Here is a 72089-nt window from a genome sequence, read left to right as displayed (position 1 = left end):
TAAATATCGAGAGACGAGCCGGCGTCTATAATTAATCCGAGCGGACGCGTCGAGCCCCGTCGTTAAAATCGAGAGCCGCGCCTATAAAACCGCGCCGTCGAGCTCCGGCGATAAATATCGAGAGAGGCCGCGTCATAATTGGGGTACAGAGCCCCGTCGTTAAAATCGAGAGCCGCCCGACCGGCTATAAAAACCGCGCCGTCGAGCTCCGGCGATAAATATCGAGGAGCGGGCGCGTCTATAATTAATCCGGACGTCGCAGACGTTAAAATCGAGCAGGCGGCTATAAAAACGCCGTCGAGTCTCGATGATAAATATCGAGAGGCACCGGCGTCTATAATTAATCCGGGCGGGCGTCGCGAGCCGCGTTAAAATCGAAGCCGCCGCGGCTATAAAAGCGCCGTCGAGCTCAGGCGATAAATATCGAGGAGCAGGCGAGGTCATAATTAATCGGGGAGCCGAAACCCGTGAAAAGTCGAAAATCGAGCAGCCGGCCGGCTATAAAAACGCCCGTCGAGCTCCGGCGATAAATATCGAGAGACAGGCAGGCGTCTATAATTAATCCGGCGGACGCGTCGGAGCCCGTCGTTAAAAATCGAAGAGCCGGCTATAAAAACGCCGTCGAGCTCAGCGATAAATATCGACGAGGCAGGGCGTGTATAATTAATCCGGAAGCGGACGCTCGGCGAGCCCGTCGTTAAAAATCGAGAGCCGCTCCAATTATCGGCGTCGAGCTCCGACGATAAATATCGAGGCGAGCCGTCTAATTAAAACGGCGTGACGAAACCGTCGTCGAAACGCGGACCGGCTATAAAACCGCGCGTCGAGCTCAAGCGATAAATATCGAGAGGCAATGGCGTCTATAAATGTCGGCGGGAAGCGGTGAAAGTCCAGAAAAACCCCTTTGGAGGCGAAGCAGTAATACGCAGTTAATCGAATTAAAAAGGTGAACAAGTGAGCGCCATCGATGCCGGAAGAGTTTTAGGAAACACTTAAAAGTTGGGACGAGGGAAAAATTTCGCTAAAATAGTAAGGAACCGAAGATTGTCTAATATGCAAGCCAAAAGGTCATTACAGAGATAATCGGGCCGAACGGCGGAATTCAAAAAACACTCCTCACCATCAAAATCAAAAAGAGCGTCGGGATGTTGTCCATCACGCTCGCGAGTCCTCGTCGAGGATGGTCATTTCGGCGAGCATGATGACCTTTGGTCTTGAGATACCACCGCGCTTAATGGCCTCCTCGAGCGTGAGGGATATCTTGTCGGTAAACTTCTCTCGAAGTCTTACGAGCGGAGGCGCCTTCACTTCGGCCCGAGGCGGGCCGACTCCCCTCTTGATATTCTTCGAGCGGCGTGAGCGGCGTCGCTAGCGACTTGGAGATCCTTAGTCCCCATCAATCTTTGGAGATCGGTAGCGGCTCTCTTTTTGTGGCGCGGCGTCGAGGTCCTTGATGCGTTGCTCCGGCCCCGGATCTCCACCTTCATGTGGTCCATATCGTTGATGGCTGTTGCTTCCGAGTGGTCACCGTCCGGATCTCCTTGTCTCATTGTTTAATCATTGCTTGGAGCGAACGACCTTGCTTGCGATGATTCGGCTTTCGTTCGCTTCGGCTTCTACGATTTCTTGGCCTTCAGAGGCGGTCATGCTGGCATCCCTCCGTTTTGTTTCTTGATTCCTCCTCCAGCTCGGCACCGGGCTAATGCGATCTGCTCACCACCAGTTACGCTATGAACACAGCGGTTAAAACTTCAAATATGAGAAAGGAAGGAGGGCCATACGATGAGTGATTGAAGGTTCACGGCCGAGCTGCCGGAGTCAACTTAGCTATCGACCCGAGCATCTATCCAAGCTTGCGAGAGGACCCGTCGGGTGATCATCTGCTCGGAAACACGCCGTCGATCGCGGCGACCATGTCACGCCGAAGGGGCAGAGCAGTTTTAAGTAGATTACGCCGCCTCGGCCCGCTCACGAGATGCCCGCCCGGCGGAGGTGGGTAGCTCGCCTAAACGCTGAGGCGTCCGTCGAGTCATCGAAGGGCGATGGCGGAACTTCAAGGCGGCCTCGGAGAATCCGAGGGTAGGGGTACTCTCGGAGCTTTAGGGAGCACACTGCGCATCTACACCCGCTCGAGTTGCGGCTCATCAAGTGTAGAGGCAAGTTCCGTCGGCCGGCGTTCCGAAAAGTCTTGTAGGCACATCATCGCGAACGGCCCCTACTTCAGCCTTCACTCGGGTTCTGATTGCCCATGGCTCATCGGAGGGGCAGGCCCGGCGTGCTCTGGGATCATGGCGTCCCTCACCTTCTTCCGTGGCCGGATCGGCCGGGAGCAAGACTCCGCTTCGGCCTCCTTGCTCGTCAACCGCCTCAATCAGCGGCCTTGATTTGAGCTTCTCGGTGGCTCTAGCCTTCCACATGACCTCAGCTGCAGAAGCGGAGAATAAATCAGTTAGAACAAAATAAAGGGGAGATAGGGAAGCTTACTCATGCTACAAGGCGGATCGGTGTAGAAGACAAGCCGAATATATGCATTACTCCTGGGAGAAGCATCTTGTCAATGTGATATCGCTGACCGACTAGCTGTTCGGCTGCGTGGAGATAGTCTGCGTCACCTCTAAACTTGCCGAGCTCCGGTTGCGCAGGCATAGCCGTCTGCCACTTGGTGCGGAAAGTGGGCCGCTCAGGAAAGCATAGAAAAAATGCTCCTTCCAGTGTTTGTTGGAGCTCGGCATATTATCGAAAAGGACGAAGCCTATCCTAGATTGGAAAACAAAGGTGCCCCACTCGGCTTGCTTGGGATAGTAGAAGTAGTGGAAGATTTTTGGAGTTAAGGGAATGCCGTTCAGTTTGAACAAAACTACCACTCCGCTCAGCAATCTAATAGAATTGGGAACTACTTGGCCGAGCGGAATGCGGAAATAGTTGCAAACTTCTAAGAAGAATTTGTGAGGAGGAAAACGTAGTCCGGCCAGGAATTGATCACGAAAGAAGACAACAGTGCTGGACGGAGGATCATTAGGCCGATTGGAAGGCGTGGCTAACACTATTTCGTGGTCGGTCGGTAGGTCATATGCTCGAGTAAGTCGCATGGCGTCTTCCTCGTCGAACCGACTTTCCATGTTCGAGTACCAAAGACCCGGAACACCGCCGGTTGACTGCGAGGTACTGGTCATGATCGAAAGGCCAGAATGCAGGATAGAAGAAAATGGTTCAAGCGATGGGAGAAAACCGACTGACAAGGATGATTAACAGAAAGAGGAATGCGTCTGGAGCGAGAAAAAGGATCTTACAAACGCGGGAGATGATCGGAAGTTGCCGAGCGATCGTCGGAAAATCTGAGCACGAAGTCGCCGGCGAAGGGAGGAGTGACGGGAATCTGGAAACGAAGAAGACGAAATGCGGCGGAAACGGAGTCAAGGGTCTTATATCGCCGCCCGGAAATGATCTCCACCGTCCGATCCAGGTCATCGATATCGAGGTTGTCATCGGATCGTCCGTTTCAAACGGCGGCTGTCCCATCGGAAGTGACGCAACCGCCATACTCTGACAAATGCACGGTCGCCACGTGTCAGCCGGTTACTAGCCGCATTTAATGAGCTCCTCTTACCGTGCGCAGAGCACGTGATGGGTAGTGTGGTAGAACAACGAACATCGATTCCAAGAAAATACAAGGCACGGACAAAGTATCGCCGAACGGACAGATATCGCCGCTCGGAGGAGCATCCTTATGCATGGCCGAGCGGCCTAAGGCAATGATCATTGTTTGACAGATCGGCGGTCCAGTCAGTCGGACATTGCCTCCTTCGACTAGACTCGATAGGAAGGCAAGTGATCCAGTAGTAAAAATCCGGAATCCCATAAGGAGTCAACGCTGAGGGTAGGTCAAAGGATCTAGTGGTTCGCCGGAAAAGGGCAAGCCGACCGGACTCAGAAGAAAGGGAAATCTGATAGTAAAAGGCACCCTGGTAGGGACCAGGGTTCCGACGCTCAAATAAAACAGTGCGTAAGGACCGAGCGGAAGGAAGTGCCGCCTGGACGGCGCAAAGAATCAAGCTCGTCCGGACGACGTTCATCGCCCGCTCGGCGGGCCGGGCACCCCAGTCAGACAGTGGGTAAAAGACGGGGATATCTGCTGACAGCCGTCAAGTCGTATGGCTATGCCATACTTCTAGTCTGACAACGGGTGGTCCTGCCGTCACATCAAAGAACATGCTCGACTGTGGCAGCATGGTGTCAGGTAAGCTCTCTGACAAGTGCATACCATGGTATGGGCTGCTGACACGTACGCGCCTCGGTAGACGTGCATCAGTTCCTTCTCCATCCTATATAAATAGGCTATTACTTCGCCGAAGGTACGCATAATATAAATTTGGCAGCCACTTTCTCCACCACTTACCTGACTTGAGCGTCGGAGGGTCGTCGCCGGGAATCCTTCCCGGCTAGACTTTTGTGCAGGATCGCCGGAGCTTCGTTCGACTAGCCGGAAGTTCACTCCAACGATTGGGAGCGTGCCGCGTGCCCAGTGTCCCTTGGTTCAGCGATTCGGACAGGATCACAAATGATTGATTTTGTATACGTCCACACTAACGTGGCATACAAAATTAACGGTGTTTGAGATAATTTTATTTGTCATAAAGATACGTTGACAAGATAGTTAATGGGTAAAACCCTCCTTTTACAAATGTTGAATTTGTATACGTCCACACTAACGTGGCATGCAAAATTCACGGTGTTGGTAAATTTAAATAATATTGTTTGAGGAATCAATGTTATTTTAAATTCAAAGAGTTTTGACCAAATATTTGATCAAAGACAGATCAACTATTAATTTTATTCGTCATAAAGTAAAGTTGACGAGATAATAAAATTAATGAATAAAATCTCCTCTTCGATTTTGTATACACAAAATTCATGGAGATTTTAAGGAGTTGATCTTGACCAAATGTTTTTGTGATTCTTAGGATGTTTGTCAATCCCTAGTAGTCATACTATAGAAAAAGACTTAGTAGTCCCAATTGTAATGATTGGAAATAGGACTTGGACATTAAGGTAGACTGTCTTCTTAGAACTAAGAACAATTTAGGTGTATTTAATTCATTAGTTGAAACATGTCTAGTGGTGTTATCTACCAGAACCTGGAGTGTAGATACAAGATGTCATTAATCATGTCTGCAATTCATTGCAGGGTTCCAGGAAACCCGACAACTAAATGAAAGGTAAATCACCGTTCACATGGGCACTACTGTAAAAGTGGTAACTGTTGCAGTGGGAGATGTTTATCCTTTGATAAGAATAAAATATGGATTTTAAGTAATTATCTTTACGTACCAAGTTTAGAAAGATTTTGGTTTCTAAACTATTATAGATATTATGTCTATTTTGATAACAAAGTTGTTATCAAGAAAAATAGGAAAGTTATCTATTCTGGTATGATGGTTGACAATTTATAATCCAATAAACTCCCACGATGCAACAAATGGAAATTAGTAACACATCTTCTAATTTTAAGAGAAAGCAACCTTCGGAAATGAACCAATTATATCTTTGGCATCTAAAGCTAGGTTATACTTGAGTAGGATTCATTGGTAGCTGATGAACTTTTGGGTTCATTGGTAGTGGAAATCTTTCCAACCTACGAGTCTTACTTGGAAGGAAAATAACCAAGAAGCTTTTAAGTCCAAGGGGTATGGAGTCAAAGATATGTTGAAAACGGTTCATTCTGATTTGTGTGATCCTATGACTATCCAGACAAGAGGTAGTATTGAATATTTTGTCTATTTAATAGACAACTATTCAAGATACAAATAAATTTACTTAATGTACCGTAAGACTAAGTACTTTGATTAGTTCAAAGAGTACAAGGTTGATGCGGAGAAATGTTAAAGTAAAAAGTCACTATGGAAGATCGTAGTGGCAAGTACCTCTTGAGAGATTTTAGGAGTCACTTATCAGAAGTTGGATTTCAATCCCAACTAACTGCATCTGGTACACCCCAACAGAATGGTGTAGTAGAAAGAAGGTAAAGGACTCTTATGGAATAATTAGATAGATGATGAGTTATTCAGAAAATTACCAAATTTGTTTTAAGGATAAACTCTGAAAACGAAAGTGAACATAGTACCTTCCAAGTTAGAACTCTCTACTCATATAGAATTGCTGAATAGGTGAAAACCTATTTTGAAGCATATTCGGATTCGGGTAATCCAGCACATATGTTAAAGAGAGACAATGATAAGTTGGATAGGAGTTCACTTGTTTGTAAGTTATCCTAGATAAACAAAAGTAGGTTTATAGTCTTAAAAATCAGAAGGTCATTGTTAGCATCAATGACTGATTTTTAGAAAAGGACTATATAATGAACCAAGTGCTCATAAGTAAACTTGTTCTTAAGGAAATAATAAAGGACATGTCTAACCTAGTACCAACTGTACAAGATGAGATACCACAAGAAAACTACAACACGTATCACAAATGATACACAATTACATAAAGTGTCTTGTCATAGTGGGAGGGTTGTTAGGCAACCTAAATAGGTTCATGTTTTGGGAGAGTTTTTGGACTCGATCCCTGAAGGACATAAACCTGATCTCCGGACATATGACGAAGCACTCTAAAATAAATATGCAGCATCTTGGCAAAGAGTAATGAATAATAGAATTAGAATATATGTATTCTAATAAAATCTGTAAGCTTATAGAACCACCAAGTGGTGTAAAAGCCTTTGGGTGTAAAAGGTCTATAATAGGAAAAGAGGGATAGACAGGAAGGTTGAAACCTTCAAAGCAAGGCTTGATGAAAAAGGAAACTTTTTTCACTGGTAGCCATGCTTAAGTCTATCCGGATTCTTTTATCTATTTGGCAAGTGGATGTCAAGACAGCATTCCTTAATGGAAGTCTTGAAGAAAGCATCCATATAAAGCAACCAGAAGGGTTCATTGCAAAGGGCTAAGAGCATCTTGTGTAAAGCTCAATCAGTCTATGGACTGAGGCAAAGCTTCAAGGTCTTGGAACATCCGGTTTATCAAAGTAATTCAGACCTATGGATTTATTTAGTAACCGGATAAGTCTTGTGTATACAAAAGGTGTGATGGAAGCGTGGTGGTATTTCTTGTACTATACGTAGATAACATTTTTGGTAGTTGGAAATAATATCAAAATGTTGTCAGAAGTAAGGGTATGGTTGTCCAAACAATTAGATATAAAGGACTTGGGAGAATGTATATATTCTTGAGATCAAAGTAATAAGGGATCGCAAGAAAAGAATATTTTACTTATCCCAAGCTTCATACATCGAAAAAATCCTTGCTCGTTTAAAGCATGCAAAACTCCAAGAAAGGTTTCTTACCTTTTAAGGATGGAGTAACTTTATCTAAAGATATGTCTCTGTAGACATTAAAGGAGATAAAGGAAATAAAGGCGATTCTTTATACTTTGGCTGTCGGAAGCCTAATGAATGCTATGCACGAGATAAGAAATCTGTTTTGCCAAGGGCATAGTTGGCGGTTGTCAAAGTAACGCTGGACAAGGACAGTGGACTGCAGTAAAGCATATATTGAAGTACCTTAGATGCACTAGAGATTATATGCTAGCTTACAAGGCAGTTAATTTGGTCCTTGTGGGTTGCATGGATTTTGACTTCCAATCGGATAGGGACAATAATAAGTCAACCTCGGGGTTTTGTGTTTACTTTAGGAGGTAAAGTCATAACTATGGAAGAGTGATAAGCATAGGTGTTTTTCTGGACTCCACCATAGAAGTTTAGTATATGGCAAGCCTCTGAGGTAGCCATAAAAGTGAATGACTCAATAACCTCAAGATAGACTTAGATATGATTTATGGTTTGTCCAAAGATTATTACAATTTATTGTAATAATATTGGTCGAGCAAACTCGAAGAAACCATAAGTCTATAAAGGCAAGTAAACACAATAGAGCGCAAGTACCACCCAATACGAGAAATCGTATAAACGAGGAGAAGTTGTTGCTGCCTAGAATGCATCAGATGATGACCTATAGATTTTTTCACTAAGGTCCTTAAGGCGAGAGCTTTTGATGGACATGTTGAAGGGTTGGGAATCAGATGTATGGCAGCAGATATGGCAGCTTAGTCTTTTAGTATAAGTGGGAGATTGTTAGAGTGTATACTAAAAGCCTAGCTTTTGGTATAAACATTTATCTAGAAATAAGAATCACATTGGTCAAATATCTACATTTATGATAAATGTAGTTGTTCAATTAATTTATATTGTAGATAACATGGTGTGTGGTGTCACACACAGAGGATCATGTTATCAGTACCTTATAAATTATAAACAGTAGCTCACGACCATAATGGAAAGGAACAAACCATTGGAAGGTCGTAGTGTAATTAGGTATTAGTTTATCTTAACTATATAATTACACTAGTACACTTAGAGTGTATTGAGTAGGACCATTAGAGGTCGTTTCTTTTATACTAACTTTATAAAGAAACAAAGACCTCAGTTATTATGGAAGTGTGTGCTCTTAATCCTAATATAATAACAAGCACATATGTTTGATATTTATTTCTTTAATTTATCAATGGGTGAGATTTAGTTCGATGAATCAATAAACCCGATAAGTTGGGAAATGGTATCACTTATAGTGTGTGTTGTTGATTATAGAAGGAAACTGTGTCCTAGAGATACTAGGTTGATAATGTCCCCAAGAGGAGCTCATAAGGATTGTCATGTTAAACCCTGCAGGTGGACTTAGTCCGACATGACGATAAGGTTGAGTGGTACTACTCTTGGACCTAGATATTAATTAAATGAGTTGTCAGTAACTCACTTAATTAGTGGACATTCGATATCTTAAACACAGGGAGACTAACATGCTCATAATAAGAAGGAGCCCAAAATGTAATTTGGGATTGGTGCGGTAGTTCAATAATAGTTCTTTAGTGGAATGAATTATTATTGATGAAATTAAGTTGTGTGTTCAGGACGAACACGGGATGCTTAATTTCATCGGGAGACCAAAACCAATTCCTCCTCTCGGTCCCTATCGTAGCCTCTAGTATATAGAGATTTATACCCACCGCATACCCACCTTCTTACCCATCCAATGGGGCCGACCAAGCTAGCTTGGAACCCAAGCTAGGGCCGGCCAAGACCAAGTGGATGAGTCATGTAGGTGGCCGGCCAAAGCTTGGGTCCCAAGCTTAGGTGGCCGGCCACTAGAATATTAAAAGGATTTTTATTAAAATTATTTCTTATGTGGATATCATGATTTTAAAAGAGAGTTTAAAAATTAAAAATTTCCTTTTATAACTTTCTACAAAAGATTAAGAGAAGAGATTAATCTCTTTCCTTATTTGTAGATTAAAAGGATGGTTTAATTTTTGGTAAAAACTTTCCTTATTTGTAAATCATCTACATGTTTAAAAGAGAGTTTAAAATTTGAAATCTTTCCTTATTTGTTGATTAAAGGAGGATTTTAAATTTTAAGAAAACTTTCCTTTTTAACCATGTTCATGATTTAAAAGAAAGTTTAAAAATTAATAATTCTCTTTTATTAGTTTCTACAAAAGATTGAGAAAAGATTTGATATCTTTCCTTATTTGTAGATTAAAAGAGATTTTAATTTTTAGAGATAACTTTCTTTTTATCCACATGTTTAAAAGAAAGATTTTAATTTATTAAATTTCCTTTTTATAAACCAATCATGAAGGGATTAAATTATTGGAGAAATTTTATAAATTTCTGGAGACAAATTAGGAAGTTTTAATTAATTAAAACTCTCCTTGTTTATAGCTTGATGGTGGCTGGCCATGTAAATTGAGAAAAGGAAAATTGTTTTTAATTAAATAAATTTTTCCTTTTCATGGCAAAAGAATTAAGGAAGTTTTTAATTAAATTTCCTTATTTGCCAAGACCAAGGATTATAAAAGAGAGTATAGAGACGGCTTCATGGTGAACAACCTCTATTATTTCTCTCCCTCTTTTCCTTGGTGTTGTGGCCGACCAACCTCTCTTCCTCTCTTCCTCTTGGTGGTGGCCGAACCTTCTCTATTTGCTTGGAGCTCTTGTGGTGGCCGGATACTACTTGGAGAAGAAGAAGAAGAAGGAGAGAAAGCTTGTATCCCTTGGAGCTTGGTTGGTGGAAAAAGATCTTCATCTTTTGGAAGCTTTGTGCTTGGCCGAAACTTGAAGAAAGGAGAAGAAGGTGCTTTGGTGGATTCTCATCTCGGAAGATCGTTGCCCACACAACGTCCGAGGTTAGAAGAGGAATACGGTAGAAGATCAAGATGTCTTTCTAAAAGGTATAACTAGTATTTTTTCTTTCCACAGCATACTAGTTATTTTTGGAAATAATACCAAATACAAGAGGTTTACGATTCTAGTATTTCGAATATGTTTTTCGAAGTTGTGTTCTTTTGTTTTATTTTTCCTTGTGATTTGATTGTTCTTTTCGGTTAACCTAAAGTTATTTTAGGAAATTAAATATTAGATTTCTATATAAGGTTTTGTCTAGTCGGTGGTAGTTGCTCCCATATCCAAGAAGGCCATGTGCCTCGCCACGTCAGTACTGGGAACCAATTATGGAAATTAATATTTAATGGAATTAATAACTTAAGGTGATTTGGGTCGAACGTGTTAAGTTCCGCAGGAGATCCAAGTTAAAACCTAAAAGAACAAATAGATTAAGTTTTGGATCAAATGTGTTAAGTTCCGCAGGCGATCCAAAATTTAATTTAAAAGAACACATGGTAGCTAGGAAAATGTTCAGACCTTTGTACAAAATTTTTGTACAGTGGAACCTCTAGGCTTTCCGAGTAGCAACCAACAGTTTTAATCATCTAAATCCTTCCCATCTTAATATTCAACTTAGAATATTTACACCTTCTTTTCACTACCTTCAAACTCTCATTATTCTTACTTTCTTATCTAAGCTTTCTAGGGGTGTTACAATCTCCCCTACTTATTGAAAGTTCGTCCCCGAACTTAGAATGACAATTTCTGCTCAGATTCCTTAGACGTTGGTGGAGCTTCCAATCTCCCTTGACTCATTGAAGGTCCCTCAATAGAAGTCTGCAGTTGGTGTAACCTTGCGGGACCACCTTGATTCAGAACATACTGTGGTGCTTTAGTTTTGGTAGGGCAGTCTCTAGATAGATGTCCTTCCAGTCCACAGTCATAGCATTTAATTTTGCCCTTACGACAGTCTTTTGCTTTATGACCCTCTATCCCACAGTTGTAACACTTATTAGTGCTCGTACGACATGTTCCTGGATGTTTCTTCCCACATGTATTGCACTGAGAAAACTTGAGCTGCTTGTTGGACGGACCATTCTTAGTGTCGTTCCGTCGCTTTCCCTTTCCACCGTGGTTCCCTTTCCAGTTGGCCTTGATATTTTCCAGTTCTTCCATCTGAGCTTGCTTCTTGTCCTTGCCTAGTGCCTTCAGGTAGTGTTCAGTATTCAGGGCACTGCTAATTAACTCCTTTGTGGTCCGCGGCCTGTTAACTCCGCCGGCCACATTAAGTGCTATCTCGGGTCTGAGCATCTTTAGCATAAGCCTGACCCTTTCTCCCTCCGTCCTAACTAATTCCGGGCATAGTCGTGCCAGGCGGTTGAATCTTTTCATCGCTTCTTCTACCGTTAGGTCACCTTGCCGAAATTCGGTGAATTCATCATAGTGCCTACTTGTCATCCGAGTGTGGAAGAATTTTTCGAAGAATTCTTCGAAGAATTCCGTCTCAAAATCTGCCCAACTCATTTGGTTTACTGGTCTTTTCACTTTCACTCTGTCCCACCATATTCGGGCGTCTCCCGTGAGACAGAATGATACGCATTTGACCTTTTCATGCTCAGGCCAGTCCAATAGTTCTATCATGCTCTCCATTGTCTTAAACCAAGCTTGTGCGTCCCATGCTTCACAATTACCAGAGAATTTCTCTGGCCTCAGTCTTTGCCACTGGATCAGATACGCCTCTTGACAAACTACCGGTGCCAGATTCACTAGTGGCACCGGTACTGCCACTGGCTCCGGTTCAACAACTGGTACGGTTGGCGTATTATTCTGATTTGGGGTAGCAGGATTCCCTTGTTGATTCATCATGGCAGCAATCATCTGTTGCTGTTCCGTAAGCTGTCGTTGTAGCTCAGTAACTACATGTGCCCAATCAGGTGGAGGTACGGTCTCCTCCGTTCTGGCATTTCGTCTTCTAGTCATACTTATTTTCCTAAATGATAATAAGATTAGTCTAAGTTATTATTTATGCATGAATATCTTAACATATCATGTCTAGGTTTCATGCCATGTTTGGGTTATCGTTGAGGTATTCTTTCTTAGGTTGTCATATCATCTTTAGATTACCTTACCATTCATACGCGTCAAGATCTAGCCGATGGTATTATCATTTTTACTTGACTCATGCTTAAATTGATACCATTTCTACTCTTTTTATTCATCAAAAGCTTTTATTACATTTTTTTTTCCATAACTTCTTCTCTTAAAAGGGCAGGTAGGTTGTGACTACTCCTGCCATAAAGGACATGATAGCAGTAGTCATCATCAACCCAACCTGTATCGACTTGCCCAGATCATTCTGGGGTGGATCAGGCATTATCGGAGGTTGAATCTCCGATGCCTCTTCCGGGTCGATTATTGTCTCTTCATCCATTCCCTCGTCTTCTTCAACATGTTCGTCCGGTTCCATCGGGTCTTCATTTAGTTCCCCCTCGAGGTTGTTCAGTCCCCACTCGAAGTCTATTATATCGTTGGTGCATTGCTTACTTTCCTTATAAGTATAAGTACTTATAAGTATAAGTATAAGTTTCAAGTACTTATAAGTATAAGTTTTCAAATTCATGATGCATTGCCTACATATGTGCTTGAATTATCTAATGATTAGATATAATGTCATGTGATATTATGATATGAATATGAATATGATACCCTTGTATGTCGTATGCTTATGATACCTCGCATGATATTGATATGCAATGATATGAATTCGGTTTTAGTGAGTAGAAAAGGAACTTACTGAGCCATGAGTGCTCATAGCTTACTTTCCTTGTACCGCAGATATGGGGGACGGATATTCGGAACGACGGAGCAGCAGGAGGAGCAGATAGTGATGTGTGTGGTGGTGGCTCGGCAAGAACGATTCGGACAAATTAATATTTTTAGTTATATGATCAATATATGCACATTCGAACTAATCAGAATATACGATATCATGCTTATTTAAGAGAAAGGAATGATTTAAAATTTTCCGCTGTTATAGTATAACTAAAGCATGTACGTAAGTAGTATAAGATCGTAGCACCGCCCTTGGGTAAGAAGGGTGGGCGTTACATAACATGCCAAGTTTTACCTTACACAACATCAAGCTCCTTCCTGTCGCTCCAAGTAAATACAGTTGCTTAATTTATTTATATGCAAAAATTAGTATGATACTCTAGGATACATGAATAATAGCCTAGGAAGGATACCTTAAGCTATACCCTAGAGAAGGGTGCATGATGACAAGTATGTGTTAAAAATAGTATGATACTCTATGATGCATGAATGGTAGCCTAAGAAGGATACCTTAAGTTATACCCTAGAAAATGGTGCATGATGATAAGTAGGTGATATTCTAGGATGCATGAATGGTAGCCTAGATACAAGAACCTTAGGCTATAACATAAGAGGAATAATGAATCTTTAAAATCTTGTAGAAATGGACTATATCCCGTTCGAATACGATCCCGAGGATGTAGAATATTTTGGCGAATACCTCGAGTTCGCGGATGAACCCGATATGCTGGAATACTTCGACAACTATGTGAGCGACTCGGAATCTCCGGAACACGGCGAGTTCGGAGAGGAAGATCTCGAGGAAATCGAGGAAGGGAATTCGGACGATAATGAAGATGAAGATTCAGAAATTATGGAATATTATGAAGGAGAGAACGAGTTTCCTGAGATGGGCGAGGATGAATTTAACCTTGCTGAATACATGGAAATGGGTTTAAACCCAAAACCCCAACGATATAATAAACCTCGAGGGGGAACTAAACGAAGACCCGATGGAACCGGACGAACATGTTGAAGAAGACGAGGGAATGGATGAAGAGACAATAATCGACCCGGAAGAGGCATCGGAGATTCAACCTCCGATAATGCCTGATCCACCCCAGAATGATCTGGGCAAGTCGATACAGGTTGGGTTGATGATGACTACTGCTATCATGTCCTTTATGGCAGGAGTAGTCACAACCTACCTGCCCTTTTAAGAGAAGAAGTTATGAAAAAAAAATGTAATAAAAGCTTTTGATGAATAAAAAGAGTAGAAATGGTATCAATTTAAGCATGAGTCAAGTAAAAATGATAATACCATCGGCTAGATCTTGACGCGTATGAATGGTAAGGTAATCTAAAGATGATATGACAACCTAAGAAAAAATACCTCAATGATAACCCAAACATGGCATGAAACCTAGACATGATATGTTAAGATATTCATGCATAAATGATAACTTAGACTAATCTTATTATCATTTAGGAAAATAAGTATGACTAGAAGACGAAATGCCAGAACGGAGGAGACCGTACCTCCACCTGATTGGGCACATGTAGTTACTGAGCTACAACGACAGCTTACGGAACAGCAACAGATGATTGCTGCCATGATGAATCAACAAGGGAATCCTGCTACCCCAAATCAGAATAATACGCCAACCATACCAGTAGTTGAACCGGAGCCAGTAGCAGCACCGGTGCCACTAGTGAATCTGGCACCGGTAGTTCGTCAAGAGGCGTATCTGATCCAGTGGCAAAGACTGAGGCCAGAGAAATTCTCTGGTAATTGTGAAGCATGGGACGCACAAGCTTGGTTTAAGACAATGGAGAGCATGATAGAACTATTGGATTGGCCTGAGCATTAAAAGGTCAAATGCGTATCATTCTGTCTCACGGGAGACGCCCGAATGTGGTGGGACGGAGTGAAAGTGAAAAGACCAGTAAACCAAATGAGTTGGGCAGATTTTGAGACGGAATTCTTCGAAGAATTCTTCCACACTCGGGTGACAAGTAGGCACTATGATGAATTCACCGAATTTCGGCAAGGTGACCTAACGGTAGAAGAAGCGATGAAAAGATTCAACCGCCTGGCACGACTATGCCCGGAATTAGTTAGGACGGAGGGAGAAAGGGTCAGGCTTATGCTAAAGATGCTCAGACCCGAGATAGCACTTAATGTGGCCGGCGGAGTTAACAGGCCGCGGACCACAGAGGAGTTAATTAGCAGTGCCCTGAATACTAAACACTACCTGAAGGCACTAGGCAAGGACAAGAAGCAAGCTCAGATGGAAGAACTGGAAAATATCAAGGCCAACTAGAAAGGGAACCACGGTGGAAAGGGAAAGCGACGGAACGACACTAAGAATGGTCCGTCCAACAAGCAGCTCAAGTTTTCTCAGTGCAATACATGTGGGAAGAAACATCTAGGAACATGTCGTACGAGCACTAATAAGTGTTACAACTTTGGGATAGAGGGTCATAAAGCAAAAGACTGTCGTAAGGGCAAAATTAAATGCTACGACTGTGGACTGGAAGGACATCTATCTAGAGACTGCCCTACCAAAACTAAAGCACCACAGTATGTTCTGAATCAAGGTGGTCCCGCAAGGTTACACCAACTGCAGACTTCTATTGAGGGACCTTCAATGAGTCAAGGGAGATTGGAAGCTCCACCAACGTCTAAGGAATCTGAGCAGAAATTGTCATTCTAAGTTCAGGGACGAACTTTCAATAAGTAGGGGAGATTGTAACACCCCTAGAAAGCCTAGATAAGTAAGGATAATGAGAGTTTGAAGGTAGTGAAAAAAAGGTGTAAATATTCTAAGTTGAATATTAAGATGGGAAGGATTTAGATGATTAAAACTTTATGAAAGAAAATAAAGTTGAGAATATAAATCATCTATATTTATAATACATGGAATTAATGTAAACAAAAGGAAGGAATATGAGATAATATATATGTGTATGAAATATTTATGCATAATGCATAATATGGTGATATATGAATTATTATGTACAAAAGAATATCAATAATATGTTAGAAGAGAAATAGGATTGAACCTTGGACCTCTTGTAAGGAACATGTATAGGATATCAAAGGGGATAGGAGAATTATTGATAAGGAGAAAAAGGACTAAGTAGTTAAGAATAAGAAAGGATTCTTTTTACTTAAAAGGAAAAGGAAGTAAAAAGAAGTAAAAATATACATAACCAAGTTTTGATCCTTGGTTCTCTTGTGGATGCATGCATATGTTAACCAAGTGTGATAGGAGAGGATATTGTAAGAGGAGAGATATGAATTTTAATTAAAGGAAAGAAAAGAGAGAAATTAAAGGAAAGAAAAGAGAGACCTCAAGAAGCATTTCTCTAGAATATTCTTATCATTAAAGAGGAGAAATAAATAAGGAGGATGAATCAAGTCAAGTTTTCCTCCCCTCATTTTAGTATAAATAGGCATGGAGGGGTGACTTCATCCTCAACTCACTCTCCTCCTCTTCTCCTAGAGGTGCCGAGACACACCCTCTTTTCTTTCTTTCTTTTTGTTGCCGAGCAACACAAGAGGAAGAAGCCTCCTCTTCTTCCTCCTCCTCTCCACCAAAAGACCTAGCCACTTCTTCCTCCATTGGTGCCGAGCAAAGCAAGCAAGGAAGAAAGGTCCACAAGCAAGTTCTCAACTCTAGGAAACTTAAGCAAAGAAGGTAAGCTTCCCCTCACCTGTGGTACAAGGCTTCTTATGTATTTTCAGATTTTTTTTATGAGGATTTTTAAAGCTAGAAACAAATTTAAGAAAATTCGGATTCAAAAGGTTTTTTTTTTTCAATCTAGGAATACTTATATAAGTCCTCTCTTCATGATGATTTTTCTATGTCTTGTAAGAAAGCTTTCCCCTATGTTTTTATACACATATGATGCATGATCAGAGGAGTATTTAGCCCTTGAAATTCAACCAAAATATTGTAAAGAGGTTAGGAAAATTATTGTCTAACCAAACTAGTGCAAGGTTCCCTCTATGAAATACTAAGGACCTTTCTATGGTTTTCTTGCTTGGAAATTAATTGGAACCAAAAGAAAACTCACTTGTATGCTTCAGACCAGAAAGGTTAAGGGTTAGAAAGACCTTCAAAAAAAAAATTTAAATAAACATGCTCCTATGATAGGATATAAAGTTTCTTAAAGGGTGTTCACATTACTAGAAACTCATGAACTCTTTTTAGGGTTTTTTTTTTCGGCCATGATAAAAGGGATAGCTTATATTAGCCTAAACAAAAAATATTAATATGCTCAAGACCTCTGTGATATTATGATATGAAAGTTGATCAATGCTCTCAGGTTTAATTGGAATGTAGAAAATTAGTTACATGATATAAGACATGTAAGATCACAAGAGTCCTAGCTTGTTTATGATCCAATTTTGTGTATGATGTTCTTAGTAACTTTTGCCATGATATTTACTTAGGCTTTCCATGCTTTAGGCCACTTAAGAAACCTAGCTTAAGGACTGGTAGGTTTCGGCCATGAAGGAAAATAAAAGAAAAAGGGAAAGAAACCTAGGAAATGCTATACATAATGAGAAGAAATGAAATTATGTTATGTAATATGCCATGATATGTTATAGCATAGGAAATGCTATACATAATGAGAAGAAATGAAATTATGTTATGTAATATGCTATGATATGTTATAGCATAGGAAATGCTATACATAATAAGAAGAAATGAAATTATGTTATGTAATATGCTATGATATGTTATAGCATAGGAAATGCTATACATAATGAGAAGAAATGAAATTATGTTATGTAATATGCTATGATATGTTATAGCATAGGAAATGCTATACATAATGAGAAGAAATGAAATTATGTTATGTAATATGCCATGATATGTTATAGCATAGGAAATGCTATACATAATGAGAAGAAATGAAATTATGTTATGTAACATGCCATGATATGTTATAGCATAGGAAATGCTATACATAATGAGAAGAAATGAAATTATGTTACGTAACATGCCATGATATGTTATAGCATAGGAAATGCTATACATAATGAGAAAAATGAAATTATATTATGTAATATGCCATGATATGTTATAGCAAAGGAAATGCTATACATAATGAAAAGAAATGAAAAAGGAAATGCATGAAAGATTGTTAGGGACATGATATGATAGTTATGCATGATAAGTTATTTTTGTATGGTTTGTACCAAGGGTGGGCTCCGTAAACGCCCCGGGGTCGATGGAGTAAGACTCGGGCCTCGTCAGTAATGGGCCTCTGAGTGCCCTAGGTCGATGGAGTAAGACTCGGGCCTCGTCAGTAATGGGCCTCTGAATGCCCTAGGTCGATGGAGTAAGACTCGGGCCTAGTATGTATGCATGGTAGGGTTCAAGACTTGCTACCTTGGACCTACCTATGAAGCCGCGCATTATGTATGTGGTACAAACCGGGATCCCCTCTAATGATGATATTAATTTCAAGTACTTATAAGTATAATTTTTCAAATTAATGATGCATTGCCTACATATGTGCTTGAATTATCTGATGATTAGATATAATGTCATGTGATATTATGATATGAATATGAATATGATACCCTTGTATGTCGTATGCTTATGATACCTCGCATGATATTGATATGCAATGATATGAATTCGGTTTTAGTGAGTAGGAAAGGAACTTACTGAGCCATGAGTGCTCATAGCTTACTTTCCTTGTACCGCAGATATGGGGGACGGATATTCGGAACGACGGAGCAGCAGGAGGAGCAGATAGTGATGTGTGTGGTGGTGGCTCGGCAAGAACGATTCGGACAAATTAATATTTTTAGTTATATGATCAATATATGCACATTCGAACTAATCAGAATATGCGATATCATGCTTATTTAAGAGAAAGGAATGATTTAAAATTTTCCGCTGTTATAGTATAACTAAAGCATGTACGTAAGTAGTATAAGATCGTAGCACCGCCCTTGGGTAAGAAGGGTGGGCGTTACAGGTGGTATCAGAGCCAAGTTTTGCCAGCTCACTACACACACATCAAGCTCCTTCCTGTCGCTCCAAGTAAATACAGTTGCTTAATTTATTTATATGCAAAAATTAGTATGATACTCTAGGATACATGAATAATAGCCTAGGAAGGATACCTTAAGCTATACCCTAGAGAAGGGTGCATGATGACAAGTATGTGTTAAAAATAGTATGATACTCTATGATGCATGAATGGTAGCCTAGGAAGGATACCTTAAGTTATACCCTAGAAAATGGTGCATGATGATAAGTAGGTGATATTCTAGGATGCATGAATGGTAGCCTAGATACAAGAACCTTAGGCTATAACATAAGAGGAATAATGAATCTTTAAAATCTTGTAGAAATGGACTATATCCCGTTCGAATACGATCCCGAGGATGTAGAATATTTTGGCGAATACCTCGAGTTCGCGGATGAACCCGATATGCTGGAATACTTTGACAACTATGTGAGCGACTCGGAATCTCCGGAACACGGCGAGTTCGGAGAGGAAGATCTCGAGGAAATCGAGGAAGGGAATTCGGACGATAATGAAGATGAAGATTCAGAAATTATGGAATATTATGAAGGAGAGAACGAGTTTTCTGAGATGGGCGAGGATGAATTTAACCTTGCTGAATACATGGAAATGGGTTTCAACCCCAACGATATAATAGACTTCGAGTGGGGACTGAACAACCTCGAGGGGGAACTAAACGAAGACCCGATGGAACCGGACGAACATGTTGAAGAAGACGAGGGAATGGATGAAGAGACAATAATCGACCCGGAAGAGGCATCGGAGATTCAACCTCCGATAATGCCTGATCCACCCCAGAATGATCTGGGCAAGTCGATACAGGTTGGGTTGATGATGACTACTGCTATCATGTCCTTTATGGCAGGAGTAGTCACAACCTACCTGCCCTTTTAAGAGAAGAAGTTTTGAACAAAAAAAAAAAAAGAAATGATAATACCATCGGCTAGATCTTGACGCGTATGAATGGTAAGGTAATCTAAAGATGATATGACAACCTAAGAAAGAATACCTCAACGATAACCCAAACATGGCATGAAACCTAGACATGATATGTTAAGATATTCATGCATAAATAATAACTTAGACTAATCTTATTATCATTTAGGAAAATAAGTATGACTAGAAGACGAAATGCCAGAACGGAGGAGACCGTACCTCCACCTGATTGGGCACATGTAGTTACTGAGCTACAACGACAGCTTACGGAACAGCAACAGATGATTGCTGCCATGATGAATCAACAAGGGAATCCTGCTACCCCAAATCAGAATAATACGCCAACCGTACCAGTTGTTGAACCGGAGCCAGTAGCAGCACTAGTGAATCTGGCACCGGTAGTTCGTCAAGAGGCGTATCTGATCCAGTGGCAAAGACTGAGGCCAGAGAAATTCTCTGGTAATTGTGAAGCATGGGACGCACAAGCTTGGTTTAAGACAATGGAGAGCATGATAGAACTATTGGACTGGCCTGAGCATGAAAAGGTCAAATGCGTATCATTCTGTCTCATGGGAGACGCCCGAATGTGGTGGGACAGAGTGAAAGTGAAAAGACCAGTAAACCAAATGAGTTGGGCAGATTTTGAGACGGAATTCTTCGAAGAATTCTTCCACACTCGGGTGACAAGTAGGCACTATGATGAATTCACCGAATTTCGGCAAGGTGACCTAACAGTAGAAGAAGCGATGAAAAGATTCAACCGCTTGGCACGACTATGCCCGGAATTAGTTAGGACGGAGGGAGAAAGGGTCAGGCTTATGCTAAAGATGCTCAGACCCGAGATAGCACTTAATGTGGCCGGCGGAGTTAACAGGCCGCGGACCACAGAGGAGTTAATTAGCAGTGCCCTGAATACTGAACACTACCTGAAGGCACTAGGCAAGGACAAGAAGCAAGCTCAGATGGAAGAACTGGAAAATATCAAGGCCAACTGGAAAGGGAACCACGGTGGAAAGGGAAAGCGACGGAACGACACTAAGAATGGTCCGTCCAACAAGCAGCTCAAGTTTTCTCAGTGCAATACATGTGGGAAGAAACATCCAGGAACATGTCGTACGAGCACTAATAAGTGTCACAACTGTGGGATAGAGGGTCATAAAGCAAAAGACTGTCGTAAGGGCAAAATTAAATGCTACGACTGTGGACTAGAAGGACATCTATCTAGAGACTGCCCTACCAAAACTAAAGCACCACAGTATGTTCTGAATCAAGGTGGTCCCGCAAGGTTACACCAACTGCAGACTTCTATTGAGGGGCCTTCAATGAGTCAAGGGAGATTGGAAGCTCCACCAACGTCTAAGGAATCTGAGCAGAAATTGTCATTCTAAGTTCGGGGACGAACTTTCAATAAGTAGGGGAGATTGTAACACCTCTAGAAAGCCTAGATAAGAAAGTAAGGATAATGAGAGTTTGAAGGTAGTGAAAAGAAGGTGTAAATATTCTAAGTTGAATATTAAGATGGGAAGGATTTAGATGATTAAAACTTTATGAAAGAAAATAAAGTTGAGAATATAAATCATCTATATTTATAATACATGGAATTAATGTAAACAAAAGGAAGGAATATGAGATAATATATATGTGTATGAAATATTTATGCATAATGCATAATATGGTGATATATGAATTATTATGTACAAAAGAATATCAATAATATGTTAGAAGAGAAATATGATTGAACCTTGGACCTCTTGTAAGGAACATGTATAGGATATCAAAGGGGATAGGAGAATTATTGATAAGGAGAAAAAGGACTAAGTAGTTAAGAATAAGAAAGGATTCTTTTTACTTAAAAGGAAAAGGAAGTAAAAAGAAGTAAAAATATACATAACCAAGTTTTGATCCTTGGTTCTCTTGTGGATGCATGCATATGTTAACCAAGTGTGATAGGAGAGGATATTGTAAGAGGAGAGATAGGAATTTTAATTAAAGGAAAGAAAAGAGAGAAATTAAAGGAAAGAAAAGAGAGAACTCAAGAAGCATTTCTCTAGAATATTCTTATCATTAAAGAGGAGAAATAAATAAGGAGGATGAATCAAGTCAAGTTTTCCTATCCTCATTTTAGTATAAATAGGCATGGAGGGGTGACTTCATCCTCAACTCACTCTCCTCCTCTTCTCCTAGAGGTGCCGAGACACACCCTCTTTTCTTTCTTTCTTTTTGTTGCCGAGCAACACAAGAGGAAGAAGCCTCCTCTTCTTCCTCCTCCTCTCCACCAAAAGACCTAGCCACTTCTTCCTCTATTGGTGCCGAGCAAAGCAAGCAAGGAAGAAAGGTCCACAAGCAAGTTCTCAACTCTAGGAAACTTAAGCAAAGAAGGTAAGCTTCCCCTCACCTGTGGTACAAGGCTTCTTATGTATTTTCAGATTTTTTTATGAGGATTTTTAAAGCTAGAAACAAATTTAAGAAAATTCGGATTCAAAAGGGTTTTAATGCTCTCAGGTTTAATTGGAATGTAGAAAATTAGTTACATGATATAAGACATGTAAGATCACAAGAGTCCTAGCTTGTTTATGATCCAATTTTGTGTATGATGTTCTTAGTAACTTTTGCCATGATATTTACTTAGGCTTTCCATGCTTTAGGCCACTTAAGAAACCTAGCTTAAGGACTGGTAGGTTTCGGCCATGAAGGAAAATAAAAGAAAAATGGAAAGAAACCTAGGAAATGCTATACATAATGAGAAGAAATGAAATTATGTTATGTAATATGACATGATATGTTATAACATAGGAAATGCTATACATAATGAGAAGAAATGAAATTATGTTACGTAACATGCCATGATATGTTATAGCATAGGAAATGCTATACATAATGAGAAGAAATGAAATTATGTTACGTAACATGCCATGATATGTTATAGCATAGGAAATGCTATACATAATGAGAAGAAATGAAATTATGTTACGTAACATGCCATGATATGTTATAGCATAGGAAATGCTATACATAATGAGAAAAATGAAATTATATTATGTAATATGCCATGATATGTTATAGCATAGGAAATGCTATACATAATGAAAAGAAATGAAAAAGGAAATGCATGAAAGATTGTTAGGGACATGATATGATAGTTATGCATGATAAGTTATTTTTGTATGGTTTGTACCAAGGGTGGGCTCCATACGGGGTCGATGGAGTAAGACTCGGGCCTCGTCAGTAATGGGCCTCTGAGTGCCCTAGGTCGATGGAGTAAGACTCGGGCCTCGTCAGTAATGGGCCTCTGAATGCCCTAGGTCGATGGAGTAAGACTCGGGCCTAGTATGTATGCATGGTAGGGTTCAAGACTTGCTACCTTGGACCTACCTATGAAGCGCGCGCATTATGTATGTGGTACAAACCGGGATTCCCTCTGATGATGATATTAATTTCAAGTACTTATAAGTATAAGTTTTCAAATTCATGATGCATTGCCTACATATGTGCTTGAATTATCTGATGATTAGATATAATGTCATGTGATATTATGATATGAATATGAATATGAATATGATACCCTTGTATGTCGTATGCTTATGATACCTCGCATGATATTGATATGCAATGATATGAATTCGGTTTTAGTGAGTAGGAAAGGAACTTACTGAGCCATGAGTGCTCATAGCTTACTTTCCTTGTATCGCAGATATGGGGGACGGATATTCGGAACGACGGAGCAGCAGGAGGAGCAGATAGTGATGTGTGTGGTGGTGGCTCGGCAAGAATGATTCGGACAAATTAATATTTTTAATTATATGATCAATATATGCACATTCGAACTAATCAGAATATGTGATATCATGCTTATTTAAGAAAAAGGAATGATTTAAAATTTTCCGCTGTTATAGTATAACTAAAGCATGTACGTAAGTAGTATAAGATCGTAGCGCCGCCCTTGGGTAAGAAGGGTGGGCGTTACAGGTGGTATCATGATGCATTGCCTTGAACTCACAGCCGAAAAGGGGGATCTAGGGTTTCGGATAGATGTGAATCCCGGCAGCTTTAGTTATATCATCCCATATGTGAAATAAGCATTTCCTGTTTTGCCCATTATGTATAATGCTATACATAATATAATGATATCAAAGGGGATAGGAGAATTATTGATAAGGAGAAAAAGGATTAAGTAGTTAAGAATAAGAAAGGATTCTTTTTTACTTAAAAGGAAAAGGAAGTAAAAAGAAGTAAAAATATACATAACCAAGTTTTGATCCTTGGTTCTCTTGTGGATGCATGCATATGTTAACCAAGTGTGATAGGAGAGGATATTGTAAGAGGAGAGATAAGAATTTTAATTAAAGGAAAGAAAAGAGAGAAATTAAAGGAAAGAAAAGAGAGAACTCAAGAAGCATTTCTCTAGAATATTCTTATCATTAAAGAGGAGAAATAAATAAGGAGGATGAATCAAGTCAAGTTTTCCTCCCCTCATTTTAGTATAAATATGCATGGAGGGGTGACTTCATCCTCAACTCACTCTCCTCCTCTTCTCCTAGAGGTGCCGAGACACTCCCTCTTTTCTTTCTTTCTTACCGAGCAACACAAGAGGAAGAAGCCTCCTCTTCTTCCTCCTCCTCTCCACCAAAAGACCTAGCCACTTCTTCCTCCATTGGTGCCGAGCAAAGCAAGCAAGGAAGAAAGGTCCACAAGCAAGTTCTCAACTCTAGGAAACTTAAGCAAAGAAGGTAAGCTTCCCCTCACCTGTGGTACAAGGCTTCTTATGTATTTTCAGATTTTTTTATGAGGATTTTTAAAGCTAGAAACAAATTTAAGAAAATTCGGATTCAAAAGGTTTTTTTTTTTCAATCTAGGAATACTTGTATAAGTCCTCTCTTCATGATGATTTTTCTATGTCTTGTAAGAAAGCTTTCCCCTATGTTTTTATACACATATGATGCATGATCAGAGGAGTATTTAGCCCTAGAAATTCAACCAAAAATATTGTAAAGAGGTTAGGAAAAATTATTGTCTAACCAAACTAGTGCAAGGTTCCCTCTATGAAATGCTAAGGACCTTTCTATGGTTTTCTTGCTTGGAAATTAATTGGAACCAAAAGAAAACTCACTTGTATGCTTCGGACCAGAAAGGTTAAGGGTTAGAAAGACCTTCAAAAAAAAAAATTAAATAAACATGCTCCTATGATAGGATATAAAGTTTCTTAAAGGGTGTTCACCTTGCTAGAAACTCATGAACTTTTTTTAGGGTTTTTTTTTCGGCTATGATAAAAGGGATAGCTTAGATTAGCCTAAACAAAAATATTAATATGCTCAAGACCTCTGTGATATTATGAAAGTTGATTAATGCTCTCAGGTTTAATTGGAATGTAGAAAATTAGTTACATGATATAAGACATGTAAGATCACAAGAGTCCTAGCTTGTTTATGATCCAATTTTGTGTATGATGTTCTTAGTAACTTTTGCCATGATATTTACTTAGGCTTTCCCAAGTACCCTTAAGATCATCTAGAATATTCTTTCCCAAGTACCCTTAGGAGAGTGTCTCTTATTATGATATAATGGCATGTCTTAACCATTATATCATCCCATTCCCTTGGATGAATATAATGGTTAAGACATGAGATGTTACCATCAATGAAGTTTGGGGTTCGAATCTCAATAAAGGTGAAATAAATGCATTAGGGTCGTATCAAAATTCCTTGAGATCCTAGGTAAAAAAAATTAAAAAACTAAATTTTTAATATATTTTTAATTTTCTTTAACATTTTTTATTTAGATTTGGGATCGAAAATAATATTTTTTTTAAAAATATTTTTAAAATTAGTTATTAAAAAGAATTAAATATTATTTTTTTTAAAAAATAATTTTTGATTTAAAATTTAGTTTTCTGACAGATATTTTGATAATAATTTTATTTTTTATTAATAAAATTATTAAATTATTAAATCTTTTTAGTTAGAATGTTAAATAGAGTTTATTAATTTTAATTTTAAAAAATTAATTTTTACTAATATATTTTAATTTATATTTTATAAAAAAAAATTCTAATTATATTATTACCGAGAAATAAAAAAAAGAGCGAGGAAGAAATATTATCGACAAAGAAAAGAAGGACGTTCTCTTCAAGTATCGGTGAGGAAGGAGAAACATGCAAAATCATTGATGAAAAAAAGAAAAATGCACAATACATTGATGAGAGTTATTAGGATTTTTAAGAAATATTGAGGAGAAAAGAATTTATTATGTTTTATAAGAATAATATTACTAATTGTAAAATAAAATGGGAATCGGACTAATAATAAAAAAGAAAGAAATATGTCAATTTAAAAATGAATTATATTTAAGGTAGAATAAAATCTCATATAAAATTATGATAGGTAATTAATGATGAAATAAAGATAAGTACAACGTATAAATAGGAAGTGGAATCGATAATGAATTAATTGACAAGGTGTCATGAATGAATTAACAAGACATTTATAATTAATTAATATTAATGGTGCTAATTTAATTTTTTCAATATCTTTAATTAATTAATCAATGAGCCCAATAAAATTGGGGCTCTAGGCATAAGCCTTAATGACCTATACCTTGAGTCGGATCTGGTCATTATTTCAAAGGTTAATTGTCGTCCGTGATTTACCTCCTCCGTGTTGACACTGGGATAAATTAATGGAAATATTAGGAATGAACGTATTTATCTTTTACCATCAATGATTCTGATCATCCGGACCAATTATGCTTCTCAATTTTTTGGGAATCGGAATCGGACCGATTTTTTTTATATTGAAAGATTATAATTCTGAGTGACCAATTGGAAAAAAAAAGATTATTTTAATATACAGACTAAGCCCTTTTTAGCATAGTTTAATATGATAAATTTTATGGTAGTTTAGTCAACCAACGCCTAAAAGTTTTTAAATCTCAAATCACACAATTTAAATTTCGAATTATCAAATTAAGCACTCCAAAATATCCCTCAGCCCTTCCTTATGAGATCTTATGAGATAGGGTTCTCTGTCCCAAAATTTCCTTGTCCTCCTATCTCACTTGTCACAGGCAATTGATTGCCTGCGGCCTTCGATCGTCGACGAAATCTAAATTATACTAGAAGGTGAATTTTGGAGGTCGTTCTTAGCATGATCATGGTTAGAATTTGACAACGGAGGAGCAAGAGCCCGAGTCGACGGTTGTAATTTCACAATTAGTTCGATCATAATTTTGGAACCACGTAATAGGTAAAAAATAATCATAATTTAATCAAACTAAGTTCATTAATGATAGTAAAAATTTAATAATCAAATCAAAGCATACTACTAAAATTTTTATCTAAAATATTTTAATTAAATTTTAAGGATCAAAATGATTAAATAATATTATATTTTAATTTTTTATATTATTTAAAATTGCAGAGGAAAAAGATATTTTTAAAATGAAATATATCCTTTGATAAATTTTAATTTCTGTTACCTCTTTTAATAAATATCAAATTTAAACGCGGCTTTTGGTTAACCCGCCCGTTAAATGCGTACACCAGAAGAGTGTAACATGTACTCCTGCAAAACGTGACGACTTTAACGTGGACTGGCGCCGTTATCAAAACCCACGACCGACGCCAACAACCACAGAGCAGGGCGTGACGTTACAGAAGAAAGCCCATGGCGTGTCTGAAAACCTTCCCTAATCTTCACCGCCCTCGCTTACCCTTCAGATCCCTCAGCTCTTCCCCTCGGCTCTTTTCCTCACATCATCTCCGCCCCTCCGCCACGCTATCCTTCTCCTCCTCCTCCTCCCCCAACACCGCTGCCATGTCTGCCGTCTCCACCGTCGAGCACGTGGTCCTCTTCAAGATCCGGGAGTCCACTGAACAGTCCAAGATCGATGCCATGATGTCCGGCCTGCGATCCTTGGTCTCCCTCGACGTCGTCAGCCACCTCACCGCCGGTCCTATCCTCCGCCACCGATCCTCCGCCGCCTCCGCCGCCGGGTTTACCCACTTGCTTCACAGCCGCTACCGATCCAAAGAAGACCTTGCCACCTACTCCGCCCACCCCGCCCACGTGGCTGTCGTCATGGAGCTCGGGCTCCCCATCTCCGATGACGTCATGGCTGTTGATTGGGTCGTCGATCTCGATGGTCCGGTGGTGCCACCGCCAGGGTCGGCGATGCGGCTCACCCTCGCGAAGCCGAAGGAAGGTGCCACTGCGGAGCTCATGGAGACCCTCTCCAAGGTCAAGGCCTCTTCACCGGCCGCGGTCAGGCAGGTGAGTTTCGGGGAAAATTTCTCGCCGGCGAGGGCCAAGGGGCACGGCGTGGGCCTTCTGGCGTTTTTTAGTAGCCTGGAAGAGCTCGATGCGATGGATGCGAGACAGAAGGATTTGGTTGATTCGGTTAAAGAGAAGGTCAGGCCACTTTTGGAGAGCTTCATTGTGCTTGATTTTGTTCTTCCGCCACCTGACGATGCTAGCCTTTGATGCTTTTTCACCCGAAGTCCACAGAGGTTCATTCGAAACTCCATTTTTTGTCCGATATAATTGAACTTTCAAATGCCAATCTCCTCAAAGAAATAATTTCCTCTCCAAAATTGTATATTTGTAGCACATATTTTTGGAATTATGCTGAAGAGATTAATTTTATCGATCCTTTCTATTTGTTAAACAATCTTGAACAAAATTGGTCTTAGAAGAATTAGAGTTTTGATTACACAAAAAAGACTGGCTTAAAGCTCGTCAAACTTTGGGATTGGAATTTGAAGCAACCTCTATTAACAACTTAACATTACTTATTACAGGGAAGCAACTTTGGTAGTGAAAAGGGATTGATTGCATTCCTTGGGTCAAGCGATGTGCATTGTATTTATAAATTACAATCCGACTTCCCTCAACATAGACTAACAAAGACTTGTTAAAGTTACAACTTAAAGTTTTAATGGCAACTACACTTATTTTCCAAGTCCTTGGATTATATTTTTCCTGATTAATATACATATTTAAGATACTTGGGCTCAATATAAAATTACACTTTCAATCATTTTGTTTGTAATCTCTCTCTCTCTCTCTCTCTAAATCTCATTTGGAGTTGAATCATAGACTTTGATTTTTTTGTTCCATGGTGACTCTGCTTCTTGCTTAGTTAAGATGGGAGGGGCCACTAGCTACACCAAGAAAACTTTAGTTCAGGGATCTAAATAACTTAGGTAATACTAATGATGGAACTTTACATAGAGCTTAATGGAGAGATATCAAATATAACTGACCAAAATTAGGTTGGGCACAAGCTCACATTCACGGAGTTGTGTCAAGTCACTAGGCATTACTTGCCATTTAATACAATGCCCAAGCCTTTTAGTCTAATCTGAGTAGCTTGCAAGCTGTTCATTTGTGCCTTGTTTGTTACTTTAGATGTCTTTTCTATAAAAGAAATGAGGGAGGAGAAGGAGAAAAAGATCTAAAATTCTGTGTTTTCTAGGATGGATGGAAAAAATGCTTACTCATCTCTTTGTATGGATTAGGCTTAATTTGTCGTTTTATTTATTTATTTTTTAGGTTGTATAAGATTCAGACAAAAAGACAGTAAACTCTACCTGCTGGTCTAGTTGGTAATGGCCTCAAATTGGTGCCTGTGTTCCTCACTTTCAATCGTCAATGGAAAAACATATTGGCACCTTAGACCATCACATTTGTTCATGTGGTACTATGGATATGGAGCATTGTAGCTTCAACACTTCCTTTTAAGGCGGGGTGTACCTCTTTCCATTCCAAAGTAATTTAAGAAACCCAAAATGCCAAGATTCTTTATTGGGAAAGTTTCATGATCTTAACCATGTACGATTGAAGGGAGGAAATGACTCATATTCTCTTTCATTGCCTTGAATTCCAAGTTTATCAAAGTTGAGACATTGCTTTTGAGACCATGTAGAAATTGGGTGGAGCCACTTCGTCCCAAAATCACTTGTCACTTGGATGGAAATACCTTATTATAATACTCACATCATGGATTAGGCAGATTATAGGCACAACCTCAGCTAATTGTGACCCTGCTCCACTAAACCCATACCTAGCCTAGCAAATTAGAGTTGGCGCCAATCCATACCCTAGCATAGCCCACACATATTTGCAAGATTCAAAATCTTGAGTAGTGCTAAATTTTTAGTTTTTGACTGGAATAATATTGGTTTCTATCATGCTAACATTTTGATGTATGGTGCCAATGGAGAATTGGAGGCGGAGGAAGAAAGGAAGGAGATAAAGTAAGAAAAAGAAGATAAGGCAACCATGTACTTAAGTTCAAATTTTGTGTTCCATCTAGAAGGGTATAATATTGATATTGTTTTTTGTATGACCATGAGTTTAAAAAAATAATAATGGGATTTCAATTCATCTTTACCTATATTATAGCATGCCAAAGGGTGTCAAGTGTTGGCATGGCATGTTAGTCATCGACATGATTGACACAACACAAGAGATATTACTCGTGCTGAATAGTATTGAGTTTAAGAAATTTATTGAAATGATACATTTCGATCGTGCCACATAACATGGTATGAAATTTCAAACCATCCATGTTTGTCTCAAGCTCATAGTTATTTAAGGCGTGAGACACCCAAAAGCGCATAGATGCTATGGGGCCTGAGGCGCATTGCGCAAAGTGAGGCACACACCTTATCAAAGTAAGGCGCTCTGTGTATAAAATTTTACAATCCAAACATATATAGGGAATTTCTATCAAAATATTTCTCTAACAAAACTATAGTCCATAAAATATTAAACAATAATGTAAATATGCACGCTTAAGGCGTAGGTGCAAGAGGCTTGCTTGGATGCACCTTGCGCCTTGGCGCAGCCAGGCGAGCACCTTTAATAACTAAGTCTAGCTTATATTTAATAATAAAATCTGAGGTATAGAAAGGCTAAGAAGAGGGCTGAATAGATGGAGAGAGCAAAGCTGTACTAGGCATGTTGTGGGACAAGTAAAAGGACCAAGAGTTTAATCATGAGGGGACAAATTCAAAATGTCAAATAGTTATTTATGGGCCAAGAAGTGCTAATTCTGTAAGTTTTATTTTACCAATGTGGTTCCTTGGTTGGACTAGTGATACTGCTCTTAAAGAAGCTCAATGACTAGAAAAGACCTTTGGAAGTGGACTATAGATTTTTGCTGATTCATTCCTTCAAAATTTTCATAGTTGATCTGTAAGGATTTCAAATTTTGTGAATCAGCCTATGCTATTTTCCTAACAGTTCAATCCTTAAAAAGGTATAGGGAGATATACTAGCTAAACTTTTAGTTGATACCTAGGTTCCAATTTTTCTTCAAGACCCAGTTCATATGTACAGCTCTGTTCTTGAAGTTAATCCTACTTTCACTATTATTAGCTCTTTGTATGTGTAGAAACAATTTCTGAATAACATGGCATTGACAAAAATCCCCAAAATGTTTCACTTGAAAAAATTAAAATGATTGGAAGAGCTTGCTTTACAAACTATATATATTCCTACTATAATTGGAGCAATGTCACTGCATGTATGTTGTAACTCGGATTCAGTTGCAAGTATGCTGTAGTTTTCAAAAGTTTATACGTGGACAATACTCAATAGGGATGTTGAATCATGAGGGTCAACTCTTAATATTGATTTCAGAGTGTCAATGTACGGCATGAGTCTAAATAAAAGTTCTAGTATCACATCAATGGTTTGTTACATACAACTTCATGATCTATCTGCAAATTTTCCATCATAAATAGTTTTCTTTGTTTCTCCTAGGACTTCATATGCAGCATGCTCCTTGTCTCCTGGAAAATTCCTATTTTGTTACATGTAGCTACTTGAAAGTTACATATGTCCATCAATTACTATATGTTCTTATTTCTTACAGTTGAAATAATCTTGAGATCTTCTAAATTCTAGGAATTTTCCAACAACTTTAATGAAGTGTCATGGTCTTCCTCTTGCAGTCTCTCAGTAATCAAGGAAGCTTCTGATGGATTTTCTGCATGTTGTCCTACAAAATAAAGGCATCGTGTTTGGTTCTTTTCCTGATTTAGGCAAATATTATTTATCCTTCCTAAATTGGACTGAACATTTCGTGTCCAAGATTGTAATCTCTGATGCCCTAATTCTGGATCTTGTGCCTGCCTTGTCACCCATCAATGGAGGTTGGTTGCAGTTTTTTGTTAGAGAAATGAAGATTGCAGCAGGAGAATGTGAATATCATTTCTTCTGTTTTACATAAAATGATATTAAATGGTGATAAATTTTTTGCTCGACTGTAATAACTCTTATCTTAGCAGTTATATTCATTTTGATACAAAAAATTGTAATCCAGATAGGAGTTAAATTGCACCACAGATATTTAAGACATCACAGTCATCCCTCAACAGATGCCTTACACTTCAATACAAACCCGAGAACAAAAGAAGCATCATAATCCCACAGGAAGACCCTCCAAATCTATGTATCCAGCGAGGGTAAAACGACTCGAACCTCATGATCCTTTTGTCGATGAAACGAGGCTGATGGTGAGGACTGGAATTATGAACACAAAAAGAAGCCAAAGGGACAGTGATATGCTACTCTCACGATAATCATCCTCTGGCTCAGCAACCTGTCTTCCAGTCCATGTATAATGGCGATAGCACAGCAAGAAGTGCCAGTGTGATGGCAGCAAGCTTCACAGTGGAACTATTAGTCTTACCCATGCAGCTTCTGAAGGTAGAATTTTCTGGACGACTTTTTGTGGTCTAGAGGATGCACCACTTGTATTTGTGGGTGGATCATGATCGTGATCTGGCCGTAAATTGTTACGATCCTTTCTTAGATTCACCGTCCCTATCAGGTTATAATTTTTATTCGGAGCGGATGGTCAGAGGCCGCTCGAAGGATATCCTCATTCGGTGCCCAGTAACTTGGCCACTTATCTATCACCGGAGGTCTTCGGGCGGTCTCCGACTGCCTGTTCCGAAAAAAAACTATAACCTTATGGGAACGATCAACCTAGGAAGGGATCACAATAATTTATAGTCAGATCGCGGTCACGATCTGATCACAAATACGAATGACACATCCCCTAGATTATAAAAAAATAATCCAAGAGATATGTGCTCGCAGCTCTGGAGGTACGATGATCCTCTGCCTTTAAGCTATTGAAAAGGTCAATCTCCAAAGATAGTCGCAGTTTGCCTCACTCATAAGAGATTGCATTGCTTTCCCAAATGTGTTAGTGATTGATGGAGTCAGATGCTTCAACTAGTGGAAGATAAGGTCCTGGAAATCCATAACAGAGATTTTATGATTGACTTAACTATCTCGCTATGCAATCAGTGTCTGACATGCCTATGATCAAGAATAACCTAATACAACATTTTCTACATCCTACAAGATTACTAGTTGATACGCCATTTGACAAATTGAGCATATGGTATTCAACCAAATGTGCAGTTTATTCTCATGATGAGCATCGGGTATTCATACAAATTGAGAATAGTCTTTAGGTGCCAACTGGTTTAAGTTTCAATACAAGGTATATGTTCTTGAAAAAACCAGCTGGAAAAGTGAGTTTTTTTTCCTTCTCATTATTACTTGAAATAAGCAGTGGTACATTAAAGTTTTAAGGGGGAGATAATTGAAGAAGAAATGGGCTTAGTGAATGCGATTGATAAATGTAGTTTCATTTAAACTAGATCAGTTGATATATATATAGATCAGTTTCAAACAAACTCAAATTCATAAAAAAAAAATCAAACTAAGCTTAAACAATCATTTCAAAAACTTGATTCATTTTAAATTCGACACAACTCTATTTAATTATCTTATTAAATAAATTTAAATATCCTAAAATTCAGCTCAACTTGATTCATTTACCGTCCTATCCGTGAAGTTTAGACTTTAGATGATAATAAATCCTCTTAACCCCTTAGCATGCAAAGCCCAAATAACTTGGTATGGCCCAATTGCACACACAGAGCCAGAGGCTGCTTAAATAAGGCCCAATTCAGAAAACATTCTCAATACGATGGCCGCGGGCCTACACGTTCCGTCCCCCATCACCCCCAGACTTCCAGCTCACCTTATAACGTCGAATCCCCGGAAACCCACCCCATCGAATTCCCATCTCACGCTCCGCTCTTTTCGTCCGTCTCCATTCCTCTATTTTGCAGCAGCCCTCCTTCGTTTTCGCTTCTAATATATACTCTCGTCGCATACGCTTCCTAAAACCCTTCTCTCTCATTTTTCATTGGCTGCCACCATCGTCACTGCGCCCACTGCAGCCGCTGCCGCTACTGATCAATCTCGCCGCAAAATCCACAAAATCACAGCGCCGTGAACCGTCGCAACTCGACTCCGCACGCAGATCGATCCACCCTGCGCCTCTTTCCTGGCGAAACAAATAAAAAAAGCCGCCCATCGAGCCGATCCATCGCTAGGGTTTACTGGCGGAGCGCTAGCGAAGAAGGTGCCGATGGACGACCTCGAGAAGGCGATCCTCCTCGCATACGAGCCGAGCGTCGCCGACTCCACGCTCCGCGCTCAGGCGATTGCCTTCTGTGACCGCGTGAAGGCCGACGCTTCAGCACTCATCCGCCTCTGCCTCGACCGCCTTCAGCGCTCCCCGCTCGTTCCCGTTCAGTTCTGGTGTCTTCAGGCCCTCCACGATGTCATCCTTCTGCGCTACTCCTCTATTCCCCCCGCCGACCTCCCCCTCCTCCGCTCCGCCATGCTCTCCCTTGCCTCCGATCGCCCTCTCCCCATCGCCTCCCCTCCTTTCCTCAGGAATAAGCTCGCCCAGGCCGTTGCCGCCCTTATCCGCCATGAGTACCCTGCCTCATCCTGGCCAGATCCTTTCCTCTGCGTACTCCCCTCTCTCCCCGCTGCCGACCCCGCTTCCATTGACATGTTTGCCCGCTTCCTTGCCGCTCTCGATGATGACCTTCTCAGCCTCGACTATCCCCGCTCCTCCGAGGAGGTCTCCGCTGCTTCCCAGGTTAAGGACACCATGCGCCAGCAATGCGTCCCTCAGATTGCCCGCCACTGGTACGACGCGGTGTCGCTCTACAATTCCTCGGACCCTTCCCTTGTCACTTTAGTACTCGACACCATGCGGCGTTACATCACTTGGATCGACATTGGTCTGGTCGCCAATGATGCTTTCGTCCCTCTCCTCTTCGACCTCATTCTAGCTCCTAGCTCAACTGATCAACTCAGGGCTGCTGCTGGTAGCTGTGTTCTTGCAATCGTTCTCAAGAGAATGGATCATCGCCAGAAAATGGCTCTTCTCAGCAGTCTTCGACTAAGTAGGATTTTTGCCAATCCTGATTTGGTCCAGAAGGTTCCAGCTTTGGTCACTGGTTATGCTGCTGAGGCTCTCGAATGCTACAAGAGGTTGGGCTCTGCGGATACGGATGGTTATTCACCTCTCAATCTTCTCGACGAGGCCTTGCCTTCTATTTTGTATGTGATGCAAGAAAGTGAGGAAATGGAGTTAAGTAATGTTGTTGCTTTTCTGTCAGATTATGTGATCGCTATGAAGTCCCATTCTGCAAAACAAGCAATGTACCTTAGTCAGATCCTTGAAGCTATTAGAGTGCAAATTCTCTATGATCCTATGTACAGGAACAATCTTGATTTACCAGATAAGATTGGTAAAGAGGAAGAGGATCAGATGGGAGAACATCGGAAAGAACTATTAATACTCTTTTCTAGCATTTGCCGAGTGGCACCAAGTGTGACCCAGCTTTTTATTCAAAATTTAGCAATTACAGCCTTGTCTTCTTCCAAAAGTAGTGTGGAGGATGTAGAAGCGATGCTTACTTTATTCTACAGGTTGGGTGAGACAATAAAAGAAGAAGCTAGAACTGGCAATGGTTCGTTGGGTGAGTTGGTGCAGTTGCTCCTTTCAGCACGATTTCCTTGCCATAATCATCGTCTTGTTGCACTGATCTACCTTGAGACAGTCTCAAGGTTTATTAAGTTTGTTCAAGATAATGCTCAATATATACCTCATGTACTAGCTGTCTTCTTGGATGAAAGAGGTATACGCCATCCAAATCTTAATGTGAGCAGACGAGCTAGTTATCTTTTCATGAGATCTGTCAAGTTACTGAAAGCTAAGTTTGTGCCTTATCTGGATGTGATTTTGCAAGTATGTCTCCTCTTCTGTCATGGTCTTGTTTCTCATATATATGCATATTTCTTACTTGTTTATTGTTTCACATGTTTATTCTATTCCCAGGGATTGCAGGATATTGTGGCTCAATTCACTAGTTCAGATTGGAGCTCCAAATATCTTAAGTGTTCAGGTTCTGAAGATGGTAGCCAAACATTTGAGGTCTCAGTGTTGAAATGTCGTCTCTGTTGTCTCCTTTTGTTGACAAAACATTTTCATTTCTTTGCCTATTTCTTTTTGGATTTATAGGCAATTGGATTATTGATTGGGATGGAAGATGTTTCCCCAGAAAAGCAATCTGAGTATTTGGCAGCACTTCTTGATCCTCTTTCTCAAAAGGTTAAAATTGGATCTGAATAATTTCTTTCTTTTCTTTGGTCCATTTTCTGGCTGATTTTTGTAATTATTTCACATCATCTGGTCAATAACCAATAAGCTGACTGATGCTTTTTTAATCCAGCTGAAGGGGCTTCTTTCAGATGCCAAAGCACAGGGCCTAGAAGAATCATCAGCAAAAGCCTCAACCATCCAGCAAATTATTATGGCTTTGAATGCTTTAAGCAAGGTGTGGTGTTTTGTATTCTGAATTGTTGATATGTATTTTTCTAAGAGCAGTTAGAATTTCATTTTTCTAAATTTGTGTTTTATAGCATTGTATAATACCAATAATGAAAATGTTCTTTCTGATTTGTTTACAATTATGGAAGTTGATTGTTCCTCATGATTCAAGAAAGGGGAGCGCTTATCTGATGTTAGAGAAGTTTTTTTTTCCTATTAAATTTTGTGTATAGTTTATATATCATATGTTCTGGTGTTGTTACTTGGCATATCAAAGGCTTGGTACACTGCCCTTATGAATTTCAGGAATGATGGAGGTTCTCTTAAAGGGAAAGAGCTAAAATTCCTATAAGTTTTTTCCTTTGATGCTTTGGTTTTTAAAGTGAAAAAGAAAACAGATTGGCCATTGCAGGTTGTTATAATTCTTTGTTTTTTGCAGAATAATTTAGTTTTGTTTACTTTTTAGTGAGGGTTAGTTTGAATTAATTTGTAACTTGAATTTCTGTCTTCTAGTACAAGGGTTAGAATTTAAGAATTTCAGTTTATTGTAGTAAAAAACATACATATGAAATTTAACATTAGCAATACCAAAATAAGTGAACAAATAAGCAAGTTTGATGATCTAGATGTTTGCAAGGTACGACTTTTCATTGATTTTTCAATAAAGAACAAATATCAACAAATATAATATTCAAATTTCGTGTTTGACTATTGTGTGCCCCTTAATCAAATGTAAAAGTTCTAGAGATAATACTTGACCAGTCAAGGACAGTACTATATAGTTTGACTAGGTCAATCAACTATGGTTGGATATCTATAAACCTGACAATCTGCCTTATATTGGACTTATTTTATATTTAGTAGTAATTGTATCAAATTTCTCTGACTTGAAATTGGTCATCTTGCTGTATTTTTTTTAATATATTTGTATAAACAAATCTGAACCTCTGTTTGTTTATATTTCTTATAAACAGGGTTTTAATGAGCGACTTGCTATGAGTAGCCGCCCAGCCATTGGAATTATGTTTAAAAAGGCTAGTAAACATCCGAGGCATACATACTTTTTTTGTACATATTCTTTTAAGTTTTAACTACATTTGTGTAATGGAAGAAAATTGGTTTTATGTAATTGAAGGAAGATGATTGGTTTCAATCACGACCTTATAAATATACATTTGAGATTCCTCTTCTTTTTATTTTGCAGACATTGGGGATTGTCTTGGAAATTCTCGTCTCATTTCCAAATATTAGAGCTTTGAGAAATAAGGTCATGCAAAGAATCTTTGCAATGTGCTTTTCGTCCTTCAATAATTAATAATATGTTGTGGTTGCAGATCACATCATTCATTCATCGCATGGTTGAAATTTTAGGAGCATCTATCCTTCCGTTCCTTCCAATGCCGCTAAAGCATCTTCTTGTGGAGAATGAGGTACCTTTACCTCTCCAGCTTCTACAAATTTTATTGAGGTTTTTTCCTCAAGTACTCCACATTGTGGATGATTTTTCTTGGGTAATTCATTGTGTTTAATTGCTATGAATTGTCATTGTGGTTTTAATCATCACCAAGCCATGTTTACCTTACTCTAACTATTTTAAGTTGGCCATATGGATCGTATTCCTACATTGGCCTCTATCTTAGGCTGACTGCTAATATTCAATTCAAATTGATAATTTTTTAATTGCCATGGCACGTTCATTAGTTTTTGTCATGCAGTCTGGATATAATCCTAATGCCCAGTGCAACTAACTAATAGTCATTCTTCAAATAGGAGGCAGAGCAAGCAATAAGGCTAAAATGTGCCAAGTAGGAATTAGAAGAATTCTTAACATAGGTATAAATAAATTTAACATCAAGGGTGTATCATCAGGGCAAATGGAATAATGAAAATACATGATGTGTGTATTGCATCTCAACTTCACTGTACAAGCTATCATAAGGTAAACCTTCATAGGATACGCTAGACATCAATCAGGGGTGAATCATGGATCTGTGGGTTTACCTTCTGCACTCCTAAAGTTACTACTGAGAGTGGCACCATGTGTCTGTGTTAATATGGATATGATTTCTGATTTAGTCCAGGTTATGTTGCTCCAATGTCTCGTACAGCTTGTAGTTTCTGGTCACACGAGTCATATACATAAAGGCCATGAATAATTAGATTATCATGTCTGCCCTATGCTCCTAATAAGTACAACACAATCATCTGCTATACTGACATGTAGATATCACCGCATCTAATTTATACATGTCATAAGTAAATAGAACAGATAATCATATAGCCAATTGTACTATGATAGACATATTTGCAATTAAGCATGATACCCCACATGAGAAACTGCATGATACCCCACAACTTAAGATAATGATTTGATATTACAACATGATATAATTGCATGGTATAACATGCATAATTGTTTCATTCTATTTCTGTCACATCATCACATGAGCATAGATAATATGATTTTGCATGTACACACACAATTGCTTCACTGTATTTTCCAGTTCCATTGTTAGAACCATTAACAAAATTCTAGAGTCCTCACTATGTGTAATTATAAATTAAATGAAAATTATAAAGTAGGTTCATCTGGTTCTAAACCCAAATTATATAATTCCATAGACTTTTATTTATTTATTTCATTTCTTTGCTATTATCTTTGTTCTCATCTGTTTGTTCATCCTTAAGTAATCACATTTGAGAAATGGAACAACTCGGATTGACAGTTATTGATTCCAATCCAACTCAGTCGATCTAAATTTTGGAGCCAGCCTAGTTTCCAAATTGGGTCTTGATTCTTCCAGTTTATATCCAACATTAACCGTAGCTAGCTCAAAGCCTCAAACCTCATTCCCTGGAATAAAATCCAATACCCCAATTAAATTCAAATTGAGTTCAAGCAACCAATTGGACCGAGATAAAATCAATTTAAATTGATCCAATGAACTCTTCGAATTCAAAGATACTACTTAAAAGTCATATTGTAGTAGTTTCTTTATTTTGATCAACCTTTATCTTCTTACCAGAACTATACTATCTTCAAAATCTGAACTTCCTTGATGGTTTTACAAACTTAAATACAAGTGATTTTTGAACCACTTCCATTGTTTTTCATGCTCTCCAACCAACTTGACATAGGTAATCATTGCTATATTGCTTTATGTAGAGACCGGTGACTCTACAAGGTCCATGTATTCAACTCCCAATGGTTGGGTAGTTGAGGCATATGACTTGTGGCACTTCAGCATTTGATGGCTGTTATTGTAGATGGTCTTGTTTCATGTTGTCATATTATCAAAACTTAGTTATAAATATTACATTTTGACAAGTTTATTTCTTTTGATTTTGAAACCAGACCATTATTTCCACATCGGAACTTTTCTGACTTTGTAGATCTTGAGCTTCTTTGTTTGTTGTACAAACTTAACTACAACTAAAAAGGTGGATTTTATTCATATTGAACTGGCTCCATTATCTTTACATGTTCTCCCACTACCTTGTCCTAGTCGCCACTGATGATGTTGTCTGTATAGAAATCAATGGTGTCATGACTCATGAGGTCCATATAATTAACTCGAAATAGTTGGATAGTCAGGACACATGGCTTGTTGTGGTAGTTTTGGTGTTTAATGATTGTTACTGAAAATGGTATTATTACATATCAGATTGCTGTAATCTGCTACTAAGGTACAGTTGTTGCATTTTTTCCCTAGTTTTGCTCTTTTGACATTGAAATTACACCTTTGGCATTTGAACTGTCATAAATTTCAAGAACTTGAGCTTCTTAGCTAACCCCACTTAGTGGGATAAATGTTTGGTTGTTGTTGTTGAAGAACCTTATGTGTTAATCTTACTAACTAAATACAACTCAAGGGTATATTTTATTCATAACAAACTGGCTCCATTCTTTTGCATGTCCTACCAACAACTTGACCTTGTCGTTACTAATGAATTTTGGCTTACTGGGAGATCAAAAAGTGCATAAGGTCCATATACCCAACTCTAATAAGTAGTTTGATAGTTGGGGACAAAGCTTGTGGTAGTTGTGGCGTTGATATCTTCTATTAGAGAGATATTAGTAGCTTTAAATGTTTGATTTCAGTAAATATGATCTCTTTAATTGGTGCTTTGCAGCCAGAAGACATGGTTGATTTTCTTGTACTGGCCAATCAACTAATATGCAAATTCTCCACTTCTTTAGAGCCCATACTAGAAGATATATTTCCTGCTATTGCAAGTAGACTAATTGAAATACTTCCAAGGGATGCATTTTCATCAGTACCTGGATGCATTACAGAGGTATAGCTTGACCTTTTTTAATAGACTATTCTGTATGATGTTGATTGAGATTAGTAGCAATTGTTTTATATATATATATATATATGGTGTAATGTGTTATGTGCTTTTTGATGAAAAGTTGAATGCTGCATTAAATCTAATACAACAACCGCCCAGCCTTATCCCACTAGGTGGGGTTGGCTATATGAATCCTTTTACGCCATTGAGCTTTAGCTCTTACTATATCATCATTTATATTTAAATAAATTTTATCTTGTTTTATTGTTGCTAACTAAATCTTTTTTGGTCTTCCTCTTCTTCGCTTCATATGTGTTTGTTATAGTTTCACATTGCTTAATTGGAGTACTTATTGGCCGTCTAAGTACATTCATGTACCATTTTAAATGTCTCTCGGAATTTTATCTTAATAGATGCAATTTCGATTTTTTTTCTAATATTCTCATTTTTTATTCTGTTCATCCTCGTATGTCCACACATCCATCTTAATATCCTTATTTACAACTCTCATTTTCTGCGCATGTGTTCGAGTCATATCCCAACATTTAGCTTCATATAACATAGCAGGTCTAATTACGATTTTGTAGAATTTTCTTTTAAGTTTTAAAGATACTTTACAGTCATATAAAACATCCGATATTGTCCTCCATTTTAACAATATTGCTTGTATTTTATGTAAGACATCTCTCTCAATCATTTCATCGTTTTGTAAAAATGATTCTAAATATTTAAAGCTCTCAGTTTCATGAAACTCATTATCTCTCATCTTAACAATTGTTTCATTACGTCTAATATTGCTAAATTTAAATTCTATATATTCTGTCTTTATTCTACTAAGCCTAAAACATTTTCCTTTTAGTATTTTCCGCCAAGATTCTAGTTTACCATTTATTCCTTCACGTGTTTCATCGATCAAAATAATATCATCTGCAAACAACATGCATTACAGTACTGTATCTTGAATGTATGTAGTGAGTTCGTCCATAATTAAGGTAAAAAGATAGGGACTTAGAGCTGATCTTTGATGTAATCCTATGTTTATTGAAAATGCTTCAGTTATTCCGTCTGAAGTCTTACATCCTTGTACATATTTTTAATTAGTTCAATATATGTTACCCTAATGCTTCTCTTTTCTAGAATTATCCGTATAATTTCTCTTGGGACTCTATCATAAGTTGTTTCTAAGTTATTGAATATCATGTGTAGATCTTGTTTTTGCTTCCGATATTTGTCAATTAGTTGTCTAAGAAGATGTATATCTTCTATCGTTGGCCTTCCAAGCATGAATCCAAATTGACTTTCGGTCATCGTGGTCTCATTCCTTAATCTTTTTTTATTATTTTTTCCAAAGTTTCATGGTATTGACTCATTAATTTAATACCCCTATAGTTTGTACAGTTTTGAACCCCTTATTCTTATATAAGGGAAATTGAGTATTTACCCTCCCCGAGGTATACTTGTCCACCAAATCGGACGGTATCCCTAATGACAATATAGAAAATAATCGATATCAAACCATTTCAAACCAATACAACAACAATGCAATATAAAATCGATCAGATACAAATGTCAATGCGTGTATGTATGCATGTACATGAGTTCATACTATAAAATAAAAGTCATATTATTCTAACAAAATTCAAAACCGATCCAAAAAGAAAATTGTAAACACCAGCAGTGGAAAATAAACCAAACAACTCAAAAGGGAATCCAAACTCGAGTGGGACCGGCAAACAGGACCTTTAAGCGGCACAACACATCCTCTATCCGCTAATCTAAAAGTTAAAGGAAAAGCAAAGATAGTGATTACAACAACTCAGTGGGTATAAGAAGATATTCATGATACTATATATAAGGAGATCAAAGGATACAGTCTCATGATATAGTAAGTATTATTTACTAACTAAAAGTATAACCAACAACATACTCTCCACTAACCTGCTTGACCAGGTATAACCAATAAATCGGGAGTACATACATTACATCCAATCCCTGCACAAACAAATGCATAACTAGAATATAGCAATTCATGTCTGCACGCGAACTCGCTACCACGGATGTCTTGTGGGCAAATAAGGGTATACGTAGCTATCTAACTACGAACTATATGTGAACTCACTGTCACGGATGTCTCGTGGGCAACCATATGTATCGTGATCACTGACAACTCCCTCAACTATGAATGGAAGACGATGGTCACAAGATATACACCATGTCATGATAAGTAAAAAATAAACAATCACATCCAATAATAATACCCTATAACTACACCTCGATATGTTATCACTAACCTATGGTATGAGCATAAATATCCACCAATCTAGGTAATGCAGTAATTAGTGTTATAAAAATCGACCTAAGTGGCTCCTAGGTGGCTTTGGCGCCTAGGCGGGATTAGGCGGTCCTAGGTGCCGACTAATTGGTCGAATCGTCTAGGCACGGCGAAAATAGTACAGGATATCGAGTATCCTACTAGACCTTTTAAGAGTAAAGCTCTACAAACTATACTATGGTCTAACCTCATTAGCATATAAGCATGAGCCTAAATAACAAATAAAGGTCTAGTAGGATACTCAATATCCTACATTAGGTATGATCTTACTAAGGTATAGGCATGAGCCTAAATAACAAACAAGGGTTTAGTGAGATATTCGATATCCTACACTATGGTATCGCTACATAAAAGCACAAGTATATATAGCATGAATAGGATCGAGACTGTATGAATATCAATAGATTAAACCAAGTACAAGCAATTAAGTATCAACTTAAGAAATAATTTGAGTGGAGGCAGGGTAAACAAGTAAATGCTAACTAATCAATATATAATCAGATATAATCATGCACTAAAATCAAAAGATCTAAAGAGGGCAAATAGGAACTACCTACCTTAAAAATAGCTTGTGTCGCAATAAATTCCATCTTAAGATGTCGTCTTAATATCAGAGTCTTACATCACCATGTGTTATTTAGCTAATTACATATGAAATAAATAGCTAAATCAAATCCCAAACTAATTTGGGAAAAGTCCAAGTCGATCTATAATTAATTAATCCTAATTAATAATTAACTTCAATTTATCGCAATTCCTTGATTAAATTTGATCTAACCCATCACTAACCCTAATCTAATACATCGAAATGATTAAATTAGGTTTATCCATATCTTTATCCTAATACTCACCAAATCTGGAGTGGTTCATGGTGACTCACAACCGGAGAGATGGCTGACACACTGATGAAGTCCCATGGCCTCCTGCTCGTGACTGGAGCAGGACTGGCAGAACGACGATGCTGGGGTGGTCGCGGACAATCTCCTAGTACTAACAACTATGGCTGCGACAGCCGAAGCAAAAGAAAACGACGATGATGGCTGGCTGGGCTCGACACAACTAGAGTGAGAAGGGTTAATGGTGCTAGCAACATCTCACAGCGGTGGCCGGACACGTCGAAGAGCAGTGATGAAGGGGACATCCGTGTTGGCGCAGCGGGCCGGCAAGAGGGGAGAGGTGAATTGCCTGAAACAAAAAAAATACCCTCCTCGATCTTTTCAACTCTAGGAATGCAACAATAATAAAAGAAAATAGAAAAGAAGACTCAGCAGTTAACTTGGTTACAACCTAGGTGGTTGTTAATATAAGGCGGTTGAACAACTTACTAAGAATCTTCTTCTTTGAAGGTGGAGAAGCCTTTTACACACTGAACGCTCTAAGAGTTGCTAGGAAGTTAGTACAAGAGTTGATTGATTCTTTCCTAGCTCGGGGCCTTTATATAGCTCCTGAAAATCCTATCTCGAGTCTTGAGGGCGCCTCCAAAGGGGTTGAGGGCGCCTCTAGGGGATAGGCGGATAAAGCTTTATCTGCATGCCAATGGTCACAAAGACTGGGTTGAGACTTGAGAGCACCCTCAACGCCATGGAGGGCGCCCTCAACGCCATGAGGGTGCCCTCAATGCTGCAGGGTATAAATAGCTCCATCTTTTCTTTTTCTCCTTTTCAGCTTCCGAAGTCTCGATTACTTGGGTGATTGCGGCCAACCGAAATAGGGTTTATCCGAACCCAATTTCTGGCCTTCTCCTCGAGCAGGCTTCCACCCTCTCGTCCCTTGAATGTCGCGCACGTTCTTCTTGTCCACCGGTGTACTTTTCCGCAGCTCTTTCGTCCTTCGGACGCACAAAGTCGGTCAGCTTCCTTCTTGTGTCGTCTTTCTCGCTAGCTGCGTCTTTCGCTCGACTTCCTGCGCTCCTAAGCTTCTACACACTTAGACACAGGGATCAAAATCAAACATGACCTAACTTAACTCGGTTGATCACATCAAAACAACCACGGAGTCCAACAATCCGCGGCTCTCACAACAGGTAGTGGCTGGATTAGCATGGCCGAAGAGGGTGGCGGCTGTGGCGTCGTTGCGCTAGTCTCACACGGAAGGAGGCAATGGTGCAATGATGATCTGGTGGTCGCGGTGACAGTGTTCCGTCGGCTAGCAGTGGTGGCAAGGCACGGGCGAAGAGGGCGGATCGGGAGAGGGAGAGGAGACGACGAAGATTTTAGGTTTTCAAAAAGAAAATAAAATGAATTTCAAAATATAAAGATTTCCTCATTTAAATAGGTTTACAAAAACATGCTTTCCTCTTACCCGTTTATTCCATATATTATAAAATGACTCATTAAAAATCTAGAATTAAAAAAAAAAATTCTTAGAAAATTCTATAGGGTAATTTCTTGATCAACCCTTATTTTATTTAATTGATGTATCTCATATTTTTCCCCACTAATAAAAAATTTGGTCCCTAAATTCTATAAACTGTTTATTTTTTTCCTACTTTTTTTTTTACTTTCTCATTCCACAACAAAGATTCCTTACTTAGTGGTACATGCCCCTTTGACTCACCGAGTACACTCTTAGCTACTATTTTCAACTTTGATACTATTTTATCCCATGTCGTATTAGAGTCACCATGTATTTCACCTAATACTTGTACTCATACTTTCTTCTTAAATATATTTTGTTTCTCATCCTTTAACTTCCACCACTTAATTCTAGGAGTCGTTTATATTTGCTTTCTATTGATACTATGCATGAGACGTATATCCAACACTACTCATTTATGTTAGGTAGTTAAGCTTTCTCCAAGGATATAACTTTGCAATCTTTATAAATTTTTCTATCCTTCTTCCTAATTATAAGAAAGTTAATTTGTGATTTATTATTCCCATTTTTGAACATGTTCTTTTCTTTTCTTAAAAAATACATTAGCTAATATAAGATTATATGCTATCGCAAAATCTAATATAGTTTTTCCTTCTTCATTTTTCGTTTCAAACCCATAACCCCCATGTACCCTCTCACATTCCTCATTTTTCACTTCGACATGTCCATTTAGATCATCTCCTATTAAAATCATTTCATTTGATGGAATATTTTGTAATACTTCATCTAAGTCGTCTCAAAATTTTAATTTGGTAGCTTTATCTAATCCTACTTGCAGTGCATATATGCTAATTATGTTTAGAGTTCCTGTCGCCACTATTATCTGAATTCTATTCCCTTTTCTAACTACTCAACTTCGTCCTTTAATGAACTATCTATAACAATATCTAATCCATTTCTTGTTTTATTCTTTTCCGAATACCATAACTTAAAACTCGAGTTCTCTATCATCTTTGCCTTGTCGTCTACCCATTTTGTCTCTTGACACACAAAATACTAATTATTCTCCTAATCATCATATCTACTACCTCTATTTATTTACGAGTGAGGGTTCCTATGTTTTATGTTCTAAATCTTAGACTATTAGTTTTCCTATCATATTTGTTTGTATCCAACCCAAGTTTTTATAGAGATGTAGCGGTCCTTGCCGATACGTTATAGTTGGACCTTGCAACAGGAATTCTTGCAAATTTAGCACTATATCCGAGTTTTGGAGATGTAGCAGTTCTTGTTGAGACGTTATAGTCGGATCCTGCAATGCGTTCCTTTCGGGGAACAACCTAGCATTAACACAATAATTTAATGGATACATTCATTGAACATTTGACATAGTTTTAATATTGGTTGACAGCTTAACGCAATCCTTCTTTATCCGGGTTTGAGACCAGCCATGACGGGTTCGTCATGGACATAGTTTGCTACATTAAATGTAATATGTATGCCAAATGTCTCACTCAAGATTGTGTGAAAATATCTGACAATGGAAGTCTGTTGGTGCTTGATCTACTTGTAGGAAACCTTGATCCGCTATTTTCTTTTGATCATACATTGATGAAATTTGTTTTACTGTGTTGTTTTATATTTTTCTTTTATGCAATGTTTTGTTTTACTGGAAACAGCCTCTTGCAAAAAACAGGGTAAGGTTGCATATAATGGATCCTTTCCAGGGACCTCACATGGCGGGAGCTTTGTGCATCGGACGGCCTTTTTATGCAATGTTTTGTTGGAGGGATAACACAATGAATGAAAAGTTCGAAAAGATAAACACGGCATTTTCTGTAGACTGAATATTGGGTGAGGAAAGGTGGTGAGAGTAAAACTCTCACATCAAAATTGATTTGCTCAGGCTGGGATGATAACTGTCATTGCCTTGTTTACTCTTCCATTGACAATCACTCATCAATGTAGTCATTATGAATCGTCTACTCCATCCTCCTTTCCTGTTCCTCTTTTCCGTTGACATCCACAACCAACTTGTGCCCCCAGTGACATCCATTCTAGTCTGATCTACCACATCTTACCCATACTGTGCTGACTCATTGTACCATGTTACCACTGCTGTCCTCGCCAACTATTTCCTCTGCTATTGACCTGTTTGATGCCAGTTACATTATCAAGGCTTGGTCTAGTAGCCTTTCCCTTCACTTCCCTTCTTCAGCCCTCTGCTCTGACCTGCATCAGTGACCATCATTGTGAGTTGGTAGGTGCGAAGAAGATGATGGCTTGGATGCGAGCTTAGAGGATGAGTGTGTAATAGTGAATTTACTCTTTTCCCTTTTTCCATCTGTTAAATAAAATGCAACCTAATGCATTTCCTTTTTCTTATCTTTTGTTATGGTTGAAACTATAACAGACAATGGAAATTTGCTAGTTCCAACTAGTTTGGACCTCAATTTTGGGAATTGGTTAGAAGGGGGCTGGAGAGGACTTTGGTTGGGTTGTGTGGGTTTATTGGTTTCATTCGGCCAACTCAGTAAAGAGTATAGTGGAGTTCACACCTCGGCTGAGCTTTAAGCAATTCAGTTGAATTAAACTAATTACCTCATTTAACGGTCAAAGTCCTCTCCAGTCCAGCCCCCTCTAGCCAATTTCTGAGTATGAACTAGTTGAGACAACTAATAAACCTCCATATTTCCACATATAGATTGATGTCATTTGTGAAAAGGTGCTAGGCAATTTAATTTGGTTAAAAGTATACATGCTTGCTAGCTGTTCCAAGTAGCTTGAAGTTTAGTATGGAAAATTGGCTAGAGGGGACCAGGTGGAGAGGACCTTAGCTTGGTTGAGTGTGGTCATTAATTTATTTCGATTAAAGTTTTTGGAGCTCGGTGGAGATGTAGGATGAGCAACTAGCTTGAGGTACATGGGTATGAGATTGAGTTTGGCTAGTACTTGTATGATGTGGCTTGGCTACGAAGTGGAGTAGAATAGTTTTGTGGGGTTGAAGGGGTTAATGTGGATTAGATTTTGATAAGTTGTCTAGGGTGGGTTTAGAAATGTCCAAGGTAGTATCTCGTTTCTTTTTATTTGGTTGAATTCTGTGATTGGTCTTCAAATACAGTCCAAAAGTTCTACAGTCCAAAAGTTCATCCTTAGTAGGTGGCATTTGCTCCTTTTTTATAGGCTTCAGAGTGAATACCCAACCAATGAGTAATTGCTTGAACTATCACATGACAAAGTTTTCCGTGCAAACCCAGCTTGTCATTGTAACTGGTTTAACTGTCAGCTGAGCAATACTGGAGAGTTTTCGGGTTCTTATTGTCTGATCTTGGTGAATAGGATTGATCCTTACTCCCATTATGAACCATCTCAAAGTACTTATGCTACCTATCTAGGACACCCATGGAATAATCTCTCCAGGATACCCGTGCCTAGTGAGTAATTTTATCACATCACCCTTTTTTCATTTTGTCCCAGCCTCTTTTTCCTTTTCCCCTTCTCCCACCTTCTTTCCCTCCTCTTCCCTGTTCTCTCAACAAGGAAGCGCAACATTGTGTTTTTACAAGGGAATTGATTCTATCTAGGCAGCTCAATTTCATGCAAAATGTATAAAGTTTAAGCAATCCTCTGCTTACAATGAACTATCTAGCTTTGTTATAAAAATATTCCCTATACACATTTGTTCCTTCATGTCTGGTAATATAATTTAGATAACTTGAAAGCTTTTGTTGTATTTTATTATTCATATATGTTAATTACCCACTCTTCTATGTATTTTGTATACTTTGGTCTTAGTTTACCTAAATAATTTTTTGTTCAGAAGATCTGTACCGAAATTTGTTCAGAATTTGTCATAATCTAAATTCTCACGGGCACAAAAAATATCATCAGCAAATGAATTACACCATGAAAGCTTATCAATCTTGTCTTTGGCTAGTTACTTCGTGGAGAACCAATACTCCGGTGTTAACCAATGGACCATAGTGTTGTACAGTTAAAAATCGATAGTATTAGGGAACTTGAGAACAAAACACCATCATTCAGTCTTGACAGGAATAGTTACAGACAGCATCCATTGCAAGCAAGGAATCCTGAAAAAAAGAGGGTAGAACATTTGCTGATTCTCTGTTTTATTTTAATTAATTTAATTAATATAACAATATATTCCTAGGATAGTAATATGAAAGTGTTCGTGCAAAATAACCATTGCCATCAGTTCTGAAAGGAGACAATGCAAGTTGGTGAAATTGTAACATGCACTTGACGATGACAAGTTGAAAATCTAGTGTATGATGACGAAGCTTCTGATAGGTGTATATATGTGTAGTGTTCTTTTCCAGCTATTGTAATTTTTTTTTCTGTCATTAAAATTTATTAGTGTAAGGTAACTGGAATCCTGTCACTGATACTTTATTTTGATTGAAATTTATTTTGAAAATTTGATTTTTAACTACAGTTAAACTTTATAATTATCACCATGTGGACTGTTTATTACATGATTGCTTGTCTACTTGACTCTTTAAGGAAGTGCGAGAACTTCAAGACCTGCAGCGAACACTGTATACCTTTCTTCATGTGATGGCAAACCACAATCTTTCCTTGGTTTTCATCGCTCCAAGTTGCTGGAGATTCTTGGATGTAATAATGCAGTTACTTTTAATAACTGCTTGTAGTCACAAGGATATACTTCTTAGGAAGGTATGAGATTTTTTTTGGTTCTGTTGTTTCATATGCAAGTTTTAATTGAAATCAAGGTTTAAAATTTCGACGTGTGCTGAGGTTTCGATTCTAGACCGGAACGATACGATTTCGATATCGTATTGTGCCGTGCCGATACGGTTTCAATATTTTTTTATTTATATGTAGTAATTATTAGATAAATATGTTTTTGTGTATAGTTTAAAAATAAGTTGTATATTGATTTTATATAAGTTCTCAATTATTGATTAATTTAATATGATTAGAAAAAATAATTAAATATAATTTTCTTTAAAGAAAATTGATATATTAATAATTCGAATTAAAATAGATACATCATAATTATATAAATTAATTGTTTATTCATTTAATTAATTATTAGTTTAAATAATATATATTTAAAATATTAAAAATATCAAAATATCAATTAAACAGTAAAAAATATAAAATAATAAAAAAAATTTATCAGAATATAAATATGATTTTTTAGTTTTTTTTAGAATTTTTAGATTTTTTTAGAATTTTTTTAATAAAATTTAAAACAGTAAAAAAGAATTTTTATAATATCAATTAATAATTTTTTTTTTTTAATTTTAAATACATTTTTTAGGGATAATTTATTTAGGATTCACGAAAGCTTATTCGAAATATCACATCTCAGTTGGGAATTATTTAAATTAATTATTTTTTTTTTCCGGTAATAGTACGTAAGATCTTGCTGGTCCCACGAGGCGGCACTAGAAGCCTCCCGCGATGCTTCCGGCGGTGTCGGAGGTGTCCCACGATCGCCGATCGTGCGCAGAATCGTGGTGACGCTGACGCATGTGAAATTTATTTGCATGCGGTGTCAGTTTCACTTCCGCAATGGAACGATAAATTCCAGCGGTTTCGGACGGCACGACTCGGCACTTGAAACACTGATTGTAACTATAATAATGCTAGCCTGTGATCAGCTTTGATCTATGATATCTCATTGAGTTAGACTGTAACCATCATCCATTATGGAGTGGTGCAAATTCCTTGTTCAAGGGGAATTAGCATAAGAATAAACCTTGTTCATGTGTTTCATGATTATTATTCTGCAGATGTGCGTGCAAATTTTTGTGAAACTCATAAAAGATTGGTGCACCAGTTGTAATGGTGATGATATGGTATTTCACTTGCTATGTTTTGAGCATGTCCTCTTAAATTCTCTCTTCTTAATAAACTTTGTTATTTTGTAAACCATTTTTTCTTCTTTTTTTTTAGGTTCCTGGATTTCGCAGCTTTATAATCGAGAAATTTGCAATCAATTGTTGTCTGCACAGTGTCCTTGACAAATCATTTGATTTCCGCGATGCAAATTCTGTATGGTTCTAAACTGTCCTTTTTTTTAGTTATTCACCTGATTGATGATTTTTTTTCTAAAAAAAGAATCTGTTTGTTGAACTTGTAACTTGACATGCTGTGGCTTTTATGATATAACTGATTACTTGCAACTTGTTATTGTCTCCATTTAACATAGCTCCACCACCTGGTGCTAATAGGTGGATAGTTTAATTCTCTGATTAACAAACCTAATAAAGATTATTCTCACAATTGTTTAGATATTGTGGTGTTTTGCTAATTCTTTAGAGAGAACTCTTATGAATGTCACTTTTTCCAACTACTCTGAATAACATACTATGAAAGGATCTTTACTGAGCTGATTGGTGCCAGACTTGGTCAACTATTTTGTGTTAATATCGGCATGGGATATTGTTGCCTGTCGTGTGACCTTTCATATTTGCACCATTCTGCATCCTGATAATTACTTCTTGTAAAAGCTGTCGCTTTTTCCTTTTCCACTAAATGTATATCAGCCTTTAAATGTTCTGTCTAATGTTATAACGACCATATGCAAACTTTGGCTTATATAATTGTTACCATTAACAGCCTTCTAAACTTATTTTCCAACATACCTTTCCTTGCAACAGTTGATCCTTTTTGGAGAAATCGTGCTGGCCCAGAAAGTAATGTATGAGAAGTTGGGTAGCGACTTTGTTGTATATTTTGTGTCTAGCGGGCTACAAGGAGTTAATTGCCCACATGAACTAGTAGAACAATATTATGAAAAGTTGCAGGTACTAAAATTGTTTTAATATTTATTTGATTTTATTTTCTGTGTATCTATTAAGGTCTCTGTGTGTTGAATTCTCAATGAACTTGTCGCTGTTCTCATGGTATATGGATATTGGAAAATTGTTAATATAATTGAATTTTTAAGATACCAAAGATTGGGAAACCGTCAATGTCTAGAATTTGATAGGCATGTTCTTCCATTTATGTCTGCTTTTGGTATTGATGTTTCGTCTAACTAGTTTCATTCTGCATGAGAGCAGATTGTAGTTATATGGCAAGATCTTCAATTACTTTCTTTTAATTCATGAACTCTTTTCTGCAGACTGATGATTTGAAGGCTATGAAATCTTTTTACCATCTATTAATTGAGAATTTGAGACAGCAGCAAAATGGAAGTCTTGTTTTTAGATAGAATATTTTTATGATATGTTCAAAATGAGTCAACATCAGAGGCTAGTTGCATAATTTAATGATTTTGGACTTGCTTGCCTTGTGCAGGCATTCAGGTACTTTATTATAGTAATGTTTTCTTTATTGTGTACCTTTTCTAATGCCTATGGTACTAATTTTTGCAGGGAAGTTTTGTCCATGTACATATAGTCATTGAGAATTGAGATACATTTGAAGGTGAGAAGGTATGCTTTGTCGTCATTTTAGTTACTTATGGACATGTTTTATTGTCAAGATTTTTTTTTTCCTATTAAATTTGCATAGAATTGAATATAATATACAATTGAATCATAGTTGCATAGAGTGTTGAATTTGGTTTGTAGTTTGGGGGCTTGTTGAGCTCGCCTGTATTGAATGTGAGTCTAGCTGAAGTAGTTTTCAGTCTTTTCACTTTGCCTTAGAGGGACGCTGTTTCACTCAAAGTAGTTTAAGGCTTTGCTGAGTTTGCCTGAGTTGGATGCAACTCAACGGTCATGCACTTGTTGTTCATCCACCAATTGGTGGTAATTCTGATCCTCCTGTCTCCCATGGCCCCCCTCCGTGTTCATGGTAAAAAAAAAAAAAGGTGTAGACTTATCAATTTACAAGTAATTGAGTTTCAGGTCTTATCTGTGTCATCTTTGGTCCTCGATTGTTGTGATAATCAATTGTGAAATTATGATTTAGCTCCTTGCTGACTAGTATATTTTGATCATAACCTCTATTCGTCAGACAACTGCATGTTGGCACTGCAACATTGATCGCATCTATGTTGTATTTTATGAAAGATATTTATGGAGTTTTATTATGATATATTCATGCTATACGTCTTGTGTACATTTTATTAGAAGCCAATATGTACTTCACCCTCGTTGCTGCGATTCATGTGCAGATGCTGTACACTGCGGGGATGTTTTCTGCCAGAACAACACAAAGGAGCTCCCTTATATAAGCTTCTGAAATGTCGTTAATGGGAGAAAAAGATCAATAAAACATTGTCTATATTTTTTGTCGCTCCAAAGGAATAATTTTATTATTTAAATTTGTTCTCGTTAATTTGTTATTTTTATCACGTGATATAAGGGTTTTTTTGCATGTCCAGAGAATAAGTAGGGATTCGTGTTGAGCAGGACAAACGTATTATAAACTTATGTTGTAGCTTGAGGGGAAAATCAAAAGAAATAATAAATTGTGAAACAATAAGTTTAGGGGGGGAAATGTAGGATGCTTGGCCTTGATTTTCTATTTCCGCTTTAAGTTTTATTTGTGGTTTTTGAATTTTTTGTTGTTGCAAATTTATAATTTATACTTTAAAAAGAATAAAGGAAAAAATGAATGATTTTTTATTCGGCAATTTATCAAATCACGCACTTAAATATCTTAATTGACCAAAAGGCGTATGCTACTTTAGTTTTTACCAAAGGGCGTATTTTTTCAAATGCACTTCCCTTTTTATCCTTCTGACAAATTAAATTTTTTTTTTTGTCGTTTTCCTTTTCTCTCTCTTCTCTTTCCTATTACCTCTTTTATCAACGAAATGTAAGATTTAGTTATTTTTTTGATAACATTTTAATACATTTAGAGAAGCTAAAATAAACAATGGATAGCATAGTTAAATTCCTTGCAACATCAGGAATCCACAGGAACTGAAATGGGTGTAATCTGAGGTCTCTAGGTCCATCAGTGGGTTTTGACCGAAACCCACGGGAATTCTACTAAGATATTTACTTGACTATTGTGTTTGGAAAATAAAGTTATGGAAACCATAATTGCAGAAAGAAAGTTCAGGATTTGGATGTTTAGTCCAACTTGGTTTTATGTTTGATTGAAACATTCTGAAATTTATTAAGCAAAAGGATATCATAACATCATACAGGTAAAATGCAAATACATTGATACATAGGGATGGCTACGGGTCCGGGTTCGGGTGGGTTTGGCCAAACCCAGATCGGACCCGGCTCCGATTGCACCCATTTCAGTTTCTATGGATTCCTGGTGTTACAAGGAGTTCAAATATGCTATCCATTGTTTATTTTGACTTTTAAAAGATGTTAAAATAGCAGAAGAAAAAATCAGCAAAAAGGCTCCACGTTAGGCCTGATATGAAATCATATCAGGTCCACGTTGGGCCTGATATGGTTCCATATCAGGCCCAATGTGGGCCTGATATGGAACCATATCAGGCCCAATGTGGATCTGATATGATTTTTCCTTGAGCTTCATACAATGTATAGAAATTAATTTGATGATAGAAAATCAAGAGTTCTGTTAGTCCTATGATTTAATTGTCTTTTTCTCAAGCATGTTGTGTAAATTGATTCTCTGTTCCTCTGAACATTGTTTTATCAATATATTACTGATAGGTCCATCTTTGGATCTTGTTTGGTCAGCAACTCTTGATGAATTTCTTGATGGATCTAGTAGGATTGTGGCTTGAATTTGTACCTAATTCTTTGTGTTTGTTTCCCTTGTCACCCCATAATTGTGTAATGCCAATGGAAATGGTGTGATTGCCATAACCCACAGTCAATTTTTTTTTACTTTAAAAAAAAGATTGCATCTTCAGCAATAACTTACTGCTTCCAATAATGCTTTGACATCTGAATCAGCAACCTGGTGTCCGAGCTTGCGCAAACCATACTTTAACTCATCAAAATTTATCTGCCCTTTTTTGTTGATATCCATATTCTCAAACATTTCCTTTATGTCGGCAATCTCCTCCACAGACAAGTGTTCAGCTATCACCTGCATTAACACAGTTTTAGAATGAACATAATAATACTAGGTGTGTCTTGGAATAATCAGCTGGACAAATGTCAAGCATTCACACAGAAAGAAATCATGAAAGAAAATATTCTCACCCTAAGAGCTTTCTTTTTAAATTTATTCATCATTGAAAATTACTGGAGTCTTGCTCGAACAGTTTCACCAAGATTTACATTGGGTGCCTTATTGGCATTCTGCAGCTAAGGATGATCTGTGATGTGAATCATGAGGGTAATGTTGAGAATACAAAAGATATGATGTAGTATTAAGGCAAAGGTATTAGCAGATATTGCAATATACTGATAAAACAATGTTCAGAGGAACAGAGAATCAATTTGCACAATATGCTTGAGAAAAAGATAATTAAATCATAGGACTAACAGAACTCTTGGTTTTCTATCATCAAATTAATTTCTCTACATTGTATGAAGCTCAAGGAAAAATCATATCAGGTCCACATTGGGCCTGATATGGTTCCATATCAGGCCTAACGTGGAGCCTTTTTGCTGATTTTTTCTTTTGCTATTTTAACATCTTTTAAAAGTCAAAATAAACAATGGATAGCATATTTGAACTCCTTGCAACACCAAGAATCCATAGAAACAGAAATGGGTGCAATCGGAGCTCTCTAGGTCCATCAGTGGGTTTTGACCGAAACCCACTGATGGACCTAGAGACCTCAGATTACACCCATTTCAGTTCCTGTGGATTCTTGATGTTGCAAGGAGTTTAACTATGCTATCCATTGTTTATTTTGACTTTTATAATGTGTTAAAATAGGAGAATAAAAAATCAGCAAAAAGGCTCCACGTTAGGCCCGATATGGAGCATTTTTGCTGATTTTTCTTCTGCTATTTTAACACATTTAAAAGTCAAAATAAACAATGGATAGCATATTTGAACTCCTTGTAACACCAGGAATCCATAGAAACTGAAATGGGTGCAATCGGAGCTCTCTAGGTCCATCAGTGGGTTTTGACCAAAACTCACTTATGGACCTAGAGACCTCAGATTACACCCATTTCAGTTCTTGTGGATTCCTGATGTTGCAAGGAGTTTAACTATGCTATCCATTGTTTATTTTAGCTTCTCTAAATGTATTAAAATGTTATCAAAAAAATAACTAAATCTTACATTCAGATGTAAAGCATTATTGGAAGCAGTAAGTTATTGCTGAAGATGCAATCTTTTTTTTTAAAGTAAAAAAAATTGACTGTGGGTTATGACAATCACACCATTTCCATTGGCATTACACAATTATGGGGTGACAAGGGAAAACAAACACAAAGAATTAGGCACAAATTCAAGCCACAACCCTACTAGATCCATCAAGAAATTCATCAAGAGTTGCTGACCAAACAAGATCCAAAGATGGACCTATCAGCAATATACTGATAAAACAATGTTCAGAGGAACAGAGAATCAATTTGCACAACATGCTTGAGAAAAAGACAATTAAATCATAGGACTAACAGAACTCTTGGTTTTCTATCATCAAATTAATTTCTATACATTGTATGAAGCTCAAGGAAAAATCATATCAGATCCACATTGGGCCTGATATGGTTCCATATCAGGCCTAACGTGGAGCCTGATATGGAACCATATCAGGCCCAACGTGGGCCTGATATGATTTCATATCAGGCCTAACGTGGAGCTTTTTTGCTGATTTTTTCTTCTGCTATTTTAACATCTTTTAAAAGTCAAAATAAACAATGGATAGCATATTTGAACTCCTTGTAACACCAGGAATCCATAGAAATTGAAATGGGTGCAATCGGAGCTCTCTAGGTCCATCAGATGGATCTAGAGAGATCCGATTGCACCCATTTCAGTTTCTATGGATTCCTGGTGTTACAAGGAGTTCAAATATGCTATCCATTGTTTATTTTGACTTTTATAAGGTGTTAAAATAGGAGAAGAAAAAATCAGCAAAAAGGCTCCACGTTAGGCCTGATATGGAATCATATCAGGCCCACGTTGGGCCTGATTTGGAACCTTTTTGCTGATTTTTTTTCTTCTGCTATTTTAACACCTTTTAAAAGTCAAAATAAACAATGGATAGCATATTTGAACTCCTTGTAACACCAGAAATCCATAGAAACTGAAATGAGTGCAATCGGAGCTCTCTAGGTCCATCAGTGAGTTTTGACCAAAACCCACTGATGGATCTAGAGACCTCAGATTACACCCATTTCAGTTCCTGTGGATTCCTGATGTTGCAAGGAATTTAACTATGCTATCCATTGTTTATTTTAGCTTCTCTAAATGTATTAAAATGTTATCAAAAAAATAACTAAATCTTACATTTCGTTGATGAAAGAGGTAATAGGAAAGAGAAGAGAGAGAAAAGGAAAACGACAAAAAAAAGGTTTAATTTGTCAGAAGGATAAAAAGGGAAGTGCACTTGAAAAAATACGCCCTTTGGTAAAAACTAAAGTAGCATACGCCTTTTGGTCAATTAAGATATTTAAGTGCGTAATTTGATAAATTGCCGTTTTTTATTTGTTGTCTTGTCAACACAGGGTTGTTTCCTTATAGACAGAAATTCTTCCATGGAAAGGTACGTGATTTGAGATAGAAGTTTTCGCATTTTACTTGGATAGAAATACACTGATAGAAAAGGGTTTATTTACTCTCGTGAAGATTTTTTTTTTAACTTTTATTCTGCTTGCTCAAAATTAAACGGCAAGTATAGGCATCATCTGCAATTTGTGAAGCAGAAGTGAAAGGTTACAAAAAAAAATCCTTGTAATTTATGATCTCGATGGAAATTGGAGGAAGAAGGCAGAGGGATGTAGCGAAACCTGCAACGCTTGGAATGCTGGAGAACGGTAGGTAACAAGCAATGTTTTACTATACAATTGCTAAAAGGTTGAATGAATACATAAAAGCTAGTAGAAAATTCAATCCTCTTACATTAGCAAACTGTAAATAGCACAGAACAAAAAGCCTGATAAGGATGCTTGTAAAGATGACTGTAGACGCACTGTATTAGATTAATGAGAACACACTGTAGAAGCAAAGGCTCCTCCAGCTCTCAAATGCTTCTTGTTAAAGCGTAAATGGAAATTTGAGGCTACATAAGAAAACGCATTGCAAGAACTAAAACTTTGGGCGGTGAAAACAAGAAAACCATATGGAAACCAACATTAAGAAGCTTGGATTTTACTCTCTGCTAACAACTCTTTTGACCTGAGCAGAATTAGGTAGAGTTGCATCATGCAGTTAGAAAAGATCAGAATTTAAATCAATATTCACTTCTTCCATGTATACTTCTTCCATGTATAGGCTACAGGACTTTGCACTTTGTGCTGCTTGCTAGCCCAGGTGATCCGACCAAATGCCTCATCCCTCGATTTCCCCCTTTCCTTCTTCGATACGAACGTCACACTGTACTTCAGCTTCTGATGAACACGTTCGAATACAAGGCGTGTTGGCCTAACCGTCACAACCACATCGTCGGGTCCAGTAACCTTTACTTCATACGACGATGCAGGGCCGACATTCGTCACCTCCCTTCTGTACTTTACGGCCCTCAAATTCTTCTCGAACACCACTGAGAAGGAAGGGTAGTTGAGGTTACCCGGATTTGACAGCTTCGGCAAGCAAGTGACGTTCCGCTTTGCGATGGCCTTGATGTGCGGAATGGTGTAGTTCAAAGAGCAAAGGAAAGAAACGTAGTCATCCGTCGCGATGTCATAGATGAGGCCTGGGGAGAGGGCTTTCTCTGGATCGACATGGCCAGCGCCATAAGCAAATGGCGTGGCGAATGAACCTCCGGCAGCGTCAAGAAGGGGAGATCTGGTGTTGTCGACGTAATATGCAGTTGTCATGAGAGCAGACTTGATGGCGGCAGGGCTCCAGTCAGGGTGTGCACCTTTCAGCAGTGCAGCAACTCCACTGATGTGCGGGCATGACATTGATGTTCCTGCACACAGAGATGAAGGTAAAAAGAACAAGGTACATGTTTGGCTCGATGAAAGTTCTTTAATTGTAGAAGTATTGATCCACAATTGTAGAGTACCTACCAGACATTATATTGAACTGAGTCCTCCGGCGATCCTTGGGCAACCCCGTCGGTCCAACTTCTCCTGACCATCCTGCTAAGATGTTTACTCCAGGCCCGATGAAGTCTGGCTTTAGTATCTCCGGCGACACCGGATTCGGCCCCCTCGAGCTGAAGGCTGCCACCACCGGCGACGGCCGCACCCCTAGCACTGTTCCCCCAAAAGCTAGCACTCCCCTCGGCTTCGCGTCGGTGGTGATGTACAACCTTATCAGGTCGCCTTCTTTCTTCCCCACGGCCATCGCCGGCAGTAGGTGGCTGTCGGCGACCAGCTCCTCCCCGTTAGATGCGGTGTTCGCCAGAATCATCCCGGCCCCTCCGGCGGCCTTCACCACCGCCCCCTTCTCGACGCGGGCGCTCACCCCGCGATCGCAGAGCACTAGTTTCCCACGCACCTGTGCAGGGTTCAGTGTCCCCTCAAGGCACAGCTTACTTGCGTTGGTGCTCCCGGCGCCGTACACTGCCGGGATCAGCTTCTTCCTCATGCCTTTGCCGCTGTAGAGTGAGACGCCGGTGTACTTCGCGCCGTTCCCGAGACGGGCGTAGGCCGGGAAGTCGCGGTCCAGGGTTCCGGCCCCAACGGTGGCGATCCAGGGGGCACCGTTGGCTAGGGTTGCTGGGCCGGGGCCACTGTTTCCGGCCGAGCAGGCGACGAAGATGCCACGATCCGCAGCGGCGAAGGCGCCGATGGCGATGATGTCGTGGAAGTAAGGGGCAGATCTACCGCCGAGGGATAGAGAGAGCACGTCGGCGCCGTCGACGATGGCGGCTTCGATCCCGGCAAGGATGTCGGACCCGAAGCAGCTGGAAGCCCAACAGACCTTGTAGGCAGCGACTCGGGCGGCGGTCGCCATGCCCCGGGCTGTCCCAGCAGCGTACCCGAGGAGGCTAGCATTCGCCACCGCGGATCCAGCAGCCGTCGACGCCGTATGTGTTCCATGCCCGTCGCGATCCCGCGCCGACTGGTACTCCTTAGGCTTCCCCTTCACATTGCCGTCGCCGGCAGCCGCTGCAGCGGCGCGGAAGCCCCGAGCAAAGCTCCGGGCGCCAACCAGCTTGCGGTTACATAACGAGGGGGAGAAATCGACTCCAGCCTCACATGCGCCGCGCCACCGGGATGGGACCTCAGGGAGGCCCGCGGGAACGGAGAAGCTAGGAGCCTCCGGCCAGACACCAGTATCAAGCACAGCGATGAAAACGTCTCGGGAGGCGGCCTCGACGGCGTCGATGGGACGGGGTAGGGCGGAGGCGGCGTCGGAGGCGAGGCCTAGGAACTGGGGAGTCCGGGTGGTGTGGAGATGAAGAACAGGGTCGGGTTGGATATGGAGAATGGCCGGAGAGGAGCTGAGGACGGGGATGTGGTGGGGGAGGAGTGCGGCAGCGAAGCCGTGGAGGACGTCAGAGTAGGCATAGAGGAGGTGGCGTCCGGGGTCGATGGCGAGGGACTGAAGGTGGGCCGCGTACCAGGCGTGGTGGGTCGGGTGGACCGCCGGGCGGAGCGTCGGATCCATGTAAACGATGTACGTCTGGTTACAGAAAACAACGCCACCGGCGAAGGAAAAGAGCACGAACACCAACGCTGCTACGCTCGCCATGGCAGCAGCCGTCGATGCAATTGCCGTAAAGGCCCTAGAGGAAGAGAGAGAGCTCGGTGGCCATGAACACGAAGCAAGGGAAGGAAGTGGGAGGGTGGAAATGGTGTTAAGGCGGTAGGAATGGATTGGGCAAGGAAAACGTGAGGGTGGAAGTCGGCGACGGGCAGCGGGTAGTGGAAAGGGGCAACGGGCAAGCAGCACAAATCTCCTGCGACTCGCGCTGCAGTCGATCTGCTCCGCAGACTGCACTGGACTGAGTACTGCGCAGCGACGAATAGGAGTCACGGTCGGGCAGTCTCGAGCACGGACAAGATTTGAAATTATTCAAACGAATACAGGGAGCTGCGACCGAAGTTTTCTATTTGAGATTGTATAGTGGTTAGAATTTGGCGATTTTTTTTATATATAATTTTTAGGATTATTGTTAAGGATGTCTAACTAATATTATATATTTATAAGTCGATTATATTTTTTTTAATCTATTTTTATATTTAATTTTAAAAAATAATATCTAATTAACTTTCATTAATAATACTTATTTTTTTTAAATTAGCTTAATTGATTTTTTAATTAGATAAATTTATTTTATGACGGGCCGCGATTAAGATTTACTGTTTATCTATCCCTAAAGTAAACTCTTGAATTTTTTTCAATTATACTTTGATCCACGGCTACTCGGTATAAGTTTTTTTATTATTAAATTCAACGTCGGTATATATTCCAACATCTGATTGAATTGTGATCATAGTTTGTAAAATCACTATCCAAATTGTAGGATCGCACGATCCGGATCATACGATCGCACGATCCGGATCGTACGATCCTACAATCCGGAAACTCAAAATCAATCTAGGATCGTGCAGAATCGTTTTTTGCAATAGGATCACAGCATGATCGGTAGGATTGGAACATGATCGGAGTAGGATCAGTGGAAGCTTTGAGAGGTCATAACTTTTGACTCGGATTGAACCACGGGGTCTATAATATATCAAATCAAAGCTCGTTGAGAGATCTTTAATAAATTTCAAAGTTTATCCTTAATCATGCTATTTCAAACCCAAGAAATATCATTTATATATCCTTTTCGGATGTCTAAAATTTTTTATCTTTTTTTATTATCTTTTTTTCATCTTATTAGGATTTTAAATTATTTAAACATATGTTTAATTATTTTTGAGTTAATTTTTTATCAATAATATTCTGTCATTTTTTTTTTTTCTAAAATAATGAGTTTTTGGATGCCTATTGTCTAGTCTTGTGTGACATCAACCAGTCTTTAAAGATTATTTCCGACATTCATATTTGAATCAAAGGATGCAATAACTTCTGTTATATACGTTAGGTATTTTTGTTGGTCTTTAAATTGAATTATCTTATAAACCAAGGAAATATTTTTGACATTATATGTGTTATTATTATTGTGTTAATAGAAATTTTATATTCTTTCATTTTAGGATATGAAAATATAAATATTATTATTATACGAGAATAATAGTTGAATTACAATTTAATTTAAATTTATACATATAGTAATGTAATTTGAGGTGTTGAGCGTAAATAATTATATATATATATATATATATATGAGATTTTTAGATATTTTTTAAATTATTAATCATGTATGATAAAATTTTAAGAGTTTTTGATAGGATCGTACGATTCTATGATTCGATCTTCATTGATCTGATCCTAATCCTAAATCAATTCTACGTAGAATCATAATTCTACAAATTATGACTATGACACTCTCTACTATATCTTCACCGCTACATGCATGCTAGAGTTGAGAAGTGGGATGGGTGAAAATGATGTTGCAATCAAAGTCGAAATCGGAGTGGACTCACTAAGTCGATTACAAATTAAATCTTTTCACTTGTATAGCAACGTGGACCCGTTGGACTGTCATTGTGGCACCAAAGGCTCATTATGGGCATTAAAATGCCGCACAACGCCACTCTTTCTTCTCATCTTTTCTTCCAGTAAAACACGTTTCACGTTAGCTTTTAGCGTTTTCCTTTTGTTTAATGAAAATGAATCATGACACTTAGCGAGGGCAAGAAAGGCGTGTGGGGGGATGGATGGAGGATAGTGCGGGAATAAGTGTTTGCCACTCGCATTGAGTACTTTCCAACTCATCGCATTACAAAAGATATCATAATCACACATTCAGTGGCATGCTATACGATGCCCACACTCGCAGTGGCTGTCTACTCTTTAGGTGTCTAGTCCACTAATTTAAACAAACTGTTTCTGGGTTGACACTAGTTATTTTCAGATTTATTTTTGAAAAAAAAAATCCATTGTATAAACCTAGAAATAGACCCATTGAAACCTCTTGATTCGACTAACTCTGAGCAAGGAGCCTGAGCATTTTGAGCTCAAGTTTTGATCTTCTAAGATAATCACATCCTATTATTTCTGATGGAGCGAATAAGGTAGGACCTTTGAATTGGGTCAAAGTCAAGAAGATTGACCGACAAAAGGAGGGAGTAACACTTAGGGCTAGCTCAGACCATCGTCATGACTAGGAGACCATCTGACCAAACCCTTGGGTCAATTAGATCTAGAGCCCCTCAGTATTGATGAAACTCCAAGTTAATTATTCAATACCCTCCAGCGCCAAATCCTCTTTGTCATTTAGAGATAGCAAGGTTAATTAGTTCGGCTGAGTAATCCAGTCGATCGAACCTATGACCTGACTAGACAAATTGGATACTTAGTCCGACTGGACTCTTTGGCCAAACGGAGGGGTCGAGCGAAAGACGAGTCTCCGATTACATTTCTCAAAGCGGAGCTGGTAGTTCTTATAGGCGATAGCCGATCGGGATACATGAGAGGCTATGTCGGTTTGCCAGTTAAGCATATTAAGGGTCTCTCAACTCAACGACCTCACATTTTTTTTTGGTGTTGTATGCTATTGATGATAGAGAATATTCTAGATACAAGTTGTAGATTAGAAGCTTCCACTCTGTCAAACGCAAAGATTACGAATTTATTTTGGGAAAAGTGTCAGAACATCTTTATGGTATATCATTTTTGGAAATACTTTTGAGATTCATGTACAGACAAAAAGTAGCACTATAAAAAGGGATCTCAATCTATAGGCACAGGTATGCAATGCTACATAATTTTACACATTCAAGTATCTGTGTTGAGGACCCTCTCTGACTCGGTTGCCGACGTTCCTTTTGACACAGAGGATTGTTCGGGGTCAACTTTTTTTAGCTAATAGTATTCGTATAGTCAATATCAAAGCTACGTATCCAGCACCCCATCTCTATCAATTTCTAACCGGATCAATTTCTTTAGCCATAGCCATTGTGGCCTGAGATGCCAGAAGTTTCAAACTTTTCGCATGTTATCCATGATGTTATCGATAAGCTTTGTCATACCTCTTGAGACGAAACTAATAATAAATCCTAAGTTCTAGGACCAAAGACTTCAGCTTACTCCACCTCCTTTCCCCCCTTCTACTCCTACCAATTATCATAATTTATCTTGAATCCAATTAATATAAGAAAGGAGACTAATAAACTGTTGGATTATCCTTTAGATGCTCCATTTCTTCTGGTCTCCTCAAAAGATCTAGTCAATAGATCACTGAAAGTGATGAAAAGCAAGGGAGATAATGGATTTCCCTTCCTGAGGCCCATTTTATGAGAGAATCAAATCAAGTCCCTGGTTACCATTGATGAGCATTATTCAATGGGTGGCAGTCACTAGCATCTCAATCCACTTAACATGTTTTGAGTGAACATCAGTAGAATGCCCCACCCAATTATGTCAAAGGACTTTTCATAATCAATTTTGATCATTACAATTTCCGTCCTAGCTTTGATACATCATTCATCAGTCTCGTTAGAACACATATAACAATTCTATGTGCTCGTACCTTCATGAATGTAAGATGATACTCATAGATGATCTAACTTGACTCATAACTGTTAGTTCTCATGAAACCTAAGTTGCATGGATTCTAATAATCGTATAAGAATTCACATATAGGAAATATAAAAAAGTATGGATCTTCATTTCATCAATTAAATATGACATAAGAAAAATAAATACATAAACATAATGGATAAGAAACCTGATTGAAAAGTCATATCCTTGTCTTTAGCTTTGTCCGCTTGATTTCTGTGGAAGAAGATGCAACGGAAAGAAAAATCTTCCAAAGGGTTTGAGGGATGACGACGCCGTAAAGCTTCTTGTCAATGGGGAACAAGAAACTGTTGGTGTGGTAAGCATCCGACGATCGAACCTAAGTTTTGATAATGACAAAGGGTTCAAAGTTAAGGTCATTTGTGATCTAACATGTTTGAATGAATTTATAGAAAAGTCCTAAGTGTACTTAGGCAAAAGTCCTAGTTGCGGTTAGGTAGGCGGAAAACCCTAGGGGGAGGTAAATCCTAGGAGAAAAGTCTTGGTGGGTTGAGGGCTTCGGGCAAAAGTCCTAGAGTCGGGGACTCTAGGTGGAAAGTCCTGGTGTCGCAAACCAGGTGAAAGACTAGGTGGAGAGGTAAATACTATCTATATGTATCTTTTGGGGGAGGAGAGACCACCTGTAGTGACTGACTTCAGATCACTCTCTCTTAGGGTCTAGGACTATATCATGTACCTGTTGGACCGCATTGGCCGGCTAGAAGGGGGGTTGGATAGCCCTGCAAAAGTAAAAGAAAACTACCTTTCTCGAATTCTCAGAATAACACTTGCATAAAATAAATAAAAGCAATAAACTAAAAGAAGAGGCGAAGAGATTTTTGTTAGGACCAAAAGTAGCTAGAGGGGGGGTGAATAGCTCGTCGCGTGCTCGTCGCTTGGCGTTGCTTGGCGTTGCTTGTTTCTTCTAAGATATGCAGCGGAAAATAACAGAAACAATCACACAACGCTAACAAAGTTGGTTTACTTGGTATCCACCTCACAAGAGGTGACTAATCCAAGGATCCACACCACGCACGCACCCTCCACTATGAAAACACTCTTTTTCGGTAACTATCGAGGGCGGAGAAGCCCTACAAGACTCTCAGTACAAGAAGAAAGGAAAGGGAAACAAAATACAAGCGCAAAGCTTACAATGAGTATAGAAAACCCTAACCCTAGCTTCTCTTCTTGCCTTTGATCCGCCTCTTGACTTGGAAAGCTTCCAAGATCCTTCAAGAACTGGCGATCTGATCTTTGAGAGCGCTGTGGAGAAGTTGGCGAGAGATCTGGAGTGAATCGGTGAAGAGCTGCCGAAGGAATCGTGCGCCTGCGGCCTTTATCGACGCCAACGGTCGGATCCCGATCGATTCGAATGTTCCCAATCGATCGGGGAGGCTTTGGATCGATTCACGGATCGATCCAGAGCGCCTCTGTGCTCTGGGAAAAACGTCTGGATCGATCCATGGATCGATCCAGGAGGCTTTGGATCGATTCACGGATCGATCCAGAGCGCCTCTGTGCTCTGGGAAAAACGCCTGGATCGATCCATGGATCGATCCAGCGCTTATCGCGCGAAGCAGCCGCGTCCCAATCGATCCACTGATCGATTGGGACATCTGGATCGATCCACGGATCGATCCAGAGGCTTTCTGTTCGCTGGAAAAAGCCTGGATCGATCCACTGATCGATCCAGCTCCTGGATCGATCCCCTGATCGATCCAGCACTTGGTTTTTGCCCAAAACCAAGTTCCAAGACTCCCAAACCAACATCCGGTCATTCTTGACCTGTTGGTACATCATGCCTAGCATCTGGTCACTCCTTTGACCTGCTAGGACTTCCCACCAAGTGTCTGGTCAATCCCTTTGACCCACTTGGACTTTTCTAGTCGTGCCAAGTATCCGGTCACTCCCTTGACCTACTTGGACTTCCACCAGATGTCTGGTCAACCTTGACCCATCTGGATTTCCTCATGCCAAGTATCCAGTCAATCCTTTGACCTACTTGGACTTCCCAACACCAGATGTCCGATCATCCTTGATCCATCTGAATTTTCCCTTGCCTGGCTTCACTCACTAGGACTTCCACCTAGTTTCACTCACTAGGGTTTTCCATCTGCCTAGCTTCACTCACTAGGACTTTCCATCTGCCTAGCTTCACTCACTAGGACTTCCACCTAGTTTCACTCACTAGGGTTTTCCATCTGCCTAGCTTCACTCACTAGGACTTTCCATCTGCCTAGCTTCACTCACTAGGACTTCCCAGTCAAGTATCCGGTCACTCCCTTGACCTACTTGACTCTTCTTCAATCAATATCTTATTGTCAAACATCTAAACTCAAACCAAGACTCAGCTTGGTCAACCAGGTCAACCTTGACCTGAGGGATGTTGCACCAACAATCTCCCCCTTTTTGATGTTTGACAATACCACAATAACACTTACAATACCACATGTAAGTTAAGCTAATCCCATAGCCTCATTCTTCATGCCACTAGGTAATGAACACATAAGTTAGACTTTTCATTCTCCCCCTAAGAGGGCAAACTCCCTCTAGGTAATGAAAGCCTAACTTACTCCAATTCACAAGTCCTTTCATTCTCCCCCTATTGGCACACATCAAACCCCCTACTGATAAAACACATCAACCCATCTTTGGGCACACATCAACCCATGCCCCAATTTTGAGTATACATCAACAAATCCATTTGTTGACAACTCTCCCCCCTGAAGAGTTGCTCATCGTTGTTCACAACATCACTCGTTGTGATCAACACGACAATGAAGGTCCCATACCCTTCATTTATCCTTAACTTCTCCCTCAATGTAGACAAATACCCAACCTTGAGCATTTTCTAACCACTTGAGTTTCCACTTGAAATAATGAGGATATCCACTCCCCATTTCAAGTTCAAAAGCTCGTCCATGAGCATTTTCTTTAAAGAAGGTTAACCACCTTCCAAGGTTCATGAAAAATAATTTTCATGCCTTTAAAGAGTCCTTCCCCCTAAAGACATGGTGGTAACTTCTGTCATTGCACCAACAATGACTTGGAATCCCTAAACCTTTAGGAAACCCAGATTTAGAAGTTTTGAGGTTCAAATGTTCAAAATTTGAAACAAACCTCAACCTAAACTTCAATGAAGTCTTCCTTAACCAATCCATCCTTGTTTTCCACACGAAAACACCCGTTTTATGTACACAAATATATTTTTAGGGGTTTGGAATGGTTACCTAGACTAAAATAGGTTTAGAGTGCTGAAATCAGACATTCCCAGCTAAAATCAGCGTCCTGGATCGATTGGAGTTGGGTTCCAATCGATTCAACCTATTTGAATCGATCCACTGATCGATTCAGGATGTGTGGATCGATCGGCTGATCGATCCAGCGAGCTTCTGCTCGCAAGAGTTGCCTTCTGAATCGATCCACGGATCGATTCAGGCACTCCAATCGATCCATGGATCGATCGGAGCCTCTGATAGTTGCTGAATTTTAAATTCAGCCAACTTCAGAAACCCCTAGAAAATTCTACAAAAATCCAAAAATCATGAAATTTCGTGTAGACATTATTTAGGGCATACTTAATCATGGAAAAATAGTTTTCTATGAAAATACTTCATATTTTCAAAGATTGACACAAACTTGAAAACTTGCAAAAACTTTAGCGTTTTCTTCAAGTTTGTGTCTAACTATTCAATGGTGATTACTATCAAAAGATAGTCTTCACCAAGGTTTTCCAAAAATATTTTAAAAACATTTTCAAAACCAATATCCCATCATGTTCCTTGGGCATAATGCACATGACTTGTACATTAGCTTTCCCAATGATGGGAAAACACATAACTATGTGTTTTGATGAATTTAAAACTCAAAAGAATGCACTAAATCAACATCTTGAGTTTTGTTCATCTTCCTAACATCTCACTTGTATCTAATGTACACTAAAACACGTACAAGTCACCTTATAGTCCTTGTGAGATGTGAGATTTTGATTTTGCCCTAATCTAGGAATCATGCATATCTATCTAGGCATTCTAGAGATATTAGACATCCACCTAGGATGTCACTTGTCAATAATTGTTGTTAAATGCCATTTGTCCTTAATTACAAGGAAATAACCTAATGCATGATAATGTTATGGCATACATCAAAATAAAATAACTTTCAAAAGAAAGATTCCTATAACTACATGATGTAAGAATGTCATGACATGGTATTTTTGGATTTTGCATAATAGAGCATGAATGCAAAAATAGACATGATGTCATGGCATATGATGGGCAAACAATCATGGCAAGATTTAGCATAAATAAAATATACCTAGATTAACTATCTAAGTATCCTTAAAACCTTAGCTAAACTTACAACTTAAACCTAGATTGCCCTAAAGTGCTTAAAGAAAATGCCAAAGCCTAAATTGACATTTCTAATTCCCTTGATTAATTTATGCCAATTGAAATTAAGCTTATCCTCAAATGTTGGCATATTCCATTTTTCCTCAAGAGTAATCACATAAATCAAGGCCCGGAGTGCCTTAAAATTTATAAGAGAATACCAAAATCCCAACTTGGTATTTCTCTAGGTTTTCCCAATTTATGTCTTTTTAAGATAAAATCAATTTTCCACCATTAGGCACATTTTACTCTTTCAAGGAGTAAATAATAATTCCATTTCATTTTCAAAGGTTAACAAAAACCTTGAAAATGCTCCTTGAGTGTCAATTTCCTCAAAGTTGGGTTAACTACCCTTCTAATCGGAGTTGACACTCTCTAACCCATCTATGGGGTAGAGAAGATGCTCCTAGGAACCCAACACCTATTGGTGCTCCTTGGATGCTCTAGGTACTCACTAGGGATAACTTCCCTAGATACCTTCCTAGTAACCTTGTTGAGCTTCTTAGAAGCCTTGGTCACATTTTCTAGGTCAACTCTAGGGATAACCTCTCTTGTGACCTTGTTAGTGACTTTCTTAGACTTCTTAGAAGTCTTAGTCACTTTGGTTGCAAAGATACTTCTAGGGATATCTTCCCTTGTATCTTGGACTTGACCTCTAGACTTAGGGTTTGTTCCATAGCTATATGGAACCCTATGATAACTAGGCACATCCTTTTTAGCTTTGGGTTTGTATCCCAAACCTCTATGACCATTGGATGACCTTTGTGCTCCTAGACCTAGGCTATGCTCATTTTGGCCTAATAAGATATTTTCCATCCTTCTTAGGGTCTTTTCCATTTTATCAAGTCTTGACCTCAAGACTTGATTTTCCATCACTAAGTCCTTAGTTTTTGGTTTTCCATTAAGTCCATGAGAATTTTTGTTTCTAGGCTTGTAGCTACAATCCTTAGAGTTTTTGCCTAGACTTTTACCTACATTCCTAGCCTTAGGTGTAGTAGTTTTGGCATGTAGGGCCACATGCTTTTCCTTAAAGCCCTCATGCTTCCTATTCTTATGGTAAATCGCATTAAAATGATAAAAATTAGAACTATCATGCTTTTTACCATAATGTAAAGGAGTAGGCTCAATAAATGTTACCTTCTTCTTTACCTTGGAGGCTCCCCCTTGACTAATGCCTCCTCCTTGAGCCTTGACCATCTTCTTCCCCTTAGGGCATTGACTCCGATAATGCCCCTTTTGATTGCAAGAGAAACACACAATGTGCTCCTTGCTCTTCTTTGTTCCGGGGATGGTCTCCTTGGGCTTCACCTTACCTTTTTGTGCCACTTGGCCCTTCTTCTTGGCCAATTTAGGACACTTGCTCTTGTAGTGCCCATGTTCCCTACACTCAAAGCATATAATATGATTTTTATTATTAATTGAAATATTTATACCTTTGCTTGTAGGGGTGACATCTTTTCCTTTGGATCCGGAGGTAGAAGCTTCCTCTTGATCGGACCTTGATTCTCCTCCATTTGATTTTTCTTGACTTGTGGAGGTAGAATCTTATTCCTCCTCTTCGTCTCTTGACCCGGATGTAGAAGCTTCTCCTTCTTCTTGATCCGGCGTCACCAAGGATTGCTCCCCCTCAATCCTAGAGGTGGAGACTTCATCATCTTGAACATGAAACAAGGAGTATGCTCCCTCCTTGTTCCCTTCGTTGCATTCCCTTGAGGATGAAGCTTCTTGGATTTCCTCTTCTTCGGAGGTTGAGCATCTCTCAACCTCGGAGTCCTCCTCTTGGTCTTGCTCCAAGGAGTCACCCTCTCTGGATTCTTCATGATCTTGTACAGTGGAGGGGATCTCTTCATGAAGCTTGTCCAATTTGCTCCATAATTCCTTTGCATCTTCAAATTCTCCAATTTTGCAAAGGATGGTGTTACAATAAATTGACCAAAAGCTTGGTCACTTTGTCATTTGCCTCGCACCTTTGGACTTGCTCTTGGCTCCACTTGCTCCTCTTGAGAACTTTGCCCTTTGAATTTCTTGGAGCCTTGAAGCCTTCCATTAGAGCAAATCATTGCTCTATCTCCATCATAAGAAAATTTTCGATTCTTGATTTCCAAGAATCGAAACTCGTAGAAGTGTATGGTGGAGCCACCCTTGTGTCAAATCCAAGTCCATCTTGGAATTGCATCTTGAGGTTGAGCTTGATAAAGTCTTGAACTTGAAGAATTTGCTCCAACTTCTTCACCCTCTAGCTTTTCTTGATATGCTTGACCCTTCCGGCAATGATTCCGGTGAAGAGCGGCCTCGCTCTGATACCACTTGTTAGGACCAAAAGTAGCTAGAGGGGGGGGGGTGAATAGCTCGTCGCGTGCTCGTCGCTTGGCGTTGCTTGGCGTTGCTTGTTTCTTCTAAGATATGCAGCGGAAAATAACAGAAACAATCACAC

General features: G+C 39.0%; 3 protein-coding genes across 5 annotated transcripts; 2 read left to right on the top strand and 1 right to left on the bottom strand.

Moving 5' to 3' along the window:
- Positions 1-27628: 27628 nt before the first annotated feature.
- Positions 27629-32288, top strand: LOC122024824 (stress-response A/B barrel domain-containing protein UP3-like). Its single transcript, XM_042583541.1, has 2 exons — positions 27629-28523; positions 31977-32288. Exon 1 carries the CDS (start codon positions 27682-27684, stop codon positions 28495-28497), a length of 816 nt encoding a protein of 271 aa, XP_042439475.1. The 5' UTR covers positions 27629-27681; the 3' UTR covers positions 28498-28523; positions 31977-32288.
- A 1817-nt stretch (positions 32289-34105) lies between these two features.
- On the top strand, positions 34106-54113 carry LOC122023408 (exportin-T-like). 3 transcript variants are annotated; one of them, XM_042581498.1, is made up of 15 exons: positions 34106-36160; positions 36251-36346; positions 36434-36523; positions 36645-36749; positions 37717-37776; positions 37947-38009; positions 38077-38172; positions 40877-41041; positions 50211-50384; positions 51470-51535; positions 51633-51731; positions 52340-52486; positions 52807-52990; positions 53060-53111; positions 53806-54113. In XM_042581498.1, exons 1-13 carry the CDS (start codon positions 34481-34483, stop codon positions 52894-52896), a joined length of 2931 nt encoding a protein of 976 aa, XP_042437432.1. In that variant the 5' UTR covers positions 34106-34480; the 3' UTR covers positions 52897-52990; positions 53060-53111; positions 53806-54113. The 3 variants fall into 3 exon arrangements, with proteins under 3 accessions (XP_042437432.1, XP_042437431.1, XP_042437433.1); XM_042581497.1 differs by having other exon boundaries at positions 53060-53119; XM_042581499.1 differs by lacking the exon at positions 52340-52486 and having other exon boundaries at positions 53060-53119.
- Positions 54114-58574: 4461 nt separating this feature from the next.
- On the bottom strand, positions 58575-61731 carry LOC122023677 (subtilisin-like protease SBT1.8). The gene is made up of 2 exons (XM_042581934.1): positions 59711-61731; positions 58575-59610 (listed from the first exon to the last, which is right to left on the bottom strand). The coding sequence occupies exons 1-2, from the start codon at positions 61341-61343 to the stop codon at positions 58937-58939; spliced, it is 2307 nt and encodes a 768-aa protein (XP_042437868.1). The 5' UTR covers positions 61344-61731; the 3' UTR covers positions 58575-58936.
- Positions 61732-72089: the final 10358 nt, after the last annotated feature.

Source organism: Zingiber officinale, chromosome 9B, assembly GCF_018446385.1.
Source record: "Zingiber officinale cultivar Zhangliang chromosome 9B, Zo_v1.1, whole genome shotgun sequence".
In the NCBI taxonomy this organism is placed as follows: Eukaryota; Viridiplantae; Streptophyta; class Magnoliopsida; order Zingiberales; family Zingiberaceae; genus Zingiber; species Zingiber officinale.
Note: the sequence above shows the minus strand (reverse complement) of the source record. Positions and strands in the feature narration are given on the sequence as shown.

Bases quoted from the DNA above. Each gene is read 5' to 3' on its own strand.
- LOC122024824 (XM_042583541.1), top strand. From the start codon at position 27,682: ATGGCGTGTCTGAAAACCTTCCCTAATCTTCACCGCCCTCGCTTACCC.
- LOC122023408 (XM_042581498.1), top strand. From the start codon at position 34,481: ATGGACGACCTCGAGAAGGCGATCCTCCTCGCATACGAGCCGAGCGTC. The intron at 36,347-36,433 runs GTCTCAGTGTTG...TTGGATTTATAG, and splicing joins ATGGTAGCCAAACATTTGAG to GCAATTGGATTATTGATTGG. The intron at 52,487-52,806 runs GTACTAAAATTG...TCTTTTCTGCAG, and splicing joins AATATTATGAAAAGTTGCAG to ACTGATGATTTGAAGGCTAT.
- LOC122023677 (XM_042581934.1), bottom strand. From the start codon at position 61,343: ATGGCGAGCGTAGCAGCGTTGGTGTTCGTGCTCTTTTCCTTCGCCGGT. The intron at 59,611-59,710 runs GTAGGTACTCTA...CTCTGTGTGCAG, and splicing joins TCAGTTCAATATAATGTCTG to GAACATCAATGTCATGCCCG.